This window comes from Physella acuta, unplaced genomic scaffold, assembly GCF_028476545.2.
Source record: "Physella acuta isolate Inbredline_101_S28 unplaced genomic scaffold, ASM2847654v3 ptg000329l, whole genome shotgun sequence".
Lineage (NCBI taxonomy): Eukaryota > Metazoa > Mollusca > Gastropoda > Physidae > Physella > Physella acuta.
The window spans coordinates 383,795-440,000 of NW_026731848.1; the positions used below are offsets into that span (position 1 = coordinate 383,795).

General features: G+C 35.0%; 2 protein-coding genes across 9 annotated transcripts; one reads left to right on the plus strand and one right to left on the minus strand.

The window, feature by feature from the left end:
• The first annotated feature begins 7,165 nt into the window (after positions 1-7,165).
• LOC131940761 (phosphatidylserine synthase 2) lies at positions 7,166-20,567 on the plus strand. 2 transcript variants are annotated; one of them, XM_059299555.1, is made up of 13 exons: positions 7,166-7,217; positions 7,964-8,116; positions 8,370-8,471; positions 8,615-8,697; positions 13,203-13,270; positions 13,445-13,576; positions 13,730-13,780; positions 14,354-14,467; positions 14,751-14,869; positions 15,352-15,466; positions 15,660-15,805; positions 16,385-16,571; positions 16,737-20,567. In XM_059299555.1, the coding sequence occupies exons 2-13, from the start codon at positions 7,977-7,979 to the stop codon at positions 16,845-16,847; spliced, it is 1,368 nt and encodes a 455-aa protein (XP_059155538.1). In that variant the 5' UTR covers positions 7,166-7,217; positions 7,964-7,976; the 3' UTR covers positions 16,848-20,567. The 2 variants fall into 2 exon arrangements, with proteins under 2 accessions (XP_059155538.1, XP_059155539.1); XM_059299556.1 differs by having other exon boundaries at positions 7,166-7,180.
• Positions 20,568-20,858: 291 nt separating this feature from the next.
• LOC131940758 (ras and EF-hand domain-containing protein homolog) lies at positions 20,859-40,894 on the minus strand. 7 transcript variants are annotated; one of them, XM_059299549.1, is made up of 20 exons: positions 40,703-40,894; positions 38,777-39,732; positions 35,476-35,625; positions 35,033-35,123; positions 34,253-34,348; positions 33,614-33,807; positions 32,983-33,051; positions 32,202-32,304; positions 31,870-31,893; positions 30,688-30,779; positions 30,299-30,381; positions 29,957-30,099; positions 29,459-29,671; positions 29,008-29,149; positions 28,640-28,721; positions 28,333-28,447; positions 28,136-28,147; positions 26,570-26,689; positions 25,819-25,895; positions 20,859-25,429 (listed from the first exon to the last, which is right to left on the minus strand). In XM_059299549.1, exons 2-20 carry the CDS (start codon positions 39,610-39,612, stop codon positions 25,330-25,332), a joined length of 2,742 nt encoding a protein of 913 aa, XP_059155532.1. In that variant the 5' UTR covers positions 39,613-39,732; positions 40,703-40,894; the 3' UTR covers positions 20,859-25,329. The 7 variants fall into 7 exon arrangements, with proteins under 7 accessions (XP_059155532.1, XP_059155526.1, XP_059155529.1 ...); XM_059299543.1 differs by having other exon boundaries at positions 30,272-30,381; XM_059299546.1 differs by lacking the exon at positions 32,983-33,051 and adding an exon at positions 33,122-33,190 and having other exon boundaries at positions 30,272-30,381.
• Between the last annotated feature and the right edge of the window lie 15,312 nt (positions 40,895-56,206).

Here is a 56,206-nt window from a genome sequence, read left to right on the forward strand (position 1 = left end):
GAATCAAACGTTTTTATTAATCTCGCTTCAGAAATGACCAATAGTTCAACTCTTGCTTTATAAGTGATCGATAGTTTCTCGATTCTTCTAGCTCGCTTCCTACTACTAGTCTAGAGATTGTTGGAGGTTGTGGCTTTGAATGTCTGTAAATGTCATGCCATTTGACATTTAAGACGTATGGACAAGAGTGAAAATAATCTAAACGTGTTCCGAAACAATGTACATAGCGCTTTGACAGTTGTATCGGGTTAACTTGTTGATTTTCGGATTTTAGTATTTCCGCGGAACACAAGGGCGCGAGATATGGCTTAGCGCCCCGGGCATGGAGGGAACGTCGCACATCTGCTGTCACTGGTCTACTTTCTTCACCGTTTGTCCTGCAGCGAGACCGCATGATTTAAGTGAGGGGTGAAGCCAATCTTTAGAGACCTCCAGCTTGATACACTATCAGAAAACAAACAGGAGGGTCCGTCCGTCAACGCGGTAGCTGATTGGCTTAGACAATGTCACGTGGCGATTTGAGAAAAGAAAACGGCTTAACTAACAGAAGAAAGAGAACTGTGGTCAGACTGGCGATACCAGTGGTCAGAATGGCGATACCAGTGGTCACACTGGCGATACCAGTTGTCATACTGACGATACCAGTGGTCAAACTGGCGATTTTAGCTGTTAGACTGGCGATATCAGTGATCAGAAATCATGGTTGACAATATATATAGGTAAACGAGGAAAGTATATCCTATATTTTCTAGTCTCTAAAAATGCCACAATAATGAAATCTTAATAAAACTCATAAAAACTTTCAGAGTAATAAAATGATTTTAAATCAACAGAGAAAAATAAAATTAATCTAACACGTTTTATTTAGTGACAGCATTATTCGTAAATGTGTAGAGATTTCAAAAGCGATCAAAGTTTTATTTTGAAAATATAGGTTGTTTATTTGTTTTATTTTCCTACTTATCAGTAAAAATTTAAAAAAAAAGTAAGTCGATTTATTAAAGTTTTTAAAGAAAATCAATAATAATAATAATAGGCCTTCTTTATTATTTATTTTTTTGCATTTTGTTCTTTCTTCGTGAACTTGACAAAAGATTCTACTATAGTTTCTTTAAAACCCAGTAAGAAGCTTGCGATCTCTAAAAGACAATTACCTGTCCTTTTTAGTCCGTGCTCGACTCTCAGGCAAGAAACCAATCAACCGTGACCACAGTTCATCGCCGTCTTACCATAAATGTGTAATTTCCCCTTTTGGGATTGAATTTAGTAATCTTGTAGTCAAGTATTAATAACTGATTTAATATATAAATAGTTTTTAGATTAAAATTAGATATTCTTGTGTTGTCATCTGATACGAACATATCTGGAAAGTATGTACGAAATGGCCGCTTAACAAATGGATCGAATTGAGCAACAAGATTAGCCATAAACAAAGAAACGAACAAACAAATACATTAACCACATACAGAGAAGTAGCTACTCATTCCGGCGCGCCGGGGCGAACTATGAATTTGGCTATGAAAATAGCCCCTCACCCTATAAGCTTTTTATTTTGGTATCACACAATGGAAGCAAAAAGAAAAAAAAAAACCAATTATATATTATAACTCCGTAAAATCATGTAAATCCTATTTTTTATTTTTTAAACACTTTGCTAGGCGGCTGCCCCACTCGCCATCCCTTAGCTACGCCTCTGACTCAGGGGCGGAACTACAGTGCCGCCAAACCCCGCAATGCGGGGGGGGGGGGGGGGGCCCACGACGCTTAGGGGCCCAATTCCGACAAAATAAAACAATGAATTTTCTTTTCATAAATAATGTTTTTCGTGCACCTTGATAGTAGTTTTGTAAAAAAAAAACAACAGGTCTACTATAGCAGTGATTTTTCTACAGTAACAAACACACACTGTTACGTAGAAAAATATAAAATCTACATGAGCTGTACTTTGAAAGATAGGCAAACGTTCTGACTACTTCCATGACTTACTGCCCTTCATTAAAACACGGGTGCCCATTATGCTCATTTAAATAGTTTTGTACTATGTAAATTAAAAATCTATTTATTCTCTTAATTATTATTTAAATAAGGCATACTAAAGAATACTATAGCTATAAAAATGAATGTATTCAAAACTAATAATATAAATACAAAAAATCATAAAAATAATCATAACGCGAGAAACCATTGCACAAATCAAGCTTACGTGTTTATATAACTTTGACCAACTGTCCTAACTTTCATAAAAAAAAAAAAAAAAAAAAAAAAAACATTTGTAAAACACGATTATTGCGGGCCCGAAATGAGTTCGGACTTACTGTTGTCTGGTTCTTTATCTCAGAGTGTTTATACATTGCAATGAAATAGATTAAAATACTCAGGTAATAGACTATTTAAAATTTAGAGAAGCAGGCTACTATATATATATATATATATATATATATATATATATATATATATATATATATATATATATATATATATATATATATAAGGGGGCCCAAACATTTTTTTTGCGGGGGAGCCTTTTTTTTCTAGTTCCGCCACTGCTCTGACTGTGCTCTAACTAAAACTGATGTTACAAGCTAACAAACCCAAACCCTAAACCGAGCTAAAGTAACCCTAAACTCTGATCCTCACACTACATCTGATATTACAATATTACCAACAGTTTCAACACATCTGTTTTCGTAAGTCTAATGCCAGAAACTGGTAGCAGCAAAAATCAACGGTGAAGTTTTATTGGCACCACGTCTTTCACTCACCGACGACACACATGTTTGTAAACATAACGTGTGGGTCTATTTAAATATATTTTATATGCTAGTTCTTCATAGTATATCAAGAGGTAGGTGGTCATCTGGTTTTTGACGTACCCCCCGCCCTGACATTACGAGTCCACTTTAGCAGAACCCCCCCCCCCCCCCCCCCCATATCCCCGCCACTGTGAACGTGTATACAGATTTAACAGTCAAATATAAAGAGTCATTCACTATCATGTGTTGTGTATGTGTGCCTCCAATACTAATCAGCGGTGTATTGATTTTTTCGTAATGGCTAAAACCCTATTAAAAACCTAGTCCTTAAATATGTGATGAAGAATGAACTGTCTATTTGGTGAGCGCTTGTTGTATACTAATGATTTTTTTTTTCATAACACGTCATGAGGTAGCGGTTTATATAAGCGCATATATATATATATATATATATATATATACTAGCCGTCCCGGCCAGGCCCTGCTCTGGCTTCTGTGAAAAACCTTTCCGTTAAAGACCATTACCTGTGTGTTTAGTAATCATCATAAACCCGGCATTGCCCACCCAAACCACAACCAACCAAAACAACAAAACGCAAACATAACGCTAACACAATTACAAATACAAACGAAAACAAAAACCTAACAACAAACCCAACCACAACCACAAACACCAATACAAACACAAAGAAAAAACAAACGAAAACAAAAACCTAACAACAAACCCAACCACAAACACCAATACCAAAAAAAAAACAACGAAAAAGCAAACGAAAACAAACCAAATCCAAACGCAAAACCAACCAAAAACACAAATACAAACCCAAACAAAAAAAAACAAAAACGAAAAAAGAAAGAACAAAAACGAACCAAATCAAAACGCAACCACTAACGCAAACCCACCTAAACACAAAGAAAACACTAACGCGAACATAAACGCCCGGGGCAGAATCGCCTGTTTTAGCTTAATAAACGACTATAGTACCCCAACTTATTCATAGTTTTTGCACTCACTTAAACGAACGCGCCTGTTTCAATTTAATGAACAATTATAATACTCCAAGCTTATCCGTAAAATACCTAAAACATTTGCACTTGATCAATCCCCGCTAATTATGTAATTATTTTTTTCCCAACACCAAAACAAAGTAATTAAAAAGTAAATGCTTTTCAACTAATGCACTGGTTTCATAAAGGGAAGTAATTGTGTTTTGCCTAATTTATCAAAGGGAAGTAAGCGCTATAGGACTAAATAAAAACATAATTAGAATTTTTGTAAAAGATGATATTTTTTTAAAACTTGTGTTTAATGAACATGCCGACAATTATTACTATAATTTGAAAAATGAAAATGATTTCCCAACACTTTTAATAGTAATTTTTTAACTCATAAATTTAGACAAACGCGCACGATAATTGATCTAACACTTAAATCCGTAGAAATGCCAACGACAAACATATGCGTTACAGAATTGAGCTTTATATATTAGATATATATATATATATATATATATATATATATATATATATATATATATATATATATATATATATATATATATATATATATATGCACCTACTGAGTGGCGTAGCCAGGATTTGATCATAGGGGGGGGGGGGTAAAAAAAAGTTGTCCATATATTACACACACACACACATATATATATATATATATATATATATATATATATATATATATATATATATATATATATATGATCAAATCCTGGCTACGCCACTCAGTAGGTGCATAGGTCACTGAACTGTTTAAAGTAATGCACTAAGATCAGGAGTTTAGAGGCGGCTGGTGTAATGCCACATCAAGTACATGATCACTATGTCTGTTTCCTTCAACACTCGCTCACGGCAGAGGTACGAAATTTTTACATTTTACTGTACCGGCTTTCTATTTAATTCAACACGAGCACCGATGTTTACATGGTTACAATTTGTATGCCAGGTAACGGCTGTGTTTTGTTGTAGTTTGTTGTCTACCTTGTGCAAGTCATTATTGCTAGTATATAAGCACAAGGGGCGTGAATGGCACCGGACAAAGGGGTGTGGACAGCACCGGACAAAGGGGTGTGACAGTGCCGGACAAAGGGGTGTGGACAGCACCGGACAAAGGGGTGTGACAGTGCCGGACAAAGGGGTGTGGACAGCACCGGACAATAGACGTAGACCACTCAGGTAATGACATCAAGACGAGATACTACTAGCTTTTACATAGCAATCGATGCGTAGTCCAATTTAATTCATAGACGGAAGGCATAAAAGGAAGATAGGTAGACAGATGCTAAAACGTTCAAATTTAAATAATAATCTTCGTCCAGCTAAATGTCACGTGAACTTCCAAGCGCTGTTGAGAAAACCAGAATTATTTTATGTCTTAGTCTTTGAAGAGCAGTTACTCCCAAATTCCCGAGTTAAGACCCGCGGGTCATATGAGGCTCGTTAGCTGGGGACAGCAACCCATTTAGGAGAGACAACTCCTACATCCAACAGATGGCGCCTTTCAGTTTGCTCTCTGGACAAAAACTAAGGAAAAAAATAAAAACTTTATAATAAGCTATAAAATGCACTGAAAAAAATAAATGAAAGCTTTGGTGGCCAAGATAGCTTGTACATATTCTAAATTTTAGATACCAAAGCTTTTTATTAAAAATAGCATGTTTATTTTTTACTTTTTATAATTCGTTCTAAATAAAGTTAACATTGCATAGGCTCCCGCTAAAATATTAGCCAGTTATCATCCCCTTCTTAATTTGGTGGTCATCCCATTTTTTATTATTGACTAGGCATGCTGCCCAGCTTCGCTTAGGCTTTCGAAAACATTGAGAATTTGAATGCTTAATTAATTCGCCCATATAAGGCGCTAGTCAGTCGAGGTCAGTTTTGACCCCCTCATCGTAGACTTTTCGGCCAACCGGACCCCGTGTTCTGTCGCCCCAAGGCAAGATCCTGCCAAATTTGAAGCGCCTGCGGCGCCGGGAAGTGCCCTATCGGGCACCCGAGAACTTAGCTTTATATATTATAGAGATTAGCGAATTGCATAGATAAACACAGATTTCAATAAAGTAATTAAGGCCTTAAATACTCTAGTATAGAAATTTATTATTTGAATAGATTATAGATCTAGGTAGGGTCTACATCTGTGTAAGTCTAGTTTTTCCGTAGATCTAGATCATCTAGATCTAGAATCTCTAGATCTAGAATCTCTAGATTCTAGAATCTCTAGATCTAGAATTCTAGATGATCTAGAATCTCTAGATCTAGAATCCAGATAGATGAAATAATTTTTTTAAAGTTTAGGCCGAGAAAATCGTATTGTATACATTTCATAGCGTACATAGCTCTAAATCATATTTGAATGAAATAGTTCATTTCTTTTTATTCTAAACTCGGAAGATGACGTCATCAGTTAATGCGTTCTTGTCCCAAGTTTAAACACTTTTCCGGTTGCATAATTAAAATTGTTTTTCTACATTCGAATACGCCTTTATTTTTTATTTTTCTTCTTTAAATAAAATTGTGGTTATACATTTAAAATATCTAACATTATTTTCAACAAAAGTCCGTATAAAGTTCTTCATATATCGCTGCAGTTTCTGATGTGATGTCCGGCGAAAATATTTTGCGGACAGACAGAGAGAGAGAGAGAGAGAGAGAGAGAGAGAGAGAGAGAGAGAGAGAGAGAGAAGTGCGCACGGGGTCTTTTATATTATTATTGATGTAATGTTAGTAGGCCTAATCTTTTAAATAGATTTAAATGACTAATCATTAGTCTAATTACTAATTAGATTAAATTAGGGCCTAGATCTAATTATTTGGGAATTTACTAAAGCCACAAAGAGAAAGTGTGAACGAAATCGGTGCATAAGGAATAGCCAAACAAGTAAAGTTAATTTAAAACTGAATTACAAGATTTGACACAACACACACACAAATGTGACAAAAAGCAAACAAACAGAAATAAAGGCTATAAATAAAGTATAAAGATAACCAGATTTATTCTAAAGTGCTGTTTTATTTTCTACACTTGAGGGCGTATTCATTTTTGTTTTTGTGTGTCATTGTATTACTATTATGTCAATGTGTAGCCTAGGCTAGCCTACGTCTTGCTACAGGTGAATGCTCCGATAACAAAAGAATGTTTTATCGGCTGATAGGTCTCGCCATCTACACAAAACTACCACAAACAATCTAAAAATGCCTGAAATAGATTTTAATGATTCACAGTTATTCATTATTAAAATTGAAAAGTACTGAGTAGATCTATATCTTTGCATGGTAAACATTTTATTTATTAATTATAGCTAAACAATATAGATGATCAAAACTCATATCTAGTATAGATTTTAAAAAATAGGGCATATAGAAATGTGATTTTATATTTTCAACTTACGGTAACTAGCGGGACCTTGCAGGTTAGTGTTTAAATCTTCACATGTAACTAGCTAAAAAGTAGGTATTAACTTTATTAAGTATTAGATCTAAGTACTATAGGCTTATTAGATTCTAGATCTAGATCTACAAATTTAGAATCTAATCTAGGATTCTATTCAGATACTATTCTAATTAAAATATAAAATTTGAGGGTAAAACTCAGTAAAACTCCATTTTCAATTTGTGGATTTTAGCCTATTATTTTATTCCCCGCTTCACCCTAATTTCTAACCATAAAATTAGTCGAGATTACAATACTACTAACAACCCAACACACATATTTTATAGAAGAGTCTATTATCGGACATCGGTATCTAAAAATAAAATCATTCTATTTCCGATTTCCATAACACGCTTAGGCCTAATTTTTTTTTTAAAAAGTAGACCCTATCAACGAGTATCAAATTTCAGCTTTTCTGGTCTATCTCATTCTCCATCATATGGTCTTGAAGTTAAATTTACCACTAGACTCATTGCATTTGAAGACTTACACTTACTTTTTTAAAATGTAGATAGGCCTACTATGTTCGTCTTTAAAAAACTAAAACAATCAATTAAATGGAAACAGTACAAATAGAACAATAGATTTTACATAAGTTAAATGTTAAAAAAGTATTTTCATTTCAATGTTTTTTTAGAGAACCAGTAACTTATTTTAATTATGATATTAGCTGTATCAAGCTGTAATTAGTACGATAATGGTGTGAGAATGCTTTAGTTTGTTACATAGTGCTGCATAAAATTAAAAATATGTTTTAATTTAGTCTGCAGCTGAAGATGGCCTCTGCTAGAAAAGAAAAAAGTGAAGAAAATGTAGATGGTTTTGTTAAACTTCACACAACAACAGCTCACGACTGGCAGACAGAGAAACGCATTCATAAAGATTTTTACGATGATGGTACCTTAACTTTTTTCTGGTAAGCAATAGATTTCGTAAATTGCTTGTATGTTAGACCTAATAATAAAAAATATACTACAATATAATCAGTTAAGGTATTGTGGCATAATTTAATGAAGACACACACTAAAACTTGTTAACTGAATGAAAAAGATTTTCCCCGATGCATATTTTATACATATATTTGAAAATCCCCCACCCCCCAGCCATTTTTATTATAAAGCAGTATCTTTACAATTTACACTTAACGCTGTTTCATTTTTTTCTTGCAGGAGAGCACATACAATTTCAGCCTTAGTATTTTTCAGCGCTATTTTGGTGTATGTTGCATTGATTGAGGAGCCATCTTTAAACAGAGATTACAATGCCAAACGGTAACAAATACTTTATCTTTGCATTGCTTTATTCGTGTGAACAGGTGTACTAAAACATTGATCGACTGTACTTTTCTCATCTTTTTAAAAGCTATTGCTTCTATATGTGATGTAGTTTTCATGTAATAAAATGAATGTTTCAGAGGTTTGGTTGCCATTGTACTGGCATTCCTCCTGTTTGGTGTCATCAACACCCCTGATGGTCCATTTATCAGACCTCATCCAGGTATGTTTCCTTGTGATGGCTAGGTACATTTCAAGCAGTGTATCTTGGTCTACCTTGTGCTTACTTCCTCTCAACTTCTGTCATCCACTTCATGTCTTAAGATTGTTCATAAAAAGACATCATATTCCTAGGGGGTGTGGGGAGGGTGTATTTTTTGTGATTATTAAATTCATAAAACCTAATGCTAGAGACTGAATTTTGGCCATTATTTTGTATTTTTTCCCAACTTGATCATTATACTACAAGTTAACACAGCGCAGTAGATTAGCTAGGCCAATGCAAAAATTTAATTTCAGTAAAACAATACAATAGTTATATATTTGGATAGGGGCTGTCAATCTGATTACAGACCAGTTTGAATTTTCAAAATCTGACCATAAACAAAAAAGTTATGAATTTTTTAGTCATTAAAAAACAGCAGTTTTTTCAGACAACCGGGGTAGACCCTGAAAGAGGAAAAATACTGGGAGGGTATGGACCAAATTTTTAAGAGTTTTTCACTAAAAGTGGTATAAAAGCAAGCAGACTTCACCAATTGATGTCATTTTATGATATTTTGTAGATTTTTGTATGCCGAATCCAATGATGCTATTTTAAAAAGTGTCTTTTGATTACATAACAGACTTATTTCATGGATTATGTAATACCCCCCTTCAATTTTTTTTACAACATCTGATAATCCGTGTGATAAGAAGTCATTCTTTAAATTAAACACTGTTTTAAACCATAATATGACATTTGTATATGCTGAAGCTAATGGTGATATTTAAAATGGTCGAACATTATTACAAAACTATAAAGGTCAGGTTATGTAATTCGCACCTTTTGCTCATAATTTACCATGTATTTATTTTAAAATCTCTTTTGCTCATTGTCAGTTAACTTAAGTGAATAGCCTACTTAAAGAAAAGATAACTAATACAGTTTTAATACAAAGAGAAGGATGCTATAACAATAGTATATTTGTGATGATGTAACTTCTTAAAATATGTTATGTAATCTATGTGCAATCGTACAGGCCTACTCTATTCCAAAAATATAGGCATATCTTATATTTCTTGTTACTTTAAATGTCATACCATTGATACAACTTTCTTCTATAGAATTAGCCTAGTTACAAATGTGTCTTATCAGAATCAGTGTGCTTTATGACAATTTTGTAATATTTTTAAACACAAAAAAATTGCTCATTTTTACAATTTTAATAACATTGGAGGAAAATTGTTTTTTTTTTTTAGCTTGTAGGCCTACAAGGTAGTGTAAGTTATAGGTCTATAACATAGATTTATATATGCTCAATGTTTATGCTAGTAGTAAGCTTGTGTATTTTGTGGGCCTACCAGTAGGCCTATTACATTGGGAAAAAAGCACGTGTTTGAGTGCTTGACTGTGTGTAGTAGATGCTAGGCATTTTTTAAGTTTCCGGAGGCGTTTATCACCATCAGCATTTGCCTAGATTTAGTTCAATCAGACGTGGTTAACCAGGTTTTCTGACCAGCGAATTTTATTGCCGTATTACGTAAACACGAGGCTAGATAGGCTAGTCGGCCAACCCGATGAACGTGTCAGACGAATATTATGTAATTTTAGAGACAAAAGTCTGGCAAGATTTCCTGATCTATGCCCGAGGGTTAGTAACATCAACTCCACAAAGTGAAGGGGGGGGGGAGGTGGGGTATGAAACCGCCGCGAGCCGCTCGGGTACCGTACGGGTGTTATACAGATTGTAGGAAAAAAAGTCACAGGAAAAAAAAACACAGGAAAAAAAAACACAGAAAAAAAGTCACAGGAAAAAAAGTCACAGGAAAAAAAGTCACAGGAAAAAAAGTCACAAATATATATTTGCATGATATTTGTTAATACTTTTATGTATTAAATAAATAGAGAGTGCAAATTAACTTAGGATTAATTAAATGTAATGTAATGTGTGTAGGCTGTATACGCATAGGAATTTTTATAATTTATCTAAAAATATTTATTATGAAGTAAGTAGATTGTAATTATTTTAAACTTAAGATTAGTAGCATTTAATAGAATGCTCCAAAGTCCACGTTTTTCATCGTGTTTTTTTTTTAAATACCAATATTAAATTACCGTGAAATGGTAAGTTCGTCGGACTTGCTGCCCTCAACTCATGGCAACAATAGTTATGTTTAGTTCAACCACCTTTACTGCCCACATTTATCACGCTCATTACATAACAAAACTTAGGATCAAAACAGAAAGCCGACAAGGTTTAAAGGCTGTCATTGACGCATAACGTCAACAACACAAATATGTTCGGACAATGCCTACTGAGGAGAGGCCGACCAGAGAATAGCCTACGGCAAAATTTGCCAAAATTTCTTTTATAATTAACTTTTCTACCGCGTATTTAACTAAATACGTAACAAAAGTTGAGATTGTTATGTTAATTATCTTAGAGTATTTTTACTTACAATTGTTATAAATCATAATGCTTTTAACGTCTATAAATAATTTATGCTATCAAAAAATACAACCCACAACAATAAACATACAAAATTTACAATTCTTAACAAATTAATAAAAAGATTTCTAAAAAGTTTTTGTGACTTTTTTTCTGTGACTTTATTTCTGTGACTTTTTTTCCGATAAAATTTTTCCACTGTGACTTTTTTTCTGTGACTTTTTTTCCTAGCAAAAACTGTGACTTTTTTTCTGTGTTTTTTTTTCCTGTGACTTTTTTTCCGTTTACCGTTATACAACATCAAAGGCGCCGACCCTCGGCTTGTCGCGTCACGGAGTAGTGGGGGCGGGGTGAGGCTATGGATGTTACATACGGTGTTACAATTGTTACATACCGTGTAGGGTGGTCAGTGACTCCCCATACCCACCCCATCCCATTTTGGTCGATTTGGCAAGCTAGTAACCTCCACGTTGTTAAGGGTTTTAAAATTTTTTAGTCAACCGAAAAAAAAGAGCCCGTGGTAAAATTTAATTTATTTTTTAAAGCCATTTTTACGAAAAAGTAATGTACACAATAATGAATCGTTACGGCACGCGAATCACGTCAGCATTGTTTGGTCGGGTCGCAGCTATCCGGATTAATTTCTAAAGAAGATTAATTTTGACGATTAGTAAATACTATTACGACTTTTTTTTGCCGTTTCAATGGTTTAAAACAAAATTATGAAACATGCCTGTCTACTCAAATATAAAATAGCAATACCCGACGAGTCAAACACGGGAACACACGTATCTATCTTTAGAAATTGTTTATAGTCTCATCCAATCGGATCAACCGCCTAGCGTCACGTGACCACACACTCGGCTGTGCTACACGATGTGTAGATCACGATTCAGTCGGACAGCGGCCGACGCGTTAATTTTTATTTTCGTTCCGTCTTAAAATGTATGGACGGCTTTATTATGAGGTGTTATAATACATGTCATACATTAAAATGATCGGCGGGATTTCAGGAATACAGCTCAAGGTTCAAATGTAAAATAGGTCAAATAATAGACCGGGAAACTTAGTTCAACTTTGCGGTCCGATATCTCCCGAAGTATTTAACTTATTTTGACCACGAACCTTGAGCGTTGTACGTCTACATTTAATCTGTTCGTCTGCCAAATTTGGTTGTTGTAGTACGTAAACTCGATACGTCTATAAAAAAAATTGTAGCGCGTCATATTTAAAACTCAGCGATTCGAAGCACAGCCGAGCGGTTCAGTCGGACAGCGGTCGGCGCGTCATGTTTTGATTTTCGGTCCACTTCAAAGTCTATAGACGTCTCTATCTTAGGGCATTATAGGACATATCATACATATTAATAAACGTCGAGATTTCAGGAATACAGCTCAAGGTTCAAATTAAAAATCGGTTCATTAATAGCCCAAATAACTTAGTTCAACTTTGCCGTTCGATATCTCCAAAAGTATTTAACATATTTTCCCCAAGAACCTTGAGCGTTATACGTGAACATTTAATCTATTCTTCTACCAAGTTTCACTGTTGTAGTACGAAAACTCAAAGAGTCTATAGACTCTAAGTAACACCCCTCTTTTAAAAAGGTGAAAAAGCCTCCCCGCTAATCGGCACGTCGCCGCGGGGGGTAAAAAATGCGATTAAATCGGCGATTTCTTCAACGTCTGAAATAATAAAGAAATCAAACTTATACAGTTAAAAAGGTTGTTCAATTACGAACAGAATGATGTATAACATGTTAACATAAACACAATAAAAGCATGCAAAAAACAGAGTTAAACATGCAGGGGGTAGGGAAAAGCCGATTTGTCCGATTTTCTCGGCAGCGGCATTGGCCTAGCTAAGTAGATATAGTAGAAAAAATGTACTGTTTAAGAAAAAGTAATATTGAGGAGGGGGGTGCGTGTTCTGACAATGGAGAGGGGGGTGGGATGTAAAAAATTGTATGATGTAGTTCACGGATGACCCATTATCTATGTCATATCTTCTGTCTACTTCATGCAATATGTTGAATACTTAACACCTTTTTAAAAGTATTTTATTTTTCTCTCTTCAGTGTTCTGGAGGCTGATACTGTGTATGAGTATTGTCTATGAATTGTCCTTAGTGTTTCTTTTGTTTCAGGTCAGTATTGATTTTTAATTGTCCAAAAACAGAACATATACTTCTTGATGTAATGTTTTAGTAATGATGTGTTGGAACAGCTTTTTGTTTACTATGTTCAAATTTGTGTAACAACATTGTTAATGTACACGCCAGATAACTTAATGTTACCAGTTTTTTTTTTTCTTGATTCAGGATGTAAACTCAGCAAGATTACTTCTGCGCCATTTTGATGGCACTCTGGGCCAACCCCTGCCTGAAAAAGATTACGGGGGTAACTGCCTCATCTATGATGCCAACCACACAGATCCTTTGCACAATATGTGGGTAAGAAACAGAGTTCATATATAAGAAAAGTTTATAAAATCTGTTTCTTTTCATTTTGCTAAATGACATTAATGGTTTTGAAGCGTTATTAAAGTTTTGTATTTCATTACTCAAGAAATAAAATCCTATGTTTTACTTGACCAAATATTTTAGGACAAGATGGACGGTTTTGTACCAACCCACTTTTTTGGTTGGTGGTTAAAGGTAAGTTTTATTTAAACTTATTCACAACATGTAAGTGGTGGGATATGTTGCTGCTGCTTGTCTTTGGTTTAATCATCTTTTTTCTTCTTCTTCGTTCTTAATTATTAGTGTTGAAGGGGATCGAGATTTATCTGCCAGTAGGTTTGAACTCGAGACTTTTTCGAATTTATCAACCATGAGCTTTTTGCCGACTCGACCACGCCTCCAACACAATTAAGCGTTACGTGTCAACTGGTTATGCGCCATTGAGGCCATTGACTCCGATTTCAGCCTGCTTTTCTTTTTGGATTTGCTTCCATAGCCTTTGTCCAACCAAGAACAAGCTACAAGGCAGCAGTTGTTTGATTTTGGAGTTGTCTCTCCTAGAAGAGTGGCTGTCCCCAGCTAACGAGCCTCATCTGCCCGAGGGTTCGTACTCGAGACTTTTCGGTTTAGCAACCATGAGCTTTACCGACTCGACCACGCCGTCCCCTGGTTTAATCATCACTTTGATCATTTTAAACCTACCCCATTTCTTTGATAAGATCATAAATTTGTTCAGTATTTGACTAGTAAACCATTTTTGTACTGCAGACCCTAGTGTTAAGGGACTGGTGGCTGTGTACTGTGCTGAGTGTTATGTTTGAACTGCTGGAGTACACATTTGAGCATCAGCTGCCCAACTTCAGTGAATGCTGGTGGGACCATGTAAGCAGGGGCATAACTCTTGTTAACAATTTGCTTGTAATATTATGTACATTGTCGACAATAATACCAGGATAGACTGTTTAATGTTTCCACTGTTGTTAAGTTGTTGGACTTTGTTTGTTATTTTGTGAAGTTCACTGATAATATATGTTATCTTTTAAGAAATTTGTGAAAGGAGTGAAGTTTTTACAATCAATGTTATATGTAAAAAAAAATTAAATAGTACATACAATTTTTATTTTTAGTGGATCTTGGATAAATTGGTTTATGTTTTCTTCTCTAGTGGATCATGGATGCACTGGTCTGTAATGGTCTGGGGATTTACCTCGGCATGAAGACTCTGAACTACCTGTCCATGAAGCCTTACCACTGGAGAGGCATGTGGAATATGCCAACATACGGGTGAGTGATAACACAAATACTGATCACACGTTGTTAACCTAGATGTTACTCCAACTACTACACTAGCAGGGCAATATTTTGGTTGTTCATGTGTTTCTGATAGCACTGCCAGTTATTTTTTGTTTTATGCTATTCAACTTTTATCAAATAAAATGACAGTAAACACATTTTTAGATGAATTTAAAACAAAAAATGTGTGCTTTTTTTACAGTACACAATAAGGACATTAAATGAAAATTACTATGTTTTTTTTTATTTATCTATCTTAATAATTACAAACATACAAAGCACATTTTTATGTTATTTGTTCAACTTTGAGATTTATTTTATTAGTTTACAAAAAAAGTAAACCATGTGGTTTTTAATGGAATAATTTTTTTGTTAAGAATTATGTCCCTTAAAGCATGTTAAATCTATAGCAATAACTGATGAGTTTTGTTCTAGCTGATTGACCTGACTAATTTGATTACTGATTGTTCCAGTGGGATGGTGATGAGGGTGGCCCAACAGTTTACACCCCACAGCTGGATGGACTACGACTGGAAACCAACGTCCAGCCTCAAGAGATGGCTCTCCATGCTGCTTGTTATATCTGCCGTAGGTTTCAACCACTCACTGCATCCAATAGTTTACTTCATGGGACCTATTTATACTATCACACCTTTTTAATTTTTGTCTCACTAATGAAAATTTCTAGCATCTTTAATAAAAAAAAATATAGCATCTGTAATTAAGAACATTTTTTATCATCCTTCTTTGTTTGAGACCTAATTAATGTACTACGTTACAGTTTTTAATGGCTGAGTTGAACACCTTTTACCTGAAGTTTGTCCTGTGGATCCCACCTGAACATTACATCAACCTGAGCCGACTCGTCTTCTTTCTGTTTATGGGTGCAGCGGGAATGAGAGAAGTCTTTCAATATCTGGATGATCCGTAAGTAACAGCTGTTGTATGATAACTCTAAATGGGGTTTTAAAAAATTATTTCTATGCTTTAAAATCAGTTTTTCTGTTTTACTTTTAGCAGCCTATATATTTTTTCTGTTTTAACTTATACTCTTCCTCGTTAGCACTAACAATATTTTTAAAAGCTGTCTGTGGGTTTGCTGTCAAACTTGTTACTCTGTTTCAACCTATTTCTTATGGAGCTATTTTTTTAAAATGCTCAGATATGTTCACTTTCAATAACAACACATCAGAGATGTGACTTTTCCAATTTAAGCACACATTCAATTTTTCCTTTTCAGCTGCAATTTTCCTCATTTAATTTAATTCTGATTTCAATTATTAAAATAAATCTGTAGCCTAGACAATAATTTTTGAAAGAAAAAAAAACCACATTTGTTTTTAAATGGCTACCATGATATGACTGATACAGTGGGTCTGTTTACAGGAGTGTTGTTGTGAGTGATTGACCGTTCAGCAGAAATCTGTCATCTGCTAGAATTCTTCTCATTCAAATATACTGTGGGAAAAATGGTTGGCTTAGTGTCGAACTTTTTCTTTTCTCCAGCAACTGTAAAAAGTTTGGTCGTCAGTCCTGGGTGACAGCTGCTATCATCATCACTGAGCTGCTGATAGTTCTCAAGTTTGACTGGAACACAGTGACCAAACCCTTACCCAAACCAATTGCAATATTTTGGATCTTGGGCATCTTGGCTCTGGTTGTTGGCACCATCATCAAGTTTTATGTGCTGAAGGTGAGGCATGGGCATCCATGTTGGTGAACTTGTGTTTGTGCACTTGTGTTTGTGGTAATTCTATATTAGTGAACTTGTGTTTGTGGTATTCTATATTAGTGAACTTATATTGTGCATTTGTGGTAATTCTATGTTAGTGAACTTTGTTGTTATTGGTAATTCCAGAATGTAAAACACGACATACCTGACCAGCTGAAAGAGGAGGGAGGTGCCAAGTCAGACAATAACAACAGCCCCCAGCAGCTACGCCAGAGGAACAACAAGAAGAGAGAATAGTCGCCCACTGTTGTTGGCAGGATGGCTAGAACAAAAAGAAGATTGGACTTCTATTGTTCTCAAAAGTTTTACTTTATTTGAAATCTTGGCAAAGATTTTTTGTTCATTTATTTATTTTGCTGAAATGTATTTAAAACCATTAGGAATTAATTTTGTGAAGGTGGGTGTTACGATGTTACAGAAACTTAATTTTTTTTTCCATTTGTAAACTTGTTTTGGCTGTATGAATTCCTCAATTTAATTGTGTGAATTCCACACAACATATTGATTATATGAATTGCCCATAACACATAAGGCTGTTATCAAAAACACCGTATTACTCTGTGTTCTGTGGTAGGGTGCTCTGTAATTTAGATACCATGTTTACAAATTTAGCATGTCCATTTTATTGGAGGCCGCCAGTGTGAAATCAAATATTTACATTTTAGTTATCAGTTAGTTAAGATACTAGCATGATGTAACACCAATCAAAAGATGTGTACACTATGAACACAGACCCATGTTACTCATTTGTCCACTGTACTCAGTTCAATAGAACAATTTTAAACATGTATTTCTTGTCTAGCAGTAGATGATGTGTGATGTTATTGCTAATGATGAATAATTTTTCATCTGGTGTCATCTGTGGACATGATAAATAGGTCGCTTGATGTCATGATATATTTATTGACACCATATAAATACAGTTGGAGTATTACGGGTAATCACCATATGTTGGTGTGTGCGCTGTGGAACCAGTGGCACACATACAGCCCTGTTTTTGACACATGTTACTCTTGAAGCCAGTCATATTTTTCCCTTGCTAAAAATTTGGTGTACACACAACAGCTAGACTGTTGCTGCTTCAAATTATTTTTAAATTTTCTGCTACGCAGTACCTATTTTCATATTTGATGTTATTGTGTTCATTTTGAAGTGCTTGTGTGCTTGTATAAATTTCATGTGTTATACCATAACTTTCTGTCCTAATCAAATGACCTGTGTCAGCTGGAGCAGAATGATCACTTATCTCTCTTGTTTTAAACTGCTATAGACTATGATCTACCCAATGTTTGAACATGACCATCAGAGCTATGTCAAAGTTTACCTACCTATATTTTTGCTACTTGTTATTGAACTGTTAGTGATCTATTGCTAGACAAACATTCCTTGTCCAACACTGTTTACAAATTTCTTCTAAATGTTCTCCAGTTTTGAAAACAACTTTACCCTGTTAGATTAGATTTGCTATGTGTAAAAATCAAATTTCCTGCCACCAAATATTTGAGTGTAGCCAGAGGCTACAGATAACACAGCATTGCTGTGTCTCTCTAGTCAGACTTAAGAACATGTAGCCTCTTGCATGTCATTCCTGAACGTTCAGTTTTGAAATTTTTTTGACAAAATATTCTTCCAAAAACTTTTATACAGCTGAGTTTATTAGGGCAGAGCGCTAGAATAAAGATTAACCCTCCACAGGCCACATCGCTATTGACCAGGGAAACTTTTACTTGCTTGACTAGGATAAGAATTAACCCTCCATAACCCATGATACTCTCTATGAAACAATTGACCATTCCTACTCAAAATTGCATCCAGCCATTCAGGTCCCTAATTGTTCTACTGTAGATTGTGTGTTGTAACTGAACAGAGCCTGACCCACCTATAAACATTTGTTTATTCCAGTACTAACCAATCAGCCATCTTTTACTTTGCACTTGTAAACATTTTTGCAATACTTTTTTCTGTCAGTCATAATCATCTGATATGTCAGTCATCTGATGTCAGTCATCTGACAAGTCAGTCTTCTGACTTGTCAGTCATTTGATGTTTTAAATATGTGTGTGTAAAGCAATGTTGTTATGATGTGTCTGTCAAGCACTGTGTCAAGCAGTGATGTATAAACTTGTCTTTGTAAAGTTGCTGTGTAAATGTAGAGTTGCTTTGTAGATCTCTATGTGAAGGTATAGATGTAAAGCTCCTGTGTAGATGTAAAACAGCTGTCTAAATGTAAAGCAGCTGTCTTGATGTAAAGCTGATGTCTAAATCAAATGCTGTTGTCTAAATGTAAAGCAGCTGTCTTGATGTAAAACAGCTGTTTGTAAGGAAAACAGCTGTATAGATGTAAAGCAGCTGTATAAAGCTGCTGTATAGATGTTAAATTGCTGCGTACATATACTTCAGCCTAAGACCTAAAATGCCACCAAGTACTTGAAGATTGTTCAGGTTATGCGGCCTTACCCAACACATTTTAAAATGATGTAAATAATCAAATCAATTTTTTATATTTCAATGCAGAACCATTTCTACTCTAACATTGGCATTACACCACTGTAAGCTATTCCATTTTTTTAAAGATCAAACAATATCTTAACAGCTATTGCATGTTATCTGGTGTGGATATGTTCACTAATACGCAGTATAACATTGTGAGGTTATTCTCAGTAATTCAGCCATCAAGATAAATGAGTTTTAATGAAACAAATATTGTGCTTTATGCAATGTCATGATTTATAAATTAAACATTTTTTGAGAATTGTTACAGAGCTGATGAACTTGGTAAAAATTAACTTGCCAGTATTGTTTTTAGTCAACTTGAAAATAATGAATTGTTGATCAGTTTTAAACAATGTTTACGGCATGCCTAATTGTCTCTATGTTGACCAGAGTTTTGCTAAGAATTTGCCTTACACAGTATTACCATCGTTGAGAGTCCAGTATTTTCAAGTGGTCAACTCCTCTCAAGTGCATTAAAATTGTGTTGCGTGACCAGAATCACATGCATGATGACCTGTTTCAACTAGTTTGTAAGGTGAGTGACGCTCAGCAATATCTACAGCTCTGCTAATTTTTTTCCTAACCAAATCAATGTATGTCTATGAAAGATGTGCACTGGTGATAAAAATCATGTACTGTATCATGTATTTTAATATAATCTCTGTACTTTTGATAAAGCATGTGTTGCTAATTTAAAATGTACTCTTGATATAAAATGTCTGTACTGTTAATGTTATAGAGCATAATGTTCTTTGTGCTTTTTAATGTGTGTTGTTAACTAGCGTCCTTCCAACTAAATGACTAACTTATACTGGATCACTTTATTTACAAATCAAAAGCTGGTATCTATTTTTCTGCTTGAGATTAACTAGCCTGAAGTTCATGAATTAACTCCCTTTTCTTATTTACCAGAGCTTGATGGAGTTGTCTAATTTTTTTAAGGTTGATGAGAGTTATTCCCCATGTACACAACAAAGATATAATGCTTGTAATTTTTTTTTATTGCCTGTGCTGGGTTGAGTTTTGCAAGGTTTGTATGCCTGTTCTAATTTGTTTCAACAAATGATTCTGTAGCCACCAAGCTGTAGTGGTTGGTTGTTGAGTTAAGAGTGAGTGTTGTTTTCCTGAAACACAACTTACTTGATTGGGTTTTAAATGAGTTAACTAGTTCGCTTTTGTTTGATACAGAAATTTTTAAAAAATGTTATTGAGCAGTTGATTGTATTGTTTTAACCAACTATTTATGATTACTGTATTGTCTAAAATCATGATTGAATCAAGTTTGTTTGATGGTTCAAATTATTGGTAGTGTTCAAATAATGACCACCACTACCCCCCCCCCCCCTCCCTTCCTTTTGCTGGAACAAATGTAAACATGATTCAAGATGACACTCTCAGCTTCCTATCCTGTATGATTTTTATATCTAGGTGTGAAGACAAATAAAGTTCAAGATTTTTTTTTTAGACTTGGCATTATTTTCATTTATGTTCCTGGTACTTGTTTTCTGTGTACACATGTTCTTGCTATTTGTTTACTCCATGCAAACACATTTCCCTGAATTTGTTGTATTTTTCAGGGAATTCTTGTATTTACATATGTTTCTTGGTAAAAAGGTAAGTAAATTCACTGACAGAGCTTCAAACTCATTACAGAGCTCAATTAGTTGGAGCTTTAAGCGATGTTGGAATTTGAGAGCTAAACTTGTTGGAGCTTTGATAAAATATAATACTCAGACATAAAAGATGTAATAAAGATGGCTGTGTCTGAACAAAATGTTTATTTTAGTGTCAAAATACCGGACAAGCAAGTTGTAAAAAAAGAGAAAAGTGAAGTTTTAAAAAAGATGATAAAAAGTATATTGATTTAGTATAATTTATCTACATTTATTTACACACCAATTTAAAAATTTAACATTTGCAGCTATTTTTTGTGTTTTATTAGTTGTAGTCTTCGATAGAAATTTTTTTCTTTTTGTCAAATGTGCATAAAAAATCAAAGAATTGGCCCCAAAAGTCTTTTACACATCAGAGGTTATTGCTGCTTCTGACATCAAGTAGCTTAAAATCTGAGCTTTAATTACTAGACAAATTAGAAATTGAGTAAACTTTTGCCTTTAACATTAAAAAAAAGCTGCCAACAGAGTTTGCCCAAACTATAACAAAAATAACTTTAAATCTAAGAATATTTTTTTAAAGTGGGTTTTATATTTTAGTGCTCATTTGTATTTGGAAATATTATGACCCATTGTCAAGTATGGCATTTTAAATAATATTTGATTCTATCACTTAATATACTCACTATTTGATGTTACAAATTAACTTAACACCTGCCGCCTATATTCTGCCACTGGCAGAGAAATATTTCAACTCTTTGTATTCTATCTTTAATTTTTCTAGACTAAATCACTAGTTATTTTAAAAGACAGAATAGTTCAATGGCAAATTGGCATAAAATTTAAACTGTGGTTAATTTCCTTCACAAAGGCGAAACAGAGCGAAATGTGTGAAGGTCAATCACATCAAAGACATCAAACTTGTGATGTGGTTCTATCGCAAAAATTTGGTATTTTATCAGCTAATGTTGATCTCTATAAATTAATTTAAACTTGTTTGGAAAACATTTGATGAATGTAGTGAGTTGTGGTGTAAGTTTTGTGTGTACATTCTTTTTTTGAGGACTCTGCAGCAGATTTACTATAGAGAAAACTGCATCATGTAAAGTTTTTGTTTATGTTTGTTGATAAACTAAAAAGAATTCCATTTACCAAGTAAAATTGTATTACAAAATGTTATAAAGTTTGGCCATTAGAATTTACAAACTGAACCAGATTGCTCCGATCAGTGACAGAGAGTGTAAGTGATAGGGAGGGGGGTAGATGAGAAGTAGATTTGGACACTAGTTAGGTGAACAGAAAGAGAATATAGAACACTGCTACTCTCTCTGTTAAGTAAGAAAATAAAAACTTCTCTCATGAACTGGCTTGAAACTACACTGGATGAACTTCTTGAACCAGCCACTGGATGAACTTTTTGAACCAGCCACTCGACTGATGGGTCCGCCTGGTTTTAGTCACCTCACCAGGTGCCAGACCTGGCCTCACTAGGCGCCACACCTTGTAGTGTGGATATGGGGGGTGAGAGGAGCTATTTGAATGTGGTCAGTAAATGTGTTTTCTACCACCAGACCACGCCCCCACAGAAAATAGCTACAATAACGTTAAACGACTCAGGAAACACCGAACAAGAAGAGCACAATGACAACAGTGTAGCAGTAGTTGCTGAAGTTTAATTGATATTGAAGATGCATAATGGTACATTTGTAAAGTCAGCAGTACAAAGTATCTACAATATTCTGTTTTGGTTTAATTCATTGTTTTCTTCACAGCAATAAAAGAATGGTAATTAACTATTTTTGAGGTTAGTTTTGTTTTATTATAAACAGGTAGGTTAACTAGTTACTATTTTTAAATTACCATTTTTACAAAAAAGGATATTTTAGTCTAGACAAGCAATGCTAAAAGTAGGTCAAAATTTTGTAAGTAAAACAGGAAAATTAACTACAAACATTTAAACAAATTAATATAAAAAAGAATGGTAGCTGCATCTGTAAATCAAGATATGGTAGGTTTAATTTTGGCAGGGGAATGTGATTTGTATGGAATTTCATAATTTCAATTAATAAGTTGTTGATAAAACAAGCTCTTCAACTAAAAACATTAATGATAATGACAAAAAGGCTACATTATATTAATTTAACAAAGGGAATAATGCATTGTTTAAAATAAATATTAGAACTTATTTTAACAAAGATTCTGCCTCATAGGATAATCAGTTAAAATGTTATGAGAGGGAAGCACAACGTTGCTGCAAACTTAAATGTAAATAAAAAAAAAACATTTCACATAAAATCAACAGTTTAAATGCAAATTGATATTTTAAAACATTTCAGATTATTCTAGTGTTATATGAAATAATGACATCTTTAAAAAATAGTAGCAAGAAGATAAGAAACAAAAAATTACTTTTAACATGTCCAGCACATTAAAAATAATAAGAACACCAACAAAAGGTTTCCTTAAAATACAGAATGTTATTAATGTTGTCACCATACACACTTATCCATTAGCTCACGATTTTCAAAAATGTAGCTTAGCTAAATGTAAGTGACTTGGGCTTAACAGCTGGTCAGATAAAATTTCTGGGTAGGTCTCTTCTCATCTTCATTGAAAACAACAGTTTAGTGGTGATTGGAGGAGGGGGGGGGGGAAGTTGAGTGAGCTTCAGAAAGAGTATATATGGTAACTTAACAAATAATATTCTAGAAGTTAACATGAGATGAAACATAATAAAAATGTATAATACTTTAAATTAGGGCTTAATTTCTAAGAAAAATGTTACACTAAATAAATGGCAACAAAGAAATCTGTACCATAGGCTTACAATGGTTTATTACCTGCCAATATCACTGTTTAGGTTATTGTACTAGCAACTTAGGCTATAGCTTTGATAAGATCTGACCCTATAGGCCTACTTAAAGGTACAGAAAATATTTTTAAAAGCATTGTAAGAAAATTTAGTTTATAATTTCTTTTAACTGAAAAGTAAAAAGCAATTTAAAGTATTGTATTATTTTACAACCTTTAAATGAGCAAAAATTACATCCATCCAATTGTAATAGCAACACAAAATTATAGTATCGATCCATCCAAGATTAACAGCAACAGAATAATTTCATTTTCATGTTGAAGTAGAAGTAAAAACATTCCTAGCATCTCAATATACAAATGACATCTAAATCTTTGGGTAAACCAAGATTTAGGATTCATTATAAGTAAAGCGAAATGCTAATGTATTTTTTTCAAAATAATGAAGAAAACTTAAACAAATAAATTAAATGCTTTAATGATGAACTGGAATGAGATTCATACTGAACACAAGGAATTGCTTTATTGGATGAACACAAGTCAGAGAAATTTTTAAAAATACCCTTAGTAAAATAAAATAATTAAGCTTAAATACTTAATCAGTGGAAAGGCACTTCAACAATACCAACTATTTTATAAAGCTTGTCTGACAACAATTACCAACAATCTAGTTGTGTATTATTTTTTCTTAAAGTTTTATTAAAATATAATTAAATTATTAATTATATGCTTATTAAGAATGATAACTACTTGAACAGCTAATATTACATTAAAACAATAAATTACAATGCAATTCACTGTACTGACTACAAAATCAAATGATAACAAAACATTAAAAAATGAATGAAAGACAAGTAAGATAAATTGTTGAAGGTGTGTCCAATGAACAAAAGATTTCTGACAACAAAACATAATGCTTACAATTTTAAAATAAAACAATTTTAACTGAAACTGTTGTGTAATTGCACTTTTACAAGTTTTAACCTGTTATAAAACATTAATATATAACACTATAACAAGAATGAGACAACTACCTTTACTGCAACATGGTTGCATATTCTAAATAGAACAGTTGTGGAATGATGGTGAGTGGTTTAAAAAGGTGTAAAAAATTATTTTGGCTAATTTCAATGTTGAACCCTGCTAATACATTTGTACTTCTTATGTACATACATTTTATAATAATTAATGGCATTAGTAAATATTAGCCCTCCACAGTTTGCTGAATTTTAAAATAAATGTGATGTTTTAAATTAAATCAATAATTTAAAATAAAGTAGTATTTATACATTTAAATTGTAATTTCAATTAATTTTGGTCTTTCAACACCACCTTATTTTTATATTCTAATCATCATAGCTAGAGGTTATTACAAATGTTATTGAGAGAAATTTTTCAGAGGAACCAGATTTTGTACAGCCTTAATCACAGTCAGTTTAAAAATAATTTAGAATAATTTAAAACAATTGTATAGTAAAGAATCTCCTACTCACAATATTATTATGCTATTAATAGCTTAAACAACATTGCAAGTAGTCCTAAAGCACTATGTACATTTTAAACAATTAAAAAGTTGCATAAGTTCCACCTGTACCCTTCATCACTTATTACAATGTACAGTTTATACACTTGTAAAATAAATATCTCACTTGTAAATAAATTAACTTCTGTATGGTATGTACAATGAAGGCCCCAATGTGTGTGAAGTTTCACCATATACAAAATAAAATTAAAACATAACTAAAACAAAATTGTTTCACACATACTGTATCAGGCACTTAATGTCTGTTTGAACACAAAGTTTAGGATCTGTTGCAACAGGAGCCAGATTTTTTATCCTTCATCTCCTGTAACTGCATCCCTACAGTTTTCACCTCCATGTCCTCATTTGTCCGCAATAATCTGGAAAACAACACATTTGATTTTTCTAATAGTTGTCTATATATCAATGAAATTGTTCATAAACATATAAAAAAGGAATCAGAGGTGTAAATCTCCAAATCACATTTTATTCACTTCATTATTTGGATTACACATTGCCAACAACTTTAAATCTGTTGACTTTAAATTTCAAAATATGGTTATGAAATTAAAGGAGGAACTTCACGTGGGGAGGGCGGGAGAATGCAGATAAATACCTCGAATTAATGCATTTTACTGTCTTTTATTTTTTTCAGGACTTAGTTGGTTTACCTTGTTAATTCTATTGTCTTTTATTTTATTCAGGACTAATTTGGTTTACCTTGTTAATTCTATTGTCTTTTATTTTATTCAGGACTAATTTGGTTTACCTTGTTAATTCTATGACAGCCTCTGTAATGTTTGCCCCATCCTTGGCACTTGTCTCAATGAACAGAGCATCAATTTCCTGGAACAAACAAAATAGTTGAATTTGTTGGACACAACTTTTTTTAGAGAGGATTCTAAAATACATCGACACTGTCTGATGGTTTTAGAGGGGATTCTAAAATACATTGACATTGTTTGACACTACTGTTTTAGAGGGGATTCTAAAATACATTGACACTGTCTGATACAATAGTTTTAGAGAGGATTCTAATACATTGACATTGTTTGACACTACTGTTTTAGAGGGGATTCTAAAATACCATATCTAAAATTAGGATTAGAACAAAATTTTGCAAGATAAATGAACTCGCTTCACTGATAACAACACCATCATTATGTAGAACAATGAACTTACTCAACTAAACACCATCATTATATAAAACAATCAACTTACTCAACTAAACACCATCATTATGTAAAACAATCAACTTACTCAACTAAACACCATCATTATGTAAAACAATCAACTTACTCAACTAAACACCATCATTATGTAAAACAATCAACTTACTCAACTAAGCACCATCATTATGTAAAACAATCAACTTACTCAACTAAGCACCATCATTATGTAAAACAATCAACTTACTCAACTAAACACCATCATTATGTAAAACAATCAACTTACTCAACTAAACACCATCATTATGTAAAACAATCAACTTACTCAACTAAACACCATGTAAAACTTACTCGACTTAGGCGCACACCATCATCATGTTTAACCACTCTCCTGCCCTGAAGTTCCAGCTCAGGTCTGGCATCTGTTTTGTTTCCCACCAACATGATTGGAACTTTCTTTAAGGCACCTTCCTGGAATGAGAATTACAAAAACAGTGAACAAGGCAGAAATTGAGAAAAGAATTTTTGCCAGTTGTTACATTAAATATTTGAGCTGGATTTTTCCCGGAGAAAATAAATTTAGTAAGCAAATTAAGCCATTCTTGCTCACAAATTAAAGTAAACTTTCAAATTCTGAATAGATAATAAAGTAGCTGGCAATGCATAAAATAAATAAGTGAGGAAAAAAAACTAACTTTATTTCTGATGTACAAAGAGAGGAATTTATTGGTTTTTTTTTACTTTTTAAATAAAGAATAAAATTAATAAAATAAATTAATTGTAGAATAAAATTTCTAAAAAGAAATAAAGATTCACAAACTTTAAACAAAGCATGTTAAGTTTAATATTATTTTGATTCAAAAACAATTTACCACCTGATACGGTAATTTTATTATCAATTTTGATTTGTCTTATCTGCTTAAAAATGTACTCATCTAATAAAATTTAGTTTAATCACTTTAATTAATTTGTAAGGATGTTAATACATAAACCAATGTTGTACTTTGTTGGTACCATACATTTGTCAATATTGCATGCACATGCTCGTGTGGTATGATAAATAAAAATTAAAGCGTTAGTTTTTGTATTACCTCATCCAAAATAAATAAAATGCAAAAATTGTTAACCAAATATTAACCTAGTCATGTGCAATTTAAAATATCTCCATGCTAACCAAATGTTAGAATTTAGAGTATAGAAAATAACTAATTAAAATTTTGTACATTGGCTTGAGAAATCTATGCTGGCAGTCATTAAATTGTAGGGTGATAGGTATGATATATGGATTAGTACGGTGTTAAAAGTATTCATGCTGTGTGACAGATAGATGAGCCTTAACTCCACACATTGATAGCTAAACGAATATAGTAAACATATCAAAATAATAGTTTTTAAAATTGTTTTGACTTTAATTTTGTTTAGGAATATGTTTTAATGCGCTGAAATAGAACTTTTATTTTAAACTATTAAATCAACTATTAAATCAATCTTAGCAGGAACTATTTCTGTACCATGTCTAATGCTGACCAAATGGCCCATTAGAAAAAAAAAGATCTACAATTTGGTTCTAGCTATATGAAGCCTACAGGATTGCAAACTATTGGTTCATTATAAATTTTTATTTGCAAGCATTTTAAGATAATTTCTATGACTTGATCGTGCAGTGTAGGCTTATCTCCATTGCAATATTTATAGGCTTGACTAAAAACATGTTTTACCTAATTTATTATTTAAAAAACATAACTTGTGAAATGCTATGTTTAAAAAGCCATTTGATAATGATCTGAAATATTAGTGGTTACAGTTAATCTTTATTGAAACATTAGAATTATTTCTTAAAAAATTATTTAGCTTCTACAAATGTGTTAGGGAATGGAAATTTAGTTAAGGTTAGTATTTTATTATAGAAAATGGTACCTTGCTATTTGTCTGTAAAGAAACCAAACAGTTTGAGTTAAATCTTTAGATTGGACACAGTTTGTTGATGGTATTCAATTAAGTTTGGCATTTAAAACTAGATCTGTAATCTATATTTTTAAAGCTTTTTTTTCTCCGATTCCATCCTATAGTTGAGCTTTTCTTAACATAAAGCAGAAATGTGAGACTAAACTCACCTCAATAGCATCTACCCAGTCTCTTAGATTCAAGAAAGATCTCTCATAGGTGACGTCATATAACAGCAAAACACCATCAGCTCGTCTAAAATATGTCCTTGCCACACTACGAAACCTAGAACCATTGTAATCATGCAACACAAGTTGTTAGATATAAATCTTTTTAGATATTCTGAATTTTTTTCTTTTATAATGAAAATGAATACAAGCAGAACTTTAAGGATTTTTAGTTGATAAAAATTTGACGTTGATAAACGTTTTAATAGCTTTAGATTTTATGCATAAAAAAAAAGGAAAAATGTTTAACCTCTCTTGTCCAGCTGTATCCCAGAGTTGCAGAGCTGTTGGATGACCATCCACATCCAGCATTTTAGTTTGGAAATCAACACCTGAAAATAAGTGTTTTTCTCTATGTTTAAACAATAAAATGAAATAAATAGTTTTTAAAGTAAAATAGATTTAAAAAAAAGAAATTTACTGTATCTTCATCAAAATTAACAAAAACATTTGTAAAATACAAATAAAACTGTCATAGAAGTTATCAAATGTTGAAACGATTTACATCCAATCCTGTTTTTTTATGTTAAGTGTACAGCAGCATGGTGATTTTTAAAATACTGGAGTTCTTTTGAAATATATATAGAAACACAAAATAGAGGTTATAAAAAAATGTACCTAGTGTGGAGCTGAGATTGGGAACAAACTTTCCTTTGCACAGCCTGACAATGAAGCTAGACTTGCCCACAGCTGCATCTCCAGCTAAAACTATCTTGTACATGCGCTCTGGTTCCTTGGATACTTTGGTGGCTAATGCAACCTAAACAAAGGGAGGTTAATCTAATCATTTTTAATTGTGTAGGATTTACAGGAAACAAAGTTAATCATCAGCACTTAAAGTTTAACTTTAGTTTTGAAACAAAAATATAACTTTTATGTTAATTAAAACTTTTTAATCTATGTTGTAAGCTGAATTAGACTTAAAAACAGCTTCTGTGACAAAGGCTAAAGATACGCCTACCTATCTTTAAGAAACTTTTAACAAAAAAAAACTTTGTTAAACCCTAAAATTAGCAAAATCTCAAGCTATATTTTTTTTAAATAGGCAAATGAATTCCGTTGATCTTACATCTTTTCTAGGAACTGGAGGAAGCTGTCTTCTCATGGAGCCCCGGCTAGATTTGGACGACTGACTGAGTATTGACTCCTCCCTGTTCAGAGATTTCTGACTACGATTGGATCCCCTGCTGCCAACAGAAGGGGACCTTTTATGGTCACTGGGCAGCCGAAATGAATCCAGGCCATTGTGTTCAGTGTCAGATTCTTCATCATGGGAATCAGGCTAAAATGCACAAAATATTTTCATAATAATTTAATTAATATTTGCTGTGTTAAATATTATCAATAAAGTTCTTGAAAATATATGTGTGTAAAGAATACTAAATCTTGAAACAGGAGATTGTGAATTTCAAAAATCAAAATACAAATAATATTAATACTTTTTTCCAACCTTCATATTCTTGTTAACGGTATATAACTACCTCCTATACCCTACAACTACTAACATTTGTAAAGACGAGATTAAATCATACAGCCATACCATAATGGCTGCATGAGATAAAAGTACCTCCTCTTCCTCTTGAACTCGCAGACCTGTTCTCAATCTCTTATGGCGACGGCTGCGTCTTATGTCACTTTGCACACTGACACTGTCCAGCTCTGTGTCATCATTAGCATCATTCAAGTCACGTAAAGTTGAGTGACCACTATCTGTAAAAGAATAAAAATCATTCACAGTTGACTCATTTTAAAAAGTATAACCACCAACTGCTATATGTAAAGCTATTACATTTTAACTGGGAAATGAGCTCAGAAATGATAAAAGTAAAAGAGAAAGAAATAGAATGAAAGAAGAAATAAATGGAATGAGAGATAAAAATACCGGGAGAAAGTAAAACAGGATGGTCACCTAGATCCTCAGCCATATTGTCATCGTCGCAGCTCTCCGTCAAAAATCTGGGCATCATGCCAGACTCTAGTAGAGGGCGGTTCCTGGGAAATAATGTATTACAAAAGATGAAGTTTATCGTCAAATATTTTAGAGTAAGGGCCTAGTCTTTTAGTTCCTGTAATCTTATGCATTAAAATAATGGGTCTATATGGGACCTACCACTTTAATTACTACAAGTTTGCAACAAAAATGTAATCTCAGTATTGTTTGCACATTTCTGATACACATTTGTATGTAGTCTAATACTAGTTTTAAGTATCAGTTACAAAATAATTGCTTATGACTGAATTGTTGAGAAAATACAAATTAGAAAGAGACACACTGAAGAATAAAGAACACATACTAACCCTGGATGGATGTCAACATAGTCACTCATGACAGAACCTTTCCTCGGGAAGTTGGGCGACAGACTGCGATTACTTTTAGCACTGGCTCCAGACTTTAGGAAACAAAAATTGGTAATTAAAATACATAAAATCAAGTCTATAGCAGCTTTTGTTAAAAAAAAAAAAAATTTTTTAAATTGTTTATTACATCTTGATAAATTTGGCAACTAGATCACTAACTCAAATAAGTTCATTGTTTCTCAATATTTATTTTAAAATCAATGATTGTAATATGTATCCTAAATTGTGTAACGTCTGCTTATAAAAATATTTTAGCAAAATTGAATTCTAAAGAATATATTTTTACTACAGTTAAATAATTATTAATGGCTGATCATTTATGACATAAACCAACACCCATTCAAAACAGAGATATTAGATGTCATGCAATATAGAATTAAAAGCTATTAAATATAATTACATGTTGCTGTGTTTATTAAAGAATGTTAATTCAACTTTGATAAGTTCTAACTGATGTACAAAGACATGCTCAAGAATTTTAAAAAAAAAGAATAAGATTTAAAACACAAAACAAAGCAAATCAATACCAAAACTGGGCTGGAGTCTTAAATCCTTATTTCAGTTAGTAGAGTGTTAGGTCTTAGTGTTAGTTACACATCGATAAAATTGTCTATGTATTAGGAATATTTCTTTGAAAGATAGGAAATCATTTAACAAATAAATTCTAAGTCTAAATGTTAACCTTGAACTAAAATATAAATGTTAACTAAACTTAGATCCTATTTAAAAGTTAACAATACTTTTCTTTTCTTGGCATTTAAAAGATATAATAATGGTTTCATTACCATTTTGTCTATATGTCTAATTAGACTTACTTAAACAGTAATTTCTATTAAAAAATTATTGCCGCAAAGGGGTCACAATAATTTTCTTGCAATTATTTAAACTCTTTGGGGCCATATAAAATGTTTTTGCTATTATTGTGATTAAATAAGCATTACATATTTATGTTAGAAGTTAGAGCAAAGTGATTTACAAAAACTCAACATGCAGACATGCAAGTGAAGAGAATTAAAAGAGTGGGGTGGTAAAAAGTGTGGCTGATGGTACCCAATCCGTGAGTTAAAATACTGACTGAGAGCGTAAGTAAGAAAAGTGAGAGAAGACCCAAGTCAAACTTACTTTGTACAATGCCCCCAGCTCAAACTAAAATGTTGTTAAAAAAAAAAACAATCTAATAACACAAAATATAAGCTCAGGAAGTTTATATTCTTAATTTAAATTTGATACAACACCATGACCAGGTCTAGCTGCTACAAATTACTAAAAGCTAATTCATACTATTTCATTATAAGATGATGTTTAATGGTTTAACTCAACAAAGATTATTGTTGATACATCATTGGAAGAAAAAGCCGCCTAAAAATAATAAATATAACAAAAAATAAAACTTCTTGACCTAGTTTATCTAGTGTGGATGTGTGTGGATGTGTGTGGATGTGTGTGAAACTTACATCGGTGGAGGCTTGTCTCTTGTAGCCTGTTGTCCCATTTGGCGAGGAGTCCAACATCTCGCGTAAATTATCATTGGTGTCCAGCAAGTTTTTATTGGCTTCGCTGAAAAGATGTTGAAATTTATTTTAAAACATCACTGCTTTAATCACACGGAAGGAGAAAAGCAAAAAATCATTTTAGATATAACATATTTCATGGTGGCCATGTGCTTGAAATAAAATGTAAACTAACATTTTTTTATTAAGATATCTAAATAAACATTAAACAGTTTATGATCTTGATTTCCATCCTTAAAAATGAATTTCACTTTGATAAAAAAATGTGTTATTATAATACAATAGCTTTAGCTAAGAAATACCAAACAGCAAAATAAAACTAGACAAGTTGTTTTGATAATGTACATTGAGAATGATATGAATATGATTGGTAAAGGTTGATATATTTGCTAGAATTTTTCTAGGACAGTTCTCTGCATGAACTGTTCAACTTTTAAATAAGCTTGATGAGCATTTTCAAAGAAGTAAAAAAACTTTTTTAATTATAAGTTTGCAAAATCAAAATTTTTGTGTAGAAAACGAATCCATTTTAATTCTGGACTAATTCATATAAAGGTATTTGTATAATGGGGCACAGAATTTCAGGAAGAACATTGGTTCTTTTTTTTTAAATTTTAACCATAAAATTTTATCAGTACTCTGATCCTATGTTGGTGTGATTATAATTAAGATAAAACGGTCAGCACCACCGACCAGGTTTCACACCATCGTAGCCTATACTCACTGTAACATCTGCAGCTGACGCCGAAGCTTGTCTTGCTCATTAACATAATCCTCAATGGTTTTGTTTTCACTGAAATGTACAAATGTGCGGGAGGTAAATACACAGATTAGGAAGGGACGAGATCTCGTCGCATACTTACTAAAGCATTTGAAGCTGTCGTTTCAACTTATCAGTCTCACTTAAATACTCCTCAAGAGTTTTTGTACCGCTGAAATAAGAATCATTAAGCAAAACTGTGATGACAATTGTAATAAAAACCCAGTAGGAAGGAAGGCCTAGCTACTATTTACAATCAACAAAGATTCATTCTTTACTTTACAGTTGAAGCACCTTCACATTCTGCTATTACTTATAATAAGTATTGTAGTAGGCTAGACTAAAATAAAGAACTTAGTATATCATTTTAAAGGTACAGGATTAAACAAGAATTGGGAAATTGAAATATCTGATTTGAACAAAACTCATATTTTTTATGGGATCTATAATGTGTCACCAATTGAAAATTAAGAATAATTTCTCGTTAGACTTGAATCATTTAAATATTTATTTGATCAGGTTCATTGGCCAAGAAGTCTTCATAAAAAAAAACAACATGTTAGCCACTGAATTAAACAAAATGTTCCTTTCTTACATCTCTAGTTCATAATTCTTCTCATCCAACTGCTGTTTGACTGTGGACATTTGACTTCGTATCAATGCCAAGTTTGTCTGTGCGTCAGTTAGTTCAGACTTTAACATTCTATTTTCTGAGGCAATTTCTTCTAATCTTTTTTTCAAATTTAGAAGATGTTCTTCTTGATTCTTGTCCAATTTGTTCTCACCATCCTAAAATTGTGTAAAATAAAAATGCAGTTCAGTTTTATAAATAAAATTTACATTAATCATGAAACAAATTTTCAATTGAAAAAAAAATGTGTTAATTGTTTTTTTTTTTAAATTTTGGATATTTATGGTGAATTATAAAGATAGAGAATGCTATTTCGGCAGTCAAAGACAAAGTCATGACTGTTTAATGTACATTCAGTTAGTGACTTATCAGTCAGTCACCTGATTTGAGGGTAGGCCTACCTATCAAATGGCAACATGTTGTATAGATAAGTGTAGTGTATACAGTTATTGATTTTGGCTGTTGCTAAAAAATAGTTTTATGTAAAAATTTAGAAACTACACTTAACATAAATGTATATTAACCAAAAATTAATTCACGTGATAGTATTTAAAAAAAAAAGATAGTTGAGAAATAAAGATCCTGAATGTTAAAACTACAAACCTGTGTTAGCTTTTTAAGGTTCATCTGTAGCATTATGATTTCTGAGTCAAGCTGGTTCCTAAGTTCCAACTTCTCTGATTCTAGTCTTTCTTTCTCCTGAGAAACCACAAGAATCAAGTTAGGTTTATTATAGGCCTAAAGATTTATTAATTTGATAAAAACTTGATTTCTTCAAATTAATAATATCACGAATATCAGAGTCAGTCAGAGTGAAAACCAAATCTTAGACCCAGTAACAGTAACTGAACGGTTTACACCACCCTGTTCCACCAATTTAGTATTTTTGTTTTGGTGTCATCCCTCCCCTTCTATTTTATAAAACATGATAAAACATTATTTAGGCAGTAATTAAATTCAACTATTTTTCAAACTGGTATCGACCTTTAAATGTTGTCACTCATTGCAGACTGCACCCCCCCCCCTTCGGCCCCTGCCTTGTGACATCACCTCATAGACCTAGATCTAAATAAGCAATACATCATTTCTATATATAGAGACTGTTTCCATAAATTTTAACACAACAGGTAGACCTAAATCTGTATCTGTATTAATTTTTTTCTTTTTAAAAAGGACTACAGAATTTTTCCCCCATAAATTGCTAATTTTAATAAAGTTGTCAGTTGTGAAACTTTGAATTAGATTACCTGTTGTCAGTTGTGAAACTTTGTATTAGATTACCAGTTGTCAGTTGTGAAACTTTGTATTAGATTACCTGTTGTCAGTTGTGAGACTTTGTATTAGATTACCTGTTGTCAGTTGTGAAACTTTGTATTAGATTACCTGTTTCCGAACCCGCTCCTCCACACTCTGAACTTGCTGTTCCATTTCCTCCTCCAGTCTACGTAAATGTTTGTCATGTTCATCTTTCTCTCTGGAAATATGAGACTTTTTAAAATTTGTGATCTTTAATTATTAATTTAAAAAAAAAACCGGTGCTAATACAAGATATGATTTCAGTTGCTCAGACTCTGAATAAAATTAATTAAAATAAAATATTATACCTATCATCAGCAAGTGACTGCTTTAGTTTTAAATTCAATGTTTAAAAAAGAATATTCGGCCACTTTATAGTGCGAATTTGAATTTGGCTTTTTTCTATCTTAAATTCAGCCCATGTCGATTTTGTAACATACAAAAATTAAATTATCCATTATAGCAGGATTAGTCTAGAATGACTTAATAAAATAAAATTTCGCTTAGTTAATTATCATCCTTAATTTTACCTTCTGTACGTTTTTTCAAGTCGTTCATTTTCGAGTTGGTATTGTCGTACGTCGTTGATAACGTTCAACAGAATACTCTCAAACTGTGATACTAGTTCCGGTTTGTCAACACTATGTAAGTTTTGGTACAGTTCACAAACTTGCTCTTGGCTGGGGATACAGAATTTGCAGTACAGAAATAGATCAACAAATATTAGTAATTGAGAAATAGTCTGTATCGATTTGTGTCTGTTTTAACTGCTTGAAATACATGACTGTTTAAAAAAAATCTTTGATGCCATTATTAACCCCCTAAAAGCTGAAGATTGAAGATTAGTTGTAGCTTCCATATGGTATGTGTACCATACATATAGATCTAGTGTATTATAATTATGGCACATAGTGGAAAAGGTTGTTTATTTTTCAGCTGGAGACCGAGTACTTGAAAATTTACATGAGTGAGCGGTGTCTTTAAGTTGTCACATTACTTGTAAGCCTACTTCTTCATCAATCAAGTAGATCTAGGCTTATAGGAAGTTTCTGATTATTTTTTCATACACAGGGTTGAAAAATGGATTCCGGGAGTTTAATAGCCTCCCCCCCCCCGGGTCTTTTTTTTGTGTGTATGTTTGATGTTTCTTATAAAACATAAATAGATTCTGTATTTCTCATGGGCGGATATTGTTTTCATAGCACAGACTAAAAATTAAGAACAAAAATAATAAAATACTTAAAAAAAACTTTTTAAAAAACCACGTTTTTCTTGTGAACTAAAAAGTAGAAAATAAAATTTTCTTTTGTGCTTCCTCGAGCTGTGCAGGTTCTTGTGATGACTGACAAAAAACGTGGGTACGTTCACCATCAAATTTCCCGACCCATCTGCCCGACCCACGTTTTTTGTCAGTCATCACAAGAACCTGCACAGCTCGAGGAAGCACAAAAGAAAATTTTATTTTCTACTTTTTAGTCCACAAGAAAAACGTGGTTTTTTAAAAAGTTTTTTTTAAGTATTTTATTTTCTCCTTTTTAGTCCGTTGCTACACATGAAAAACGTGGTTTTTAAAAAAGTGTTTATAAATACACGGACTAATAAAAACTTGAGCGACCAGGATTCAAACCTGGGTTGTCGCGGCCACAACGCTAAGTACTAACCACTATACGATCAAGGCCAGCGCGCTCACATCGATTGGGGCCGAAGTAACTGGGTCAATAGGCCTCCAGTCTTGTCGGTATCTTTAGAAATCATGTCCTCAATTTTATGGTCCTTGGGGCGTAATTAAATTAAGCTAATTACGGTCACTAATTGCTAGTTTTTATGATTGCATCTGAAATTGTTAGGCGAAAGTAGCATGCATGCCAAATTTCAGGTCTATAGAGCAATCAGAAGTGGGCTAATTTTCGATGTCAATTTTAACAACAAACATCCAAACAAACAAACAAACGCGAAGCTGAGTTAAGAAAAACGTGTTAATAAAATTAGCAGCTTGGAGAGAAACCAACATCCTGTTTCTTGTAACTTGACCCACTAGAATGCCATACATTAAATTAAAGGCCCGCTCCGTAATACCCAAGTCGTGCTGACCTCCGACCTTTGTATATACACCTGTCTCTTTCACGTGACGCAATCAAATAAATCCTGGGAAAATCGGTCAGTGGTGTTTAAAAAAAAAGTTGTAGGTCTAGACCTAAATCTAGATCTATCTGTTGTTACAGAACTCTGTGGGACAATAACAATAGAGCGAACTTTGGCTATTTTCAGTTACTTTGTGTTTTTGTTCGAGTCATTTTATGGGTTAGTTGTGTGTAGACATGGTTTTATTCAGATTACATAGTGTGTTAGACTAACAATACTTCTATTTGGCTGCTCTGAAAAAACTATGATTTCTACACTACATTAGTCTCAGATGATATTAGAACTAATTAAGAAAATTTTCATTAGTAAATGAACTTTAATTAAAAACGCATTCAGGCCTACATAATACAACAAAATTAAAAATAAATAAGTGGCCTATCAATTTCAATATGATAAAAAGCAACATTACAGAATACATATTTTGGGAAATAACAAACAAAACTTAATCTCTTGACTCCACTTTGCATGGCAAAATTTTCGGACAAAGTTCGGACATGTAATCAAATCAAACAGGACAAGGATTATCTTCTTCTTCTTCGTTCTTAATTATTAGTGTTGGGATTATCTGATTAAGGATTATCTGATTTATAAAATTCGTTACAACAAGGGAAAAAAAGCGTAACGGAGTAAAATACACAAATGTGTAACATACGTTCAAGTGACAAATGAAAAATAAACCGGGAGTGATCTCCCCTAAACTTTCTCGAATATTCTTATATAAAATAACAGGGGATGGGAACTCGGGCTATAGACATGATTTTTAATCCATTTTAAATACTTAAAGTTTTAAAAATAGAATAAAATCTCGTAGACAAATTAATTGCACACCAAGTGAACGCCAAATAAAAAAGCGCATTATGGTGCGCAATATTATTAGTACTTTTAAAATTTACATTAGTTTTTTGAGAAATCGGAAGTAGCGTAAATTACTACTTCCAGTCAACGGAAATTACTCAAAATTTAACAGAAGGTAGAGAATTAGATCTTTTACTTACATTTGAAATTTCATTTGTCTATCTGAAATAGTACTCAAGTTATAGGCTTTTGAAAAATTCAAAGTAGGAAAAGTACCACTTCCGGTTATCGGAAATCGCTCAAAAGTTGATACGGATCTACGATTTTGATAAAATACTTATATATGAAATTTCATCAACGTAGCTGTAACGGTACTCAAGTTATCGTGTTTACACACGGACAGACAGACACACAGACACACAGACAGACACACAGACATACGGACAAGATTGCAAAATTATGTTTTTCCGTATCAGTGAGGTGTAAAACGTCGAGATTTGTAAAAATCTCGATTTTTTTTTTTTTGCACGATTACAAGACTTTCTCTATACTTCGTATACACGAGAAAGTAAAAAATTGATTGACTCCAAAGCCATTAAATAAACGAAAACCGCATGTAAAGAAATAGATCATGACACATTGTTAGTTACTATTGCTAAGCCTATGTCATAGATGTAAAATCAAATTTAAGTTAGTGCTAAGGATTTGCCACGCAATAGTTGTGTTAATAAACCGTATTTGTTGTAAAGTATGCACCAGGGCTGGGGGTTAGTTTACCAACAAAACGTTTTTAATCAAAGCCTATTGCAGCACCATTCCTGACGGACCACCGGCCCGGTGTTCCGGCGGCCCAGTACACCCCTGCACCTAACAACATTCACACAGTATACACACCTGGATGGGGACAAAAATCCCAGCTCTGCCTCGGGCATTTCCGGTTTGTCTTGTTTAGTGGCGGGGGTCGGGGTCTTGACCCGTGATAGCCTGGGACTATCGGAGCCAGGTCGAGGGGTACGACCGTTGGGCGAGGCGTCATCGGATGACGCCATACTGTTGTCTGACGCCAGCCTCTTGTCGCTGGGCGACCTGAGACCACGCCTCCTCTGGCTGGCAAAGTTGAGCGACAGCCGCTCTTTGTCCGGCTGTACCGGACTGCGGCGATTGTCTTGCTTCAGGCAGTCGGTCACCTCGACGTCCGACTGGGTGAGAATGAAGGAATACAGAGAGTCCTCCTCACAGGGGGTGTTTGTGGCCGAGCTGTCGCCATAGTTACCAGAATCGTCGCTCGGCGTGATAGCCAGGTTCCGGTGCCTGGACTCGCGGCTTCTCGGCCGTCGGACCGGCTCCTCGGTGTACGGGCTCAGCTGGTTCCTCGACAGGTCCCAGCTCTCCGGAGCCTCGTCGTCGCCAATAGAGTCCAAAATCTCAGAACTGGCAAGGGAGAGTCGCCTGGTCCGCGTCTCTCCTGAGTCAACGCTCTCAGAGGTCAAGTCCGCACTTTTTCCGGCAAATAGGACCGGTCGGTTGTAGTGTTTTAGTAGGTCGTCCAAAGATATTGCGTCATCTGCGTCAGTGTCGAGGGCGTCAAAAATGGCGTCTAGCTCCAATGACGTCATACTGAGATCTCTGAAAAGTTCTGTGAATCTTTCCTTGGTGATGACGTTCTCATCGTCTGAGAGCTTAAGGTAGCTCCGTATAGCAGCGGCGTCATCGTGGTATATGTCCGCCATCTTGGACAAATGTTGATATCCCCTCACACGTCCACTTCTAGCGCATTATAAAACAACACAGTTCCTAAAGTCAGGCACTGCACTAGGTACAGAGTTTTTGTTTCACTATATGCACTCTTACTAAAATAGAAACGCGAATTGTATATTAAATAATCATTATGTTGTTCAAACACATTCACATTTCATACATCTAACACACGGTAGTTAACACGCTACAACTAATTACTTTATGTGTTATTCTACTTTTACGCGTTATACCTATGTCTATATGCGGAAGAGAGCGGTTCGTAATTTAAACATAACCTTGCTACTGTAAGTCTAATGTTGGTACGTTTCGGTAATGTAGATTAACTAGCTAAACCAACGCTGTAAAACAAACTATCGCGTCCAAAACATGAAAGGATACGACACAAATATATTAAAGCGGAGACAATTATGATCTAATGAACGAAATCTGATAGTCCAATATATCGGTTAGTGTGGCTCAAGCTCACAAGCCTACGCCGACCAAAACATAAATATAATAAGCTTAGGAAACTCAATACCCGCATACCTTTGGCCAGCCCCAACGCAGACGTCGATTTGACGTCACATCCCGTTTCATTACGCCGGGTTAGCAGTTATTGATTGTTATGTTTCTAGTTTCGAATGCCGTGAATGCGATTCAAATTTGAATACCGCAAGCTGTTGGCAAAATTCGATAAACACGGTGTTGTCGGTAATTAGAATCTTGACTGTTTCTCCGGGGCGATTTCAACACAGGCCCTCTCTCTCCACTACATGTAGCTTTGGTTCATCATCCGATCAACTCGGATTCACAAATAGGAAAAAAATGTCTGAAAACGCTACGATCAAAATATTTACCCAAATAACTAAAATAGCCTTTTTTTACTGTAAAATTGAGAGAAACAGTGATCCGATTTACATATCTGTACTCGACTTTCGCAAATTTTTTGTTATCACTTATGTACTGCCACTAACTAATTATTCTAAATTTTCTGTTAAATGCTTTGATTTACTTCTTTACAAAAGCTTTTGACGTACGGGCGTACAAACTATTTGTGAACGAATTATTCTAATAATAACTCACACGTTAGATTTTGTCACTCAACACTATAAATAGTATCAACACATGTGTGATGTTAACCACATACACACCACGAATGTTATTGTTCCAACAAGAGACCACAAATCACATCCGTTTGTGTGAAGCAGCAGACGAGAGCTGATTAAAAAATGTGTGTTCGAATGTCGTCTGCAAGTCTCGTGACGGCAACTGGCAGAAGGCGCACACTTCTGATTAGCTGAGCCACGAAAATACTAGATCAGCTGAGGCTAGGCTTGCCAGGTGTTGCCCCCCCCCCTCACAAACTGCACCCATCCCCCTCACAAGGTGAGGTCAGAAAAATCATGGGATCGATACACTGGTAAAGTTGATTTAAAATTTTTAAATATAGATAGGTTTTCTTTGTTAACTGCTCACTAGATATCCAACGATATGCGAGGGTTATGGGACGGTTGGTGGGGGAGGGGGGGGGGCATTTCATAAATACGGTGGTTGAAAATACGTGTTGATAATTATGGTGGTTATGTGAGGGGTGTGGTATGCGGTTGTTTCTAGTGGTGTACGAGTAGGTTGGTGATGTTGTAGATGTTTGATATCTAGGTTGGTGATGTTGTAGATGTTTGATATCTAGGTTGGTGATGTTGGAGATGTTTGATGTATAGGTTGGTGATGTTGTAGATGTTTGATGTATAGGTTATTGATGTTGTAGATTGATGTATAGGTTGGTGATGTTGTAGATGCTTGATATCTAGGTTGGTGATGTTGGAGATGTTTGATGTATAGGTTGGTGATGTTGGAGATGTTTGATGTATAGGTTGGTGATGTTGGAGATGTTTGATGTATAGGTTGGTGATGTTGTAGATGTTTGATATCTAGGTTGGTGATGTTGTAGATGTTTGATATCTAGGTTGGTGATGTTGGAGATGTTTAATATCTAGGTTGGTGATGTTGTAGATTTTTGATATCTAGGTTGGTGATGTTGGAGATGTTTGATATCTAGGTTGGTGATGTTGTAGATGTTTGATATCTAGGTTGGTGATGTTGGAGATGCTTGATATCTAGGTTGGTGATGTTGGAGATGTTTGATATCTAGGTTGGTGATGTTGGAGATGCTTGATGTATAGGTTGGTGATGTTGTAGATGTTTGATATCTAGGTTGGTGATGTTGTAGATGTTTGATATCTAGGTTGGTGATGTTGTAGATGTTTGATATCTAGGTTGGTGATGTTTGAGATGTTTGATATCTAGGTTGGTGATGTTGGAGATGTTTGATATCTAGGTTGGTGATGTTGGAGATGTTTGATATCTAGGTTGGTGATGTTGGAGATGTTTAATATCTAGGTTGGTGATGTTGTAGATGTTTGATATCTAGGTTGGTGATGTTGGAGATGTTTGATATCTAGGTTGGTGATGTTGTAGATGTTTGATGTATAGGTTGGTGATGTTGGAGATGCTTGATGTATAGGTTGGTGATGTTGTAGATGTTTGATGTATAGGTTGGTGATGTTGTAGATGTTTGATGTATAGGTTGGTGATGTTGTAGATGTTTGATGTATAGGTTGGTGATGTTGGAGATGTTTGATGTATAGGTTGGTGATGTTGTAGATGTTTGATGTATAGGTTGGTGATGTTGTAGATGTTTGATGTATAGGTTGGTGATGTTGGAGATGCTTGATATCTAGGTTGGTGATGTTGTAGATGTTTGATGTATAGGTTGGTGATGTTGGAGATGCTTGATATCTAGGTTGGTGATGTTGTAGATGTTTGATGTATAGGTTGGTGATGTTGTAGATGTTTAATATCTAGGTTGGTGATGTTGTAGATGTTTGATGTATAGGTTGGTGATGTTGTAGATGTTTGATATCTAGGTTGGTGATGTTGGAGATGCTTGATATCTAGGTTGGTGATGTTGTAGATGTTTGATGTATAGGTTGGTGATGTTGGAGATGTTTGATATCTAGGTTGGTGATGTTGGAGATGCTTGATATCTAGGTTGGTGATGTTGGAGATGTTTGATATCTAGGTTGGTGATGTTGGAGATGCTTGATGTATAGGTTGGTGATGTTGTAGATGTTTGATATCTAGGTTGGTGATGTTGTAGATGTTTGATATCTAGGTTGGTGATGTTGTAGATGTTTGATATCTAGGTTGGTGATGTTTGAGATGTTTGATATCTAGGTTGGTGATGTTGGAGATGTTTGATATCTAGGTTGGTGATGTTGGAGATGTTTGATATCTAGGTTGGTGATGTTGGAGATGTTTAATATCTAGGTTGGTGATGTTGTAGATGTTTGATATCTAGGTTGGTGATGTTGGAGATGTTTGATATCTAGGTTGGTGATGTTGTAGATGTTTGATGTATAGGTTGGTGATGTTGGAGATGCTTGATGTATAGGTTGGTGATGTTGTAGATGTTTGATGTATAGGTTGGTGATGTTGTAGATGTTTGATGTATAGGTTGGTGATGTTGTAGATGTTTGATGTATAGGTTGGTGATGTTGGAGATGTTTGATGTATAGGTTGGTGATGTTGTAGATGTTTGATGTATAGGTTGGTGATGTTGTAGATGTTTGATGTATAGGTTGGTGATGTTGGAGATGCTTGATATCTAGGTTGGTGATGTTGTAGATGTTTGATATCTAGGTTGGTGATGTTGGAGATGCTTGATATCTAGGTTGGTGATGTTGTAGATGTTTGATGTATAGGTTGGTGATGTTGTAGATGTTTAATATCTAGGTTGGTGATGTTGTAGATGTTTGATGTATAGGTTGGTGATGTTGTAGATGTTTGATATCTAGGTTGGTGATGTTGGAGATGCTTGATATCTAGGTTGGTGATGTTGTAGATGTTTGATGTATAGGTTGGTGATGTTGGAGATGTTTGATATCTAGGTTGGTGATGTTGTAGATGTTTGATATCTAGGTTGGTGATGTTGTAGATGTTTGATGTATAGGTTGGTGATGTTGTAGATGTTTGATATCTAGGTTGGTGATGTTGTAGATGTTTGATGTATAGGTTGGTGATGTTGTAGATGTTTGATGTATAGGTTGGTGATGTTGTAGATGTTTGATATCTAGGTTGGTGATGTTGGAGATGCTTGATATCTAGGTTGGTGATGTTGTAGATGTTTGATGTATAGGTTGGTGATGTTGGAGATGTTTGATGTATAGGTTGGTGATGTTGGAGATGCTTGATGTATAGGTTGGTGATGTTGTAGATGTTTGATATCTAGGTTGGTGATGTTGTAGATGTTTGATATCTAGGTTGGTGATGTTGTAGATGTTTGATATCTAGGTTGGTGATGTTGTAGATGTTTGATATCTAGGTTGGTGATGTTGTAGATGTTTGATGTATAGGTTGGTGATGTTGGAGATGTTTGATGTATAGGTTGGTGATGTTGTAGATGTTTGATATCTAGATTGGTGATGTTGTAGATGTTTGATGTATAGGTTGGTGATGTTGTAGATGTTTGATGTATAGGTTGGTGATGTTGGAGATGTTTGATATCTAGGTTGGTGATGTTGGAGATGTTTGATATCTAGGTTGGTGATGTTGTAGATGTTTGATGTATAGGTTGGTGATGTTGGAGATGTTTGATGTATAGGTTGGTGATGTTGGAGATGCTTGATATCTAGGTTGGTGATGTTGTAGATGTTTGATATCTAGGTTGGTGATGTTGTAGATGTTTGATATCTAGGTTGGTGATGTTGTAGATGTTTGATATCTAGGTTGGTGATGTTGTAGATGTTTGATATCTAGGTTGGTGATGTTGTAGATGTTTGATGTATAGGTTGGTGATGTTGGAGATGTTTGATGTATAGGTTGGTGATGTTGTAGATGTTTGATGTATAGGTTGGTGATGTTGTAGATGTTTGATGTATAGGTTGGTGATGTTGGAGATGCTTGATATCTAGGTTGGTGATGTTGTAGATGTTTGATGTATAGGTTGGTGATGTTGGAGATGCTTGATATCTAGGTTGGTGATGTTGTAGATGTTTGATGTATAGGTTGGTGATGTTGTAGATGTTTAATATCTAGGTTGGTGATGTTGTAGATGTTTGATGTATAGGTTGGTGATGTTGTAGATGTTTGATATCTAGGTTGGTGATGTTGGAGATGCTTGATATCTAGGTTGGTGATGTTGTAGATGTTTGATGTATAGGTTGGTGATGTTGGAGATGTTTGATATCTAGGTTGGTGATGTTGTAGATGTTTGATATCTAGGTTGGTGATGTTGTAGATGTTTGATGTATAGGTTGGTGATGTTGTAGATGTTTGATATCTAGGTTGGTGATGTTGTAGATGTTTGATGTATAGGTTGGTGATGTTGTAGATGTTTGATGTATAGGTTGGTGATGTTGTAGATGTTTGATATCTAGGTTGGTGATGTTGGAGATGCTTGATATCTAGGTTGGTGATGTTGTAGATGTTTGATGTATAGGTTGGTGATGTTGGAGATGTTTGATGTATAGGTTGGTGATGTTGGAGATGCTTGATGTATAGGTTGGTGATGTTGTAGATGTTTGATATCTAGGTTGGTGATGTTGTAGATGTTTGATATCTAGGTTGGTGATGTTGTAGATGTTTGATATCTAGGTTGGTGATGTTGTAGATGTTTGATATCTAGGTTGGTGATGTTGTAGATGTTTGATGTATAGGTTGGTGATGTTGGAGATGTTTGATGTATAGGTTGGTGTTGTTGTAGATGTTTGATATCTAGGTTGGTGATGTTGTAGATGTTTGATGTATAGGTTGGTGATGTTGTAGATGTTTGATGTATAGGTTGGTGATGTTGGAGATGTTTGATATCTAGGTTGGTGATGTTGGAGATGTTTGATATCTAGGTTGGTGATGTTGTAGATGTTTGATGTATAGGTTGGTGATGTTGGAGATGTTTGATGTATAGGTTGGTGATGTTGGAGATGCTTGATATCTAGGTTGGTGATGTTGTAGATGTTTGATATCTAGGTTGGTGATGTTGTAGATGTTTGATATCTAGGTTGGTGATGTTGTAGATGTTTGATATCTAGGTTGGTGATGTTGTAGATGTTTGATATCTAGGTTGGTGATGTTGTAGATGTTTGATGTATAGGTTGGTGATGTTGGAGATGTTTGATGTATAGGTTGGTGATGTTGTAGATGTTTGATATCTAGGTTGGTGATGTTGTAGATGTTTGATGTATAGGTTGGTGATGTTGTAGATGTTTGATGTATAGGTTGGTGATGTTGGAGATGTTTGATATCTAGGTTGGTGATGTTGGAGATGTTTGATATCTAGGTTGGTGATGTTGTAGATGTTTGATGTATAGGTTGGTGATGTTGGAGATGTTTGATGTATAGGTTGGTGATGTTGGAGATGCTTGATATCTAGGTTGGTGATGTTGTAGATGTTTGATATCTAGGTTGGTGATGTTGTAGATGTTTGATATCTAGGTTGGTGATGTTGTAGATGTTTGATATCTAGGTTGGTGATGTTGTAGATGTTTGATATCTAGGTTGGTGATGTTGTAGATGTTTGATATCTAGGTTGGTGATGTTGTAGATGTTTGATATCTAGGTTGGTGATGTTGGAGATGTTTGATATCTAGGTTGGTGATGTTGTAGATGTTTGATATCTAGGTTGGTGATGTTGGAGATGTTTGATGTATAGGTTGGTGATGTTGTAGATGTTTGATATCTAGGTTGGTGATGTTGGAGATGCTTGATGTATAGGTTGGTGATGTTGGAGATGTTTGATATCTAGGTTGGTGATGTTGTAGATGTTTGATATCTAGGTTGGTGATGTTGGAGATGTTTGATATCTAGGTTGGTGATGTTGGAGATGTTTAATATCTAGGTTGGTGATGTTGTAGATGTTTGATGTCTAGGTTGGTGATGTTGGAGATGTTTGATATCTAGGTTGGTGATGTTGTAGATGTTTGATGTATAGGTTGGTGATGTTGGAGATGTTTGATATCTAGGTTGGTGATGTTGGAGATGTTTGATATCTAGGTTGGTGATGTTGTAGATGTTTGATATCTAGGTTGGTAATGTTGGAGATGTTTGATGTATAGGTTGGTGATGTTGTAGATGTTTGATGTATAGGTTGGTGATGTTGTAGATGTTTGATGTATAGGTTGGTGATGTTGTAGATGTTTGATGTATAGGTTGGTGATGTTGTAGATGTTTGATGTATAGGTTGGTGATGTTGGAGATGCTTGATATCTAGGTTGGTGATGTTGTAGATGTTTGATGTATAGGTTGGTGATGTTGGAGATGCTTGATATCTAGGTTGGTGATGTTGTAGGTGTTTGATGTATAGGTTGGTGATGTTGTAGATGTTTAATATCTAGGTTGGTGATGTTGTAGATGTTTGATGTATAGGTTGGTGATGTTGTAGATGTTTGATATCTAGGTTGGTGATGTTGGAGATGCTTGATATCTAGGTTGGTGATGTTGTAGATGTTTGATGTATAGGTTGGTGATGTTGGAGATGTTTGATATCTAGGTTGGTGATGTTGGAGATGTTTGATATCTAGGTTGGTGATGTTGTAGATGTTTGATGTATAGGTTGGTGATGTTGTAGATGTTTGATATCTAGGTTGGTGATGTTGTAGATGTTTGATGTATAGGTTGGTGATGTTGTAGATGTTTGATGTATAGGTTGGTGATGTTGGAGATGCTTGATGTATAGGTTGGTGATGTTGTAGATGTTTGATATCTAGGTTGGTGATGTTGTAGATGTTTGATATCTAGGTTGGTGATGTTGTAGATGTTTGATATCTAGGTTGGTGATGTTGTAGATGTTTGATATCTAGGTTGGTGATGTTGTAGATGTTTGATATCTAGGTTGGTGATGTTGTAGATGTTTGATGTATAGGTTGGTGATGTTGGAGATGTTTGATGTATAGGTTGGTGATGTTGTAGATGTTTGATATCTAGGTTGGTGATGTTGTAGATGTTTGATGTATAGGTTGGTGATGTTGGAGATGTTTGATGTATAGGTTGGTGATGTTGTAGATGTTTGATATCTAGGTTGGTGATGTTGGAGATGTTTAATATCTAGGTTGGTGATGTTGTAGATGTTTGATGTATAGGTTGGTGATGTTGTAGATGTTTGATGTATAGGTTGGTGATGTTGGAGATGTTTGATATCTAGGTTGGTGATGTTGGAGATGTTTGATGTATAGGTTGGTGATGTTGGAGATGTTTGATATCTAGGTTGGTGATGTTGTAGATGTTTGATGTATATGTTGGTGATGTTGTAGATGTTTGATGTATAGGTTGGTGATGTTGTAGATGTTTGATGTATAGGTTGGTGATGTTGTAGATGTTTGATGTATAGGTTGGTGATGTTGGAGATGTTTGATATCTAGGTTGGTGATGTTGGAGATGTTTGATGTATAGGTTGGTGATGTTGGAGATGTTTGATATCTAGGTTGGTGATGTTGTAGATGTTTGATGTATAGGTTGGTGATGTTGTAGATGTTTGATGTATAGGTTGGTGATGTTGGAGATGTTTGATATCTAGGTTGGTGATGTTGTAGATGTTTGATATCTAGGTTGGTGATGTTGGAGATGTTTGATGTATAGGTTGGTGATGTTGTAGATGTTTGATGTATAGGTTGGTGATGTTGTAGATGTTTGATGTATAGGTTGGTGATGTTGGAGATGTTTGATGTATAGGTTGGTGATGTTGTAGATGTTTGATGTATAGGTTGGTGATGTTGTAGATGTTTGATGTATAGGTTGGTGATGTTGTAGATGTTTGATGTATAGGTTGGTGATGTTGTAGATGTTTGATATCTAGGTTGGTGATGTTGGAGATGTTTGATATCTAGGTTGGTGATGTTGTAGATGTTTGATGTATAGGTTGGTGATGTTGTAGATGTTTGATGTATAGGTTGGTGATGTTGTAGATGTTTGATGTATAGGTTGGTGATGTTGTAGATGTTTGATATCTAGGTTGGTGATGTTGTAGATGTTTGATGTATAGGTTGGTGATGTTGTAGATGTTTGATATCTAGGTTGGTGATGTTGTAGATGTTTGATATCTAGGTTGGTGATGTTGTAGATGTTTGATATCTAGGTTGGTGATGTTGTAGATGTTTGATGTATAGGTTGGTGATGTTGGAGATGTTTGATATCTAGGTTGGTGATGTTGTAGATGTTTGATGTATAGGTTGGTGATGTTTTAGATGTTTGATATCTAGGTTGGTGATGTTGTAGATGTTTGATGTATAGGTTGGTGATGTTGGAGATGTTTGATATCTAGGTTGGTGATGTTGTAGATGTTTGATGTATAGGTTGGTGATGTTGTAGATGTTTGATATCTAGGTTGGTGATGTTGTAGATTGATGTATAGGTTGGTGATGTTGGAGATGTTTGATATCTAGGTTGGTGATGTTGTAGATGTTTGATGTCTAGGTTGGTGATGTTGGAGATGTTTGATATATAGGTTGGTGATGTTGTAGATGTTTGATGTATAGGTTGGTGATGTTGGAGATGTTTGATATCTAGGTTGGTGATGTTGTAGATGTTTGATATCTAGGTTGGTGATGTTGGAGATGTTTGATGTATAGGTTGGTGATGTTGTAGATGTTTGATGTATAGGTTGGTGATGTTGTAGATGTTTGATGTATAGGTTGGTGATGTTGTAGATGTTTGATGTATAGGTTGGTGATGTTGTAGATGTTTGATATCTAGGTTGGTGATGTTGGAGATGTTTGATATCTAGGTTGGTGATGTTGTAGATGTTTGATGTATAGGTTGGTGATGTTGTAGATGTTTGATGTATAGGTTGGTGATGTTGTAGATGTTTGATGTATAGGTTGGTGATGTTGTAGATGTTTGATATCTAGGTTGGTGATGTTGGAGATGTTTGATGTATAGGTTGGTGATGTTGTAGATGTTTGATGTATAGGTTGGTGATGTTGTAGATGTTTGATGTATAGGTTGGTGATGTTGTAGATGTTTGATGTATAGGTTGGTGATGTTGTAGATGTTTGATATCTAGGTTGGTGATGTTGGAGATGTTTGATATCTAGGTTGGTGATGTTGTAGATGTTTGATGTATAGGTTGGTGATGTTGTAGATGTTTGATGTATAGGTTGGTGATGTTGTAGATGTTTGATATCTAGGTTGGTGATGTTGGAGATGCTTGATGTATAGGTTGGTGATGTTGTAGATGTTTGATGTATAGGTTGGTGATGTTGTAGATGTTTGATGTATAGGTTGGTGATGTTGTAGATGTTTGATATCTAGGTTGGTGATGTTGTAGATTGATGTATAGGTTGGTGATGTTGGAGATGTTTGATATCTAGGTTGGTGATGTTGTAGATGTTTGATGTATAGGTTGGTGATGTTGGAGATGTTTGATGTATAGGTTGGTGATGTTGTAGATGTTTGATATCTAGGTTGGTGATGTTGTAGATGTTTGATATCTAGGTTGGTGATGTTGTAGATGTTTGATATCTAGGTTGGTGATGTTGTAGATGTTTGATATCTAGGTTGGTGATGTTGTAGATGTTTGATATCTAGGTTGGTGATGTTGTAGATGTTTGATATCTAGGTTGGTGATGTTGGAGATGCTTGATGTAAATTAATCGTACAGATACAAAAGTCTTCCTACAAAAGTCTGCCTAACAAAGTCTGTCTACAAAAGTCCACCTACCAACGTCTGCCTATCAACGTCTGCTTACAAAAGTCTGTGTACAAAAGTCTGTCTACAAAAGTCCTCCTACCAAATTCTGCCTACAAAAGTCCACCTACAAAAGTCTGCCTACCAAACCTGTTTAGTTAAGAAATGACAAATACCTGACTCACCTTCTTGTTAAATATAGTATTTATAAGAACGTTTAAGTTTATACTGATAGAGGTAAAGGCTGATGTGTTAATACCCTAAACCTGCATTTAGCGGGGGGGGGGGGGGGGGGGGGGGGGGGAATGTGAACACCATAAACCCGAATTTATAGAGGGTGTTCGATTGAAAAACATACACCTAGATTTAAGATGGTAGGGTATATATTTGTAAACAACAAAAAAAAAAAAAAAAAAAAAAAAAAAAAAACCCTGGATTTAGTGAGGGGGTGTTTAATTGAACACAACACACCCAGATATACGATGGAGGGGGGGGGTGTATGAACACTTACTAGGTCTGGTGACATAATGTACGAGCTAGTATTGATTCTTGAACACCCACGGGAGAGCTTTAAAGGGATTTTAGATCTATTGCATGGCTGGGTCAAATGAAATCTTGACAAAACCCATCTAAAATCAATATAAAAATAATTATACAACAGGTATTGCACAAGGTCAGAACAGATTGAAGTTTCAACATACGTTCAATACAAACGTTATAAAAAAGTGATCAAGTTGAAAATGAGACTAGCAGAAATCCCCTGCATAGTACGGGAGGCTGTTGCATTTGTTACACTGCTTTATATTTGAGCGATAACAGACTTAACAGTTATAGTTTGAAACGGTAATTTCATCTAGTGAACTCAATACGTAGTGATATATCGACTGATCCTTCCCTAAACCCAGTTAAGTTAATTTCGAAGACTGATTTCAGCAGTGATAAAAAGCTGATTACAATGTGATCCAGATGGGTGACGGAGATTGATACAAATTCTTCAACCAAATCAACGTTTGGCTGAGGGTACATGGAGATCTATTGAAAGTAGCTACATTAATTACGAGGAACTTAAATATTAGATGCCTTAAAGGTGTTTTTCATATTCACGAGTGTTCAAAACAAAACAATCTCATCATTGAAAATAAGCAAATTTTCTTAAGGTGCAAAAAACCGAAATAAAATTTGGATGACGCAGCCCTGTTCGTGTACTTCACGTCCTATTTTTATCTTAATATTTCTAACAACACGGAGATTTATAAGAAGCTCGATAAAACGACTGGGTAAATCAATGAAATCCCGCAATAAATGTTTTTTTTTTTCGACTTTTTAACACGTCAACATTTTTAACGTACACTGAACATAAACAGGGCAACAATTCAGTAACGGTAAAACTCAAGACATTTTTTTTTGGGTTAATAAGAGTATTAAGAGGTTGAGATTTTAAAAAAAAAAATCTTATGGTCAGCTAGAAAGTGGGTGCAATATAAAAACTGACCAGCTTTCTAGATTAGCTGGAATCAAAACTAGTTGGGGAAGGGGGGGGGGGGGGGGGTACCTTGTCCAGAAGGACAAGATCAACATATTAAAATATGTTTACAATTTCAGTTAGTGTTATGGTTGGCATATAATATATGTGCCCGCCTGCCACTGATCCTGCAGTGAGTCAGAGCCACGCAGCAGGTAAGATAAGCCTCTAGTGTAGTGTGTCACTAGTCACTGTAGATTTTAGGAGATCTGCTTCATACGTCATAGGTGTGGTTAAAAATAAACACTCACTCGGTGACACGTGCAATAGGCACGTGCCGACAACTCACACATATATATATATATATATATATATCGGGGTATGGTAAATATCGATGTCCTGTGATTTACGTAATCAGTTGTAAAGACGATTGGGTGTATGACCCGCTTGTTTAACGCTTAATTAGGCTACTATAAAGATATAATTAGAATGTGGGCACACAATTGTCGTGGCTATACATCTCTGACGTGGGCAACAGATGCCAGTGGTTTGAGTGGTTCAATGCTGGTAGTACCACACCATCCTAATATGGCTGCTCTAGTCTACTGCTATGTTTGTATTCTGTGTGAAGATGACTTCACGTTTTCCCTGCCCGCGACAGCGCCACCTATCTCAGTATGTGCCATCCCAATATGCGAGACACCCAATTTTTGTGCTGGTCTAATACAAGCGATCATCAGAGTGTGTAATGTGAGATAATGGTCTCGAGAAAATGTACTAAAATTAGAAGGAAGTTGACATGTTGCGAACCTACTAGAAAGCCAACAGGCTACTTGATGTGATTGATCGAATCTCTCAACTTATGACAGGTGACTTGGGTGACTCACCCTTTTGACTTAACTAGCCATGCGCATTTTACTCATGTCATAGCGTAGTTTTTTATGTTTGTTTGCTAGTCTGTTACACATCTACATATACCACATGGGCTGTCGTATGCTCTGATGTGTTACGACCTTGACCCGGCTGTACTCACCATGACAAGGGCCTTGAGAGCGTCGTCCAGCCCACTGGCATACTCCTCCGTGTGGTTGACGTCACATCGTCCGCCAAGTTCTCCTCGGACTTGGCGCTGGCCAGTCGCTGACGTATGAGTTCTCTTTTCTTGGTTTCCTTGGCCATGGCTATCTCCCTGGTAACAGCAAGGTCAAAGGTTACTGACTGACCTAATCAGGTCAGGGCCTGACCTATCAGGTCACCGACTGTATACAATTAATTGTTAAGTATTTTTATGATTTTTTATGTCTCCATAGTTAGTTAGCCATGTAATCGCTGGTCAGTTGAGATGAATCCATATTGTAAATTATTTGAGTACAGTAGACAATGTTTACAAATACTGCAGGATATCTAAATTTTACAATCATTGTCCTCATGCTATTTCTGTGGCGAGACAGAAAGGGGCGATTACTACCGAGATCTAAGAGAAAGGGAGGTAACTCACCGATAACCTTTAGCGAACTCTTCAATGCTGATGCGACCGTCGCCGTCCTTGTCGAGCTGTTGGAAGACATCACTGAGGTCAGTGACTGACAGCTCGCTGCAGATGGAGGCCAGCTCGTCCTTGGTCGATGTACCCGGAGCCGTCTAGGTCGCAGGCGTGGAACAGACGGCCCAGCTGGTTGTCGCTGTCTGACGAGTTCATGGTGACGTCACTGTTTGGACTGTGACGTCACGCTCTGACGTTCCTTTAGCTCTTGGTTTAGTGTGGTACCTAAAAAGTTGGTAGAGAAAAAAATGTTTGTTAGAAAAATGGAACACACCAGACGAGACGGTGGGGGGGGGGGGGGCGTTTATTTTTGTCAACACTACTTCAGTACCTGCCTATCCAAAGTCTACTGAATATTTTTCAAATTAATAACATTTTGGAATGATTTATTATTTCAGGCTGAGAAGCATCAGTGCAGTCAGTACAGTACAGCGACCATTGTTTTATTTATCGTTGTCCTTGACCCCTCAGCCACAAACACACGGCATGTCAAATCTGATTGGTCCGTTAGGACCGGAGAGAACCGTCTAACTGTTCCACCTGCTTGCTGCTGTCACAACTCAGGTACATCAAGCCAATTATTTTCGCGTCACGTCAACAGAAAAACCAGCGACGTACATTACGTCATATGTAAGTAGGTGAACTGGGCAAGTTCAAGGTTGGACGGTATTTGAAAGTAACGTCACGTGTGGGAATTTTTATTTTTACATTCAATGTCAAGGTTAGCGGCATTTAACCCCCAATTGTCATAATTGGAAACATCTAACCCTCAAGATATGATGAGAATTAACAATTAACAATAACAGGAGGCTCCAGTGTCAATAGACGGAAGACAGGTAAATGATGTGCAAGAGTTTGTCTACCTTGGCAGCAAGATCAGCAAAACGGGAGGCACAGAGGAGGACATACGCGCTAGAGTTAATAGAGCCCGCTGCGCTTTCACAGTCCTGCGACCCATATGGAAAAGTTCGGCCATCTCCATTACCACAAAAATTAGGATATTTAACTCTAATGTCAAGGCAGTTGACATTAGAGCTGTGTGGAGCAGAGACATGGAGAGTCTCCAAGGCAAGCACAGCAAAGATACAGACCTTCACGAATAGATGCCTTAGACAGATACTGAAACCTGAGATGGCAGGACAAAGTGCCGAACTTGGAACTATGGAGAAAAGCTAGGCAGGAGCCTATAGGTGTGCAAATAAGAAGGAGGAAGTGGCGCTGGGTGGGTCACACACTGCGAAAGGCTCACACAAATGTTACACGCCAAGCGCTTGAGTGGAAACCCCAGGGAAAGCGGAAGAGAGGGCGCCCAAGACAGACCTGGAGGCGGAGTCTTCTTGAAGAACTGAAGCCATTAGGGATGTCTTGGGAGATGGCAAAATTAATAGCCGAGGATAGGAAGAAATGGAAGGAAATGGTGGAGGCCCTATGCTCCATAAGGAGCAAAGAGGACTAAGTCAAGTCACAGTCAACCCTCAAGATGATTTAATATCCCCAAAGTCAAGATATTTTAATCCCCAAAGTCAAGATGATTTAATCCTCAAAGTCAAGATAATTTTAATCCCCAAATTTAAGATGATTTAATCCCCAAAGTCAAGATGATTAATCCCAAAGTCAAGATGATTTAATCCCCAAAGTCAAGAAGATTAATCCCCAAAGTCAAGATGATTTAATCCCCAAAGTCAGATTATTTAATCCCAAAGTCAAGACTATTTAATCCCTAAAGTCAAGATGATTTAATCCCCAAATTCAACATGATTTAATCCTCAAAGTCAAGACAATTTTAACCCCAAAATTTAAGATGATTTAATCCCTAAGTCAAGATGATTTAACGCCTAAGCTTAAAGTCATGGTTGGGTCACATACATTTAAAGTAATTAAAAGTGTAGGCTATAGCGTTCAATAAAATGTACGCTAAAACATTCGATCAAATAAACTATAGAATTTTAGAATTAGATCAAATAAACTATAGAATTTTAGAATTAGATCAAATAAAATATACAATTAGATCGGATAAAACTACAGGCTGTAGGATTAATTTTAAATAAACTATAGGCTATAGGATTAGATTTTAAAAAAAACTATAGGGTTAGATCAAATAAACCAGAGGCGTAGCGACCGTTCACGGCGCCCGGGGACAATCTTTTCGATTTGCACCCCCTCCTCAAAATTTCGATTTGCAACCCCCCCCCTCAAACTTTTCGATTTGCACCCCCTCCTCAAACTTTCGATTTGCACCCCCCCCCCCCCCTCAACCTTTCAATTCATTTTTTCCAACCCATTTTGGCGCCCCCCTTAGTCGGCGCCCGGGGGACATATGTCTAAATATAGGCTAAATATAATACACTTTAAACGGAAAAAAAAAACCTAGGCTAAATGGAAATAAAATGTAGGCTGTAGGCTAAATAAAATAAGCTGAAAGCCTAAATGTTTGTATACAAAATTGACTATACTATGGGGCAAGCAATTACGTTACCAATGGGCTGACCAATCAAGCACTGACCGTATCAATGGGCTGACCGTACGACCAATCAAGGCAGTGACCAAAATAATGGGATGACCGTACGGCCAATCAAGCATTGACCGTATCAATGGGCTGACCCTACGATCAATCAAGCGGTGCATTATGTGCATCGGGCAATTAGTTACAACCCATGCAATTAATGAAACAATCAATTATTACAGAAAAGTAATAACTGCACGTATCTGATCTACTTGTGAGGACGTGAAGAGAATCGGGTGGGTGGTGGAGGGGGCGTGTGTGTGTGTGTGGGGGGGGGTGTCACATGATCGCCAGCTGTGAGGGCAGGGTTAGATGAGCGGTGCCACCGGCCTGGGCGGGAAAATCTGACACCTGCTGAACCCAACTGGTGGGGGGGGGGGGCGGGGGAGAGGTTAGTTGTG

Bases quoted from the DNA above. Each gene is read 5' to 3' on its own strand.
- LOC131940761 (XM_059299555.1), top strand. From the start codon at position 7,977: ATGGCCTCTGCTAGAAAAGAAAAAAGTGAAGAAAATGTAGATGGTTTT. The intron at 13,577-13,729 runs GTAAGAAACAGA...CAAATATTTTAG, and splicing joins ATCCTTTGCACAATATGTGG to GACAAGATGGACGGTTTTGT. The intron at 16,572-16,736 runs GTGAGGCATGGG...TGGTAATTCCAG, and splicing joins TCAAGTTTTATGTGCTGAAG to AATGTAAAACACGACATACC.
- LOC131940758 (XM_059299543.1), bottom strand. From the start codon at position 39,612: ATGGCGGACATATACCACGATGACGCCGCTGCTATACGGAGCTACCTT. The intron at 28,722-29,007 runs GTACATTTTTTT...ACTTATTTTCAG, and splicing joins CAATCTCAGCTCCACACTAG to GTGTTGATTTCCAAACTAAA. The intron at 25,896-26,569 runs GTAAGTTTTACA...TGTTTGTTCCAG, and splicing joins ATGGTGTGCGCCTAAGTCGA to GAAATTGATGCTCTGTTCAT.